The sequence below is a fragment of the Nicotiana tabacum genome, chromosome 7, assembly GCF_000715075.1.
Source record: "Nicotiana tabacum cultivar K326 chromosome 7, ASM71507v2, whole genome shotgun sequence".
In the NCBI taxonomy this organism is placed as follows: Eukaryota; Viridiplantae; Streptophyta; class Magnoliopsida; order Solanales; family Solanaceae; genus Nicotiana; species Nicotiana tabacum.
Genome location: NC_134086.1, coordinates 83920248 through 83992336, shown reverse-complemented (window position 1 = coordinate 83992336; position 72089 = coordinate 83920248). Strand labels below are relative to the sequence as shown.

The window sequence follows — 72089 nt, the reverse complement described above, 5'->3', positions numbered from 1 at the left end:
GATTCAGACAATTTATTTATTATTTCAAAGATTGTATTTAGTAATTATGTAGAAACTCATGTACTTCGTGACACCAGTTATGGGAGGTTTCGAGATGAATGTTTAGTTTTAGTCTTGTTATACATTATTGAGTTTTATTCTTTGCTGTGATATAACGTTGTTTATTGTATAGTTATATTGCTCTATTTTAAGTGCTGAATTTCCTAATAAGCAGTGTTAGACCTCCTTGGTCAGGAATTTAGGTCGTGATAAGTTGGAATCAGAGCCTTAGGTTGTATAGGTCTCACAAATCATGATAAAGGTTGGTAGAGTCTTAAGGATCGGTACAAAGATTTCTGTACTTATATTCAAGAGGATATAAGACTTTTATCCATTTCTTTCTTTCTTTATCATGTGAGTTGTTATGTCCTAAAGTTAGAATATTTCTTATCTCGAGGATGATAAAGGCACGTGCTTCAACCGAAGCTGATGTAACAACCCGATCGACAATTTTAAGTATTGGCCTTCCGTTCAATGGTTTGAGGTCTTGAGTAGCTTCATATAATATATTACGACTTGCATGTACGGTTAGTTTAGATGTTCGAGAGGTTCAGAATTGATTTGGAAGAGAAAATTTTATTTTTGGAGGCTTTAAGTTGAAGAGTTGACCAAGGTTTGACTTTTGTGTAAACGGTCTCGGATTCGAGTTTTGATGGTTCCAATAGGTTTATATGGTGATTTTAGACTTAAGTGTATGTTCGTGTCATGACCCAAATTTCTCATCCTCGGGAGTCGTGATGGCGCCTACTCATGAAAGCTAGGCAAGCCGAGTATTATAGATTCATTACCCTTTTTCCTTAACCTTCTAACATTTATGAATTTACCGGTGATCAACAGTGGAATAATCATAATAACATAAATGCGAAAGACGAAATCTAATAGTTTAACCAAATACTAATACCAAAATCCAAGGTACAACTCTACCTAGAATTGGTGTCACAATGTCACGGTCAATCTACGAGTACTACAAAGAGTGGTCTGAAAGAAAAATACAATCTGTCTGTGAAATACATAAAAAGCATAATGGAAAGATAGAAGGGGACGCCAAGTCCTGCGGACGTCTGCAGGACTACCTCGGGTCTCTTGCTGGACTGAAGGCAGCAACCTCTCTACGGTCCAAATATTTCAGCACCGGGATCTGCACACAATGTAGAGTGTAGTATCAACACAACCGATCCCATGTGCTGGTAAGTGTCGAACCTAATCTCAGATATGTAGTGACGAGGCTAGGACAAGACTACCAAATAAACATGTGCAGTTATATCATATACGACAAATAATAATAATAGAAACTAGCAATTAAAGATGGGAAGGGAAAACATGCTATGGGGAAATATCATGTACAAACAGAATTTTAGTAAAGAAGCACAAGGAACACCATAAATCAATGATGAGTAAGAATAAAGAAAGATAGTAACAAGTGCACGGCATCATCCTTTGTGGTTTTACTCTCGTTCTCACCATAAGAATCAATATATTCGGCACAGCATCACCCTTCGTGCTTTTACCTCACATAATCATGGCATGGTATTATCCTTCATGCATTATCACTCATATCATGACACGACATCACCCTTCGTGCTTTTATATTTACAATATCGGAATGGCATTACCCTTCGTGCATTAACACTCACTCACAAATATCACGCACGGCATCACCCTTCGTGCTTTTACACTCTTCCTTACCCAAGCAACGAGCACAAAGCAATTCAGGCAAGGGAATCAATGAAATCACAATAGAATCCCAGCAAGGGAACAATAGTATAGCAATAATATTCTGGCAAGGGAAACAATATTATTGCAATAATATCCCGGCAAGGGAATCAATGTCATAGGCAATGACATCTCGGCAAGGGAAAAACAATATCATAGACCTCTTCTCTTTTCCACAATTACTTTACAACTCACTTCTCAACATGAACCAATGCTCTACAATGTTCAATTACCAAGAATACTTCCACAAACCTTGTTCAACATTAGAAATTATCATATTAAGCATGGACAATACATAATGGAGTCATAACAATCATAGTATAAGACTCACGGTTATGCTTGACACCAACGTATAGATACTCGTCACCACACCTATACGTCGTACTCAACAATTAACACATAGCAAATAAGACCACAACTCTGATTCCCTCAAGATAAGGTTAGACCAAACACTTACCTCAAATCCACGAACATAATCAAGCCTCAACTACCGTTTTACCTCTTGATTCCACTTCCAATTCGCTTGTATCTAGTCACAATGTAACGACCCGACCGATCAATTTGAGCTTTTGCACTTCGCTCGCCAGTTCTCGGGTATGAATAGCCCCGTGTGATTTAATATGACTTATGTAAATAGTTGGTTTTGGATTTTAGGGTAATCGGAATGAATTTGGAAAAATAATTCTCAGTTTAAAGCTTAAAATTTGACAAGATTGACCAAGTTTTGACTTGTTAGTATATGATCTTAGATTAGAATTTTTATGATTTAGTTATCTCCTTTAGGTTATTTTGGACTTAGGAGAATGATCAGAATGTGTTTTGGAGGTCCGGAGTAGATTGCGGCTTGAATTGGCGAAATTAGAATTTTGGCGATTTCTTGTTGATAGTCAAAATTTTGATATAGGGGTCGGAATGGAATTCCAGAAGTTGGAGTAGGTCCGTTGTGTTATTTGGGATGTGTGTGAAAAATTTCAGGTTATTCGAACGAGGTTTGATAAAGTTTTTGATCAAAAGCGAAATTTGGAAGTTTTGAAATTCTTAGGCTTGAATCCGAGGGTGATTTGATGTTTTGATATTGTTTTGAGTGTTACGAAGGTTGGAACATGTTTGAATGATGATATGGGTTATTTTGGAATGTTTAGTTGAGGTTCCGAGAGCCTCAAATGTCTTTCGGTTGGTTAACGGATCAATTTTTGGACTTTGGACTTGGCAGATTTTCTGGTATTTTGTTGCAGAGAAATCCTTCTTCGCGTTCGCGAGAGGGCTCTCGCGTTCGCGAAGGGTTAATGAGAGGGGCAGTCAAGTTGTGCTTCGTGTTCGCGATGTTGGTCCCACGTTCACGAAGGTTTATGAGTTTAAGGCTACGCGTTCGCGACCTGGGCCTCGCATTCGCGTAGAGTCTACGGTCATATGGAGTTTAGGAAAATAAGCCTATGCATTCGCGATTGGTGTTCCCTATTCGCGTAGGGTCGAGTTGTGTGGTCATCACATTCGCGGGTAGGCCCTCGCATTCGCGAAGTAGAGCATTTTGGTCAGTGAAGCTTTGTGCTTCGCGAACGCGAGGGTGCTGTCGCGTTCGCGATGAAGAAAATATCTAGGCAGACAGATTATATTTGGAAATCGAGGGTTTAAGTCCAATATCACAAAAACCATTAAAGAGCTCGGGAGAAGGTAAAATTTGAGGAGATATTCATTGAAGCAATTGGGGAAAGTATTCTTCATTCATGTTTGGTTTAATTCCATGATTTAGTCTTAAATTTCATCGTTTAATTTGAGAAATTAGAGTGGAAATAGGGAAAAAATGGAAGAAAAGTTTGAAAATTCTTTTGAGGATTTGAATGGGCAGTTGAGGTCGGATTTTGATGAATTTGATATGGGTAGACTCGTGAGGGAATAAGAATTCTAGTTTTGTGGTTTTTATCAAATTCTGAGACGTGGGCCCGGGGGCCGGGTTTGGCCAATTTTGGGATTTTGATGTAAATTGGATATTTTCAAGCGGGCTTTGTTCCCTTAGCATATTTTGATTGTATGAATCCGCTTTTGGCTAGATTTGGAGCATTCTAAGGCCGAGTCAAGAGGCAAAGGTATCGCGGGCTAGAGTTTGGACCGGGTTGATGTAAGTAATGATTGTAAATGTTTGTACTGAGGGTATAAAACCCCGGATTTCACATCGTTGTGCTACTTGAGGTGATGCACACGCTAGATAACGAGCGTGGAGTCGTGCACTGTTGGGTATTGTGACTTAGTCTGTCTCGTATGACTGTTAAGCCGTATATTTGATTGAAAATTGTTTGCTATCATTGTGTTTCGGAAAGTATCATCATATTTTGGGTTGAATGTCATATTTGGGCCTCGTGCCAACTATTTTGGACCCTTAGGGGATTTTTACTACTATTCCTCACTATTTTGACTTCATATTTGTACTCAGTCATGTTGTATTATACTGTTTTCATAACTCAGCCATGTTTACTCTATTTTGACATTCTAAATGATATTTTGGGTTGAGCATCATGTTTTTACTGTTGCCCAAGTGGCTTGAGAGATTTCTGACTGAGTGAGGCCAAGGGCCTATATTGTGAGGATATTATGGGATTGGGCTGCGCACCGTAGCAGTGTAGTACTAATTTATGATTATGAGGCCGAGGGCCTGATTTGTTACACCACGAGGTGGATTGATATGAGGCCGAGAGCCTGTTTGATTATGCCACGAGATGGCTAATTATTGTGCTTGGGATATAAAGACCCTTCCCGTAGTCTGTACACCCCCAATGAGTGCGGGTACCCAGTGTGAGTGATATGATGTAGCCCGAGAGGCTTTTGTTGTTTCAAATTTTTGCCTGAGAGGTGGTTCTTGATTTATGTTATGTCCAAGGGACTGATTACGAGTGATAGTGAGGTAGCCCAAGGGGTTGTATCTATTGATATTATGCCCGAGGGGCGGTTTATGGTACTTGTTTTGCCCGAGGGTCTGTTTACGTTTATATCATGTTTACTCACTGTTTTATCACTAGTTTTAAACTATTGAAAACTGCTTTAAAAGGTTTTACCGAAACTGAGCATGATTTACAAAGTAAATGATTTTTGTACTACATTGAAAATGTCCTGCATTTGTTGTAGTGTTTTCACATGGTTTACGTGTTTTCTTACTGCTCAGCTTTCATTTACTTTTATTACTTACTGAGTTGGTGTACTCACATTACTCCCTACACTGTGTGTGCAGATTCAGGTATTTCTGAACCTGGTAATGTATATTGGTGGCTCAGTGGCAGAGTCATCGGAGTTAGCAAGGTAGTTGTCCGACGTTCGCAGCCCTGCTCTTCTCCCTCTTGTCTTCCTTAGATTGTTTTTAGTATATTTTCTAACTCTTCATTATATTCAGACCTTAGTATATGCTCGTAACTTATGACACCCCGATATCGGGCTTGTGCATTTATTCTGCACTGTTCATTTAGACTTACATTATGAGATATTTGCTTAATTAAAGGCTTAAAATGATGTTATTGATTAAATGGTTAATTCGGAAGTTGTGTCGGCTGGCCTAGTTTAACGATAGGCACCATTATGACTGGGGTCAGTTTTAGGGTCATGACAAGTTAGTATTAGAGCCTAGGTTATATAGGTCTAACGAGTCATAAGCAGGTTTACTAGAGTCTTATGGATCGGTACGGAGACGTCTGTACTTATCCTCGGGAGGCTGCAGAACCTTTAGGAAAAACCTCACATTCTTGAATTTTTATCGTGTGTCCTTAATTCAACTTGAAATGTAACTTTTTTATTCCTTCCACGCGTTCGTATGCGCGCATGAGTGCTCAGTATCATATGTGCATCGATGGCTTGTGATTCCCTTATCGAGGGGCGATATGAGATCTCTATGTGTTGATGTTGGGCCAGTCTAAAGGACTTGAGGTCAAGTTTTGCCTGTAGCTTGAGCACTGAGGTGCTGATTGTGTGAGAACGTATTTTTTGAATTTATATGTTCGGTAGTGTCCTTATTAGTGGAAGTGATGGCTACTATGTGATGAGTATGATGTGACTGTGAGATGTATTCATATTATTTGGATGTGACGAGAAGGGTCTGCTTGAGGATAGAAAGAACTATTTGGTGCTTGATTTCCATCTTGATTTGATAGCCCCAAGTTATGGGTGTGTGAAGAATCTTTTCATGTTTTCTAGTTGGGGAGTGAAGTAGATTTCATGTTACGATATGAGTTCAGACTCAGGAAGATTAAGTGATTGTGTAATGTTTATGATGGTGGAAGTGTATAAAGAGCTATTAGGTTGAGGCGAAGCAGGTGGGTTAACTCCTGCGGAGTGTTCTGAAGTTGTGTGATCCTTATGTGGTTTGTTGGAAGATCTCTTTTACCAGTGAAATATATACGTGTTGCAATTTGAATTTGGGTTGCTTAGGAGAGTGGGCTTGACTGTTACGAGGGTGAATGCGAGATTTGCTGAAGATTTGAAGTACTAGATGGTCGGTGTTGCACGAGCTTATGAAGGATTGAGTTTAATCTCGCTATGGTATTATGGTCGTAATAGAGTATATGCATTATGAGTTATTGGGTGTTTTGATCTATGGCTTTGAGCCAAGTGGGGGACTCTGCTATTAATTAGTTGATTGCACGATTATATGCTATGTTGGTTCCAGTTTGAGGCGTACTGGTGAATCAGTTACGGCTTACAGAGGTTGAGGCTGAGGATGGCTTAAGTAAAGGAAACTTCAATAAAGGTTATGTTATGCTGTATGGGTGTATGAGAATCACGGAATGACTTGAGTTGTTATTGGTAAAGGATGTACGGTGCATAGAACAGGAAGTTTCTTGGTTGCATTAAGGTGAGGTTACACTCTGCGGTGTTGGGGTGCTATTGGAGCACAGGTCGTTTGGTCCATTTGATCGGTCTAATTGTGGTTTGAGTAGAGTGGATGACTCTCAAGAATGGTTGTAATGGGTTCAAGATTGTACATGTAATAATTGGAGATTTTCAAGTTGTATATTTGGCTAGAAACTGAGGTTTGCATTGGAGGGTGTCAAAACTCATGGTATTTCTATATTATGATGGGATTCTAAATATTAGTATCAGGAAGGTGAAGGTAATGGCTTTGGGGTTCATAGGGAGACACTTCTGGGTAGGTATTTTGAATGTGGTGAATTTGGGAATATTTAAGAGAGTATCCAGCGACTTATGAGCTTTAGACTGTGTGGTTTTATGCTTGGGTCTTGTATGGTGAGTCTAGGTTGAAGAATTGTGGTGTTATAGCAAGAAGAAATATCAAGTTGAAGGTAAATCAGAAGGAACTTGGATAGATGGGATAGCTTGGTAGTAGGCCGGATCGGCATGGTAAGGATATGACTAGTTCTTTGGGTGCTTACAAAGTAATGAGTTTCTACAGTTGTATCGCGATAATTCTTTTGGGTTTTAGTGGCCTGCATAGCTTGGTTGAGTTAAAAGGATTCAGTCCTGATAATTTAGTTTTGTGCAAATAGAATTTGGAGAGTTCTTGATGGTTTCTACCACGGTTAGAGATTTACATTTTCTACGAGCGTGAGGAGCGTGGGATGTGTAGTGATTTTTTCTAGATGGGATCAATGGAAAGTTTTTGGCTAGTTGAGTACGTAGCTGCTGGTGGCTCGGAAGGGATATGAAGTTCTCATGTTTATCCTAGGATGGTATGGTATATGCGGTGTGTTGTGTAGGATTGAGATTGTCATATGTAAGGTCACGATTTAGTTTTAAAAGGAAGGTCACAAATTCTTAGGTACCACGGACAGTTCAAATGACTAGATAAATGAGATCACTGATTGGTGTGGCTTAATGAGGGTATACATTTTAGAATGGGCGATGTGTTTGAGTTGAGGATACTTCATTAGTATTGCGGCACTCTCTTCTTGGATCGACTGCTGATATTCGAGTTTGCTTGGTGGCACAGAAGAATTATAGGAGTACCTCTCGTAGGATGATTGGGTATTAGAGGTGTGTTGTATATTCGGACGGTGGAGTTGGGATCGGATATGGTGATTCGCATGCTGTATGGATTTGGAGATTGGGAGTTTCATAAATAGGATACGTCGTGGTTGTATATCGCGTATATCGGTCTTGTGTTGTAACTATTGGAGGTTTGGACACCCGAGTGGATCCTTATTGCTTAGTATGCAAGATTTTGGCGTGATATTGGGTATGGACTGGTTGTCTCCATGTTGTGTTATTCTAGGCTATTGCGCTAAGGCAGCGGCGTTGGCTATGCCGAGGATGCCATGAATTGAGTGGCAAGGTTCGATAGTTTATGTTCCCAATAGGGTGATTTCATTTTTGAAGACCTAGTGGATGGCTGGGAAGGGTTGCTTTTTCTTATTTGGCCTTCGTAATGGATGTCAGTGCAGAGACTACAACCATTGAATCAGATCCGGTGGTAAGGGATTTTTCGGATATGTTTCCTACTTCCGGGCATGTCACCGGATAGGGTTGTTGATTTCGATATTGATTTGGTGTTGGGCACCGTATCGTATGGCACCGGCGGAGTTAAAAGAGTTGAAGGAGCAGCTTCAGGAACTTCTTGATAAGGGGTTCATTGGTAGGCCAATATGGATGTGTGATTCTACATCGAGTCGGCTTGGTCGACTCCAAGTTGTATTATTGAGGGATGTGTTGATTCGATTGTAATTGAGCTTATTGGCGAGCTGGGGAGATCTATGAGTTATCGTTTGCGAGGTGTTGGGACTTGTTGGTTATAGGCACATGTGGTGCGGTTTTATTGGGGCTCTCAGTGGAATTCGAGCGGGAAGAGTATTGGGTATTGTTCGGCGGATGGCGTATCGGTTGTGTCCTTTTGGGTTGGTGTAATGTTATGTCAATTTATTTGTCGTGGTTATGATGATTTGCTTTTGGTTCTAGACATCAAATTGCGCATGGTTGTCGATTTAAGCATAGTAACTTGAGGTGTTTCATGTGGACTAGTGTTTGGATGAGGTCGCGCATTGGAGCGAAGTTATGTAGAGGTATGATCCTTCGGGTAGATTCGTGTGTTCTGGTTCTACGACGTGTGATGGGTTCTCAGCATTGTGTTGTGGTGGTACTAGTGAGCTTGTGGTACGGCTCTCTCAATTGAGTCATTTTTCATGATTTGAGTACGTTCAGATTGTTGCTTATTGGTGTGCGGATTGCACGAGTTGTTGCTTCAGATGGTATTGATGTGTTATGTCACCAGAGTATTTGTGTTGGATTAGATGAGATCGTTTGTATCCATAATAAATACAAACGGATTCGGTTTTAGCATGTTGGAAGGATAATATCGATGTTCGGCTAAGAAATTTGCTATAGTCCTTGCCAAGGGAGGAGTGGCTTCACGAATGGTTGATATGAGGAATAGTTATGGCTTTCTACATGTTTCTTTTATCATTGCCAGTATACGGAAGTGTTGGAATTGGGTTTTATTTGATAAGAGGCTTATTATCGAAATTCGGATGTTTTGAGCAATTGTTATGATTAGAAGTTAACGCTACGAGTGTTTGAGTTATGTGGTATATCATGTAATTACATCTGAGGTTGTAGGTATGGTTTATTACAACTTGTTCGGGCTTATTCAGAGTATAGATGTGAGATTCTGGTCTTGTGGATGATTTCAGAAGTGGAAATGTGATTCTAAGGTTTATAGGCTAGGTTGGATTGTGAAATTTCAGTTACATTGTGTTATCGGACCTATATGAGATAGGGTGATGTGGGATCACCCCCGGGTATGTGTATGGTAAGGTTACTTATCGATTAATGGTTTTCGAAACAACTCTGGGCACGTTCTAGGACGGACGTATGTTTAAATAGGGGATGTATAACGACCTGACCGGTCGTTTTGAGCTTTTGCACTTCGCTCGCCAGTTCTCGGTCATGACTAGCCCCGTAAGATGTATTATGAATTATCTAAATCATCGGTTTTGGAATTCAGGGTAATCAGAATGAATTTGGAAGAACAGTTCTCAGTTTGAAGCTTAAAATTTGACAAGGTTGACTAAATTTTGACTTATTAGTATATGATATCAGATTGGAATTTTTATGATTTGGTTAGCTCCATTAGGTGATTTAGGACTTAGGAGCATGATAGGAATGTGTTTTGGAGGTTCAGAGTAGATTTAGGCTTGAATTGGCGAAATTGGATTTTTGGCGATTTCCGATTGATAGGTGAGATTTTGATATAGGGGTCGGAATGGAATTCCGGAAGTTGGAGTAGGTTCGTTGTGTCATTTGGGATGTGTGTGCAAAGTTTCAGGTTATTCGAACGAGGTTTGATAGACTTTTTGATCGAAAGCGGAATTGAAAGTTTTGAATTAGCATATTTTGATGGTATGAATCTGCTTTTGGCTAGATTTGGAGCATTCGAAGGCCGAGTCAAGAGGCAAAGGTATCGTGGGCTAGAGTTTGGTCCAGATTGAGGTAAGTAATGATTGTAAATATTTTTCCTAAGGGTATGAAATCCCAGATTTTACATCGTTGTGCTACTTGAGGTGACGCACACGCTAGATGACGAGCGTGGGGTCGTGCACCTTTGGAGATTGTGACTTAGTCCGTCCCATATGACTATTAAACTGCGTATTTGATTGAAAACTATTTGTTATCATTGTGTTTTGGAAAGTATCATCATATTTTGGGCTGAATGCCATATTTGGGCCGAATGCCAACTATTTTGGACCCTTAGGGGATTTTTACTACTATTCCTCACTGTTTTGACTTCATATTTGTACTCAGTCATGTTGTATTATACTATTTTCATAACTCAACAATATTTACTTCGTTTTGACATTTTAAATGATATTTTGGGTTGAGCATCATGTTTTTACTGTTGCCCGAGTGGCTTGAGAGATTTCTGAGTGAGTGAGGCCGAGGGCCTGTGTTGTAAGGATATTATGGGATCGGGTTGCGTGCCACAGTAGTGTGGTACTGATTTATGATTATGAGGTCGAGGACCTAATTTTTTATGCCACGAGGTGGCTTGATATGAGGCCGAGAGCATGTTTGATTATTCCATGAGATGTCTTGTTATTGCGCTTGGGCTGTAAGGAGCCCTCCCGGAGTCTGTACACCCCCAGTGAGCACAGGTACCCAGTGTGAGTGATATGATGTATCCCGAAGGGCTGTTATTGTTTCAAATTTTTTCCCCAGGGGCGGTTTTGATTTATGTTATGCCCGAGGGGCTGATTACGAGTGATTGTGAGGTAGCCCGACGGGTTGGTTCTATTAATATTATGCCCCAGGGGCGGTTTATGGTACATGTTTCGCCCGAGAGGCTGTTTACATTTCTATCATGTTTACTCACAATTTTATCACTCATTTGAAACTATTGAAAACTGTTTTAAAAGGTTTTACCGAAACTGAGCATGATTTACGATGTAAATGATTTCTGTACTGTGTTGGAAATGTCCTGTATTTGTTGTAGTGTTTTACGTGGTTTACGTGTTTTCTTACTGCTCAGCTTTCATTTACTTTTATTATTTACTGAATTTGCATACTCACATTACTCCCTGCACCGTGTATGCAGATTTAGGTATTTTTGAATCCGGTAGCGGGTGTTGGTTGCTCAGTGGCAGAGTCATCGTAGTTAGCGAGGTAGTTGCTCGATGTTCGCAGCCCTGCTCTTCTCCCTCTTGTCTTCCTTAGATTATTTTTAGTATACTTTCAGACTCTTAATTGTATTTAGACCTTAGTAGATATTCGTGACTTGTGACATCCCAATGTTGGGCTTGCGTATTTATTCTGATCTGTTCATTTAGACTTACATTATGAGATATCTGCTTAATTAATGGCTTAAAATGATTGTTATTGATTAAATGGTTAATTCGGGAGTTGCATTGGCTGGCCTAGTTTCATGATAGGCGTCATCACGACCGGGTCGGTTTTACGGTCGTGACACACAATTTACTTAATAACATTAATAAATGCTAAATAAACCAATTCTAATGCATGAAAATAGGTTTTCTAGTGAATTCCCTAAAAAGTCAAAAATCGACCCCGTGCTTGCTTGGTCCAAACCCGAAATTCGGACCAAAACCTGATTACCCATTCACTCCCGAGCCCGAATATACAATTAGTTTTGGAATCCGGCCTTAATTTGAGGTCTAAATTCCCAAATTTTAATATTTCTAAGTTCTACCCAAAATTTTTAATTCTGACATGAAAACCCTAGATTCTAGGATGAAATCTTGTAAAAAGGAGTTAAGGAGTGAAAAAAGTGAGTTAAAAATCACTTACTTGCGTTTTGGGGAAGAAAGAGTGTTTGAAAAATCGCCTCTTATTTTTAGAGTTTTGGAAAATGAAAAATGGCTGAAAGTCTCGTTTATATATACCCCTCCCAGACCCTCACCGCTGACCGCATAAAAAGGACTGCGGTCGTGGAGCTCCACCGCGGACCGCGAAATATCAAGCGCGGCCAGGAAGACATGGCCTTGCCCACTATCACATTTTGTAACGAGTCACGCGTACGTGTACGTTGATTTATTTGGTATCATAACTTTGTCACGCGTACGTGTACATAATCACAATAATTTAAAACGCGTCTAAAATACTCCACCGGGTGTTCATAACGTTGTTGATACTGCCATGTTTTTGGTGTAATAATTACAAATTTATGATTGCAACTACTCCTCTAATTTAGATCACATAACCTTGAATCACGGCACATACAAGTACTAATTTCAAATAAGTAAAAGATTGGAATTTAAAGTTCTTCAAAGAATCAGTAGAGCTTGGTTTAAAGAAATTCACATTTTTGCTTTGAGTTTTGTTACTGATCGAAATGAATGAATAACACACTTAAACATGATCTAATTTTAGTCTTCTATCATTGAATGTTTTATCAGTTACTAATGAATTTACATTTCAGAATGCAAATTGAGCTGCTCCGTAATGGATTAAATATTAGCCCAAAGATCCAGATCTTGATATAAGCAACTACAACGTCAACGAATATAATTCAAAAACACTCGAGCCAAAATAATCTCAAAATATATTACAAGACATAAATAAACTATTGCTATGATTGACATCCATAATTTACAATTTTAACTCATTTGAGCATATCCCGTCAAATATTAGATAGAGAAATTAAGATTGAATCTTTATCAACACCATCTTTTCGGGCGAATTGGAATAAGTTACTGATTTTTATATGCATTGACTAATTTCTGTCAAAGAGCCAAAGACAAAATAAAATATTGAAGCTGAAAACAAATATAAAAAAAGTGAAAAATAAAAAAAAATGGCCAAAGATAACATACCAAGAAAAAGGAAGCACCAAAAAAAAAATTTAAAAAAGTAGCAACAGAATCACGTTTCGCTGGTATTCAAATAACTTCAGAAACAGACCATGTAAAGCTAAACAAAAACTACATGGATTTCATGTGTACCTATAATTCAGGTGACAGTAGAGTCACAAAAAAAAAATGAAGTCAGCAAAGAAAGAAGTCAGAGCTCAGCTAGCAGCAGTCAATGGATCCAGCAATCAACAACGAACATCTCTGGATTTCAACTTGAAAATCAACTTCAAATCCTCCTTCATTTCTCCGTTTTCTTCTCTCTTTTTCCTTCTTTGTATTTAAATTGAGATTTTAGATTGTTGTCTTTGGGAGAAATCAGTGAAGAGGGGTGGAATGTGTCTCGGCGGCGGCCTGGTATGGAGAAGGAGGGGTCAGTCGCTGCTGGGCATAAGGAAGGAGAGGGAAGGCTAGTGGCAGCCGCTGTTATTTTTTAGGGGGGTCCAAAATTAGGTCTCTTAGGGTTTAATTAAAGGTAAAGGGTGTTGAGCTAAGGGTGATTGTGGGGTTAGATGGGTTGGGAAGATTGGGCTTGCCGAAATTGGACTAAAATTTTCTTGAATTAGCTAACAGTTGGGCTTTTTAGAAAATCTGAATTTCATTAGCTACAAGTCTAAGTGCTCCTTATATAAAATATTTATAAAAATGTAAGACTACTCCTAATTAATTAAAATAAAGTTTAAAACAGAATTAACTCAAAGTGAAACTATTTTTGATATTTTCACAAGATTATACAAAAATAAGAATAAAGAAAAATGTGTTAAAGTCATGGTAAGATTAAAATAATATTATTATAAAAATATTAATAACCTAAACTAAAAAGAAATAAGATAAAACATGAAATTATTTTTGTATTTTTCAATTTTTGTGCCTTAAAAATAGAATTAAAATTAATAATAAAGTGAAATCCTATAGAAATAAACTCAAATAAATATCCTAAAAAAACTAGGACTATTAAAGGTAATTCTAATGTGCGGGTCAAAAATTACATGTCTACAGTTGTCCCTCTTTGACGGGAAGCACAAAGTGTTTCCATACAAAGAACAACAAGACATGTTTCTGACCCGGCCCTTGTTTAGAGAGACCAGAACTAAAAGAAAAGAGAATGTGACTGAGCCCTAGTATCTGAGCTGCCTACATATCCTTGGCTATAAAGGAATACGGCCACGTGTAGTTTATAACTGAATGAAGTGATGGAGTGTGTAAAGAGGACTAGAGAGTCGAGTGAGGTATTGTTCCGTCGAGGTTCCGGTTCGCGGTCCTGTTATTACATCAAAAATTAAAATTAAAAAGACTAATTAAGCCTATCAGCTACGAGTTACAAGATTCCTATCTATGAGTCTTCTAAAGCTTGATCCTGAGTTTTTGTTGGTTCTTCATGCGAACTCGGATCTGAATCTTGATGCTTGTTAGTTGCAGGTGTTAGTTCATTCTTCCACGGCTTCTTCGGATCAAGACCAGACATGCAGTGCTCGTGACTTCAGCCATGTCTTGAGCAGTTCACATCTTTTTTTTGCTTCTGCATTTTGGATTCACTTCTTTTTTTTCTTTTCTTTTCATTTTTGGACTGAGATTACTTATGTTGGTCATCTCGGATTGTTGACTCGCATTCTTTCCGCGAGGTTCTGCTACTTCTAACTTTAATTGAGTTCTGAAATGACTTCCCTTGTTTTCCATGTGGGCGCTTGCTACTGACTTGAAACTTGAAATAATTCCGAAACAAATTCCCTTGTTCTCCGGTGGGTGCCTGCTACTACAGCAAAATAGAAAAAATAAAAGAAACTTTTCTGCCCCAGTTTGCACTAGGAAGATTTGTGAGTTGTTAGCAGAACAATAAAACACCTATGCAAACTAAAGATTAATAACTTAAGAAAACTAAAAATTGACCTTTTTTTTCAAATCCAGACTTCCCTTTTTTTTAAAAATTATTATCCTAGGAAAAAATTCCTCAGACTAGGTTTTAATCTTAGGAGAATACTCATCAGACTAAGATTTTGATCCTAGGAGAAAATTCATCAGACTAGGTCTCTTTTCTTCTTTTTTTTTTGTATCTTATGGGAAAGATTCATCAGACTAAGATTTCTATCCTAGGAGAAAGTTCATCAGACTAGGTCTTCTGTCTTAGGAGAAAGATTCATCAGACTAAGATTTCTATCCTAGGAGAAAGTTCATCAGACTAGGTCTTTTTTTTTAATAATGATCTTAGGAAAAAGATTCATCAGACTAAGATTTCTTGTATCCTAGGAGAAAATTCATCAGACTAGGTCTTCTATCTTAGGAGAAAAATTCATCAGACTAAGATTTTAATCCTAGGAGAAAGTTCATCAGACTGGGTCTTCTTTTTTTTAATCTTAAGAGAAAAATTCATTAGACTAAGATTTCTTGTATCCTAGGAGAAAATTCATCAGACTAGGTTTTCTTTCTTAGGAGAAAATTTCATCAGACTAAGATTTTTATTGGGAGAGAAATCCATCAGACTAAGACTTTTTATCCTAGGAAGAAAAAATGTGAAGATCAACGGCAAGCTTTTATGCACAACAGCAAGACAAATAAAGGCAAAGATTTGAGAGACTTCCCTTTGTCGGCTCTTCTCTTCTTTTCTTTTTCTCCTTTTTTTTTATTTTTTTTTCTCTTTTTTTTGGAACCACTTTCCTTGCACTTCTTTGTTCCTGTTTCACACAAAGAAAAATTTATCAGTTTTGAAAATAGTGGTCGATCTGTGGCCTTGAGTCTTGGGCAGCTTGGCTACGTTGCACATTCGCTTTCAGAAAATTGATTGTATTGGTAATTGGTTGCACTGATGGGAGACTCTGTTGTTGCTTTCAAGGGGCCTTTACTTTCTGTATCAATCCTAATTTTTCGTTCTCAATGCCATTGGTGTTTTGTGGCTCAATCAGCCTTACCCCAACTGGAGATCTTTGCTTAGGTGACCTTTTCTGATATCTTGAATGACTTCCTGTTTTTTGAGTAATTTGTCTATCAGAGAGAATCACAAGTTATCTTTGCTTGCCCCAAGTTGGCTGACAAGAGTCTTTTGGGGAATCCTTTGCATGAATCCTCAAGACATGTTGACAGTAACAACCTAGTGCTGGCCAAATTTATTTTGTGCAACTGAAAAGCTGGTAGCAGATTTAGAAATTTTTTCTTGCTTATTTTGACAAGGACGGACTCAGAGTGAAGGACACAGTGATGCAAAAAAATAATATTAACAAGAAATGCCCCTGTCGGGGAGTACAAAAAGGAAGAATTTATTTCTTTCTTTTTTTTACGGTAACTAGCCTTAATGATCATGACATGCATTTTGGACTTAACGGCCTAATCTATCAAACTGATTCAATATTCCCTTTTACCATTCTTATGACCTTTGAAGTCGGGCTTGTTCGTGTCAACCCTTTGCATCAGCTTCACGACTCATATGTGACTAGTGGTGCCTCGAGGGGTTTTCACCAATAAGTCTCTCTCATTTATTTATCTCTTCTTACCATCGCCTTACAGTGCCCGTGAGGGTTTTCACTAGTAAGACTCTCATTTTTTTCTTTTGCTTTCTTGTGTGAGCAACTTGACAGTGTTCTATGTCGTGTGACAATTGTATCTCATTGCATACGTCTCTTGGCATTCTTGAAGGCTGATCAGGAGGTCTTTATTTGGAAGGTTTTTGGATAGGGTTGAAAAGAAAGGACGGCATGAAGGTTCAAAGTAGACTTAAAATGAGGGGTTGTGGAGTTACAACTCTTAGAATCCACCCTTATAAAAGTAAAATAAAATCTTTGCCCCAGTTTCAGATACTGGGGATTTTATGGATTTATTTTTGAATTCTTATTTGGTTGGACCGAACGGTGTAAGGCTGCCTACGTATCTTTTTTTAAAGGAATCAGGTCTAACGTAGTTCAAGCATCTCACCTAAACTATTTTTCATCTTTCTTTCTGTTTTTTCTTCTTTTCTTTTTTTTCTTTTTGTTTTCAAAACAAGTTTCCCCAGCTTCTATTTTATTGAGGGCATGGATCTTTGACAATTCTTTTCTTCTTCTTTTTTTTTTTACTTAGAACTTTCTAAAAGCTGCCCCAGTTTGTACTCTTGGGACATGGACTTTTTCCTTTTTTGCGATTCTAAACTTGATTCCAAAAGAGTGTGGTCAAAGAAAATAACACAGGCTCAAAAGGGGTAGCGAAGGATATAAAGTATTTGGATAGCAGAAAAAGGGCCTCCCAGCCTCAAGGACGCCAAACATAGTATCCTTTCGCAATCACGGCATTGATGAACATGCCTATCTTGTTGGTGAGTCGTGGTCGAAAGACACTTTCCATTTATTAATGTCAAACTCTCGACCAAGCTTCAATTGATTAAACATCCTCAAGTTCGATCTTCACAATGATTTGAAGGTGAATTTTACTCGACCTTAATTCCCAAATATTTCAACTCTTTATTCATCCTCAAAAATGTCTTGTTCTCAGTTATCCAATTCAAGCTTAAATCAATTTTCTAAGATCTGGCCAAAAATTCCGCATGCATGTCATATCACTAAAACTAGCGGGAAAAGAACTAAGCATGGAATGACACAAAAGGACAGACTGTATTTCATTGACTAAACAACAAGACAACTAACTTAAAATCCGAGTTACAACCCTAAAATAACCCGGCTAATGAAAATAGCAACAAAACCAGACAAATAAGACTCACACAAACAGAATAGAGGTATAGAAGGGTTTGACTCAATAAAAACAAATAAACTCTGGATCACAACCTTGAAATAACCCAGATAATAGAAAAAGCATCAAAACAAGCTACTAAGATTCCTTCCTAGTGAGGAGAGAATGACTTTTCAATTGCTAAGCTTGACATTTAGCCACAAATTTGCTCATCAGAATCACCATGGCCTTCACCAATTTCAGTCGGCAAGTTCCCAAGAGGATTCTCATACTCCATGTCACCAGGCATCATCCCCACAAAGTGTGCTTCATCATGTGCAGGTAAAGGATTCTGTGTGATATTCCAGATGTCATTGTCTTGGATCACAATTAGCTTTTCTTGGATCATCCTTTCTGTTTCTCTTTTCAAATCCCGACAACTTTTAACATTGTGCCTCTGGTCATTGGAATGATATTCACACCTTTTAGATGGGTCAAAGCTTCTTGCACGTGGGTCTACATGATTTGGAGGAATGGGTGTAATCATGTCATAATGCTTTAACTTCTCAAATAAGCTTGCATAGGACTCTCCTATTGGTGTAAAATTATCTTTCAACCTTTGTTCCCTTTTATACTGCTGGCTTGGATGTGGGTTATAGGGCAATTGAAAATTTTGTGGAGGCTGGTGAAGATTTTGTGATGCTCGTGCTCACCTTATTGGGTGATTTCGTGGCTAGACAACATACTGAGGTGCAGCAACAGAGTATTGTGATTTCCGAGGTGGATAGTAATGCTCAGGAGCATCAGCAAAAAACAGACGAGGCTGGTCATACCTTCGAGATGCTCTCCTAGGACCTCTTCTCGATACTGATTTCAGCATGATTTCTTTGTCCTTTTCATTCGTGTCACTAAATTTATTAGATTCAATCTGGACAGCCTGATTTGCGGCTTTGAGAACTGCTTGACTTATAATTCTTCCTATCTTAAGGCCATTCGCAATCATTTTCCCAATTTTGATTGCTTCTGAGAAGGATTTACCCACTGCGGACATCATGATTTGAAAATAATCTGGCTCTTGAGCTTGAAGAAAGATAGTGATTAACTCGTGGTCATCCATGGGTGGTTTAACTCTAGCTGCTTGCTCTCTCCATATAATGGCATATTCCCTGAAACATTCAGTTGGTTTCTTATTCAGGTTTGAAAGGGAATTGCGGTCTGGGGCGATGTCAATATTGTATTGGGACTGTTTGATAAAGGCCCGGGACATATCGTCCTAGAGATGCCAGTGAGAGGTGTTTTGATCCATAAACCATTAGGAGGCTACTCCTTTAAGGCTTTCCTCAAAATAAGCTATTAGCAATTCTTCATTTCTTCCTATATCTCTTAGCTGATTGCAATACCTTTTTAGGTGGGCTATTGGGTCTCCATGTCCATCATACTTTTCAAATTTGGGTATTTTGAAACCAAGTGGCAAACGAACATCTGGGAACATACATAGATCCTTGAAGGCAATACTCTTCTGACCTGTCAATCCTTGCATGGTTTTCAACAGTTGTTCTAAGTTTTTCAGTCTTTGGGTCATTTCTTCATGTGCCATCTTTCGGACAGGCTTCTCAATGTTTGCAGGAAGATCAAACAAGTACGAGTTGTACTCAGAAGAGTGGTACTGCTCTTGGTTGGTAGAAAATTATGACTCATGAGTTTTCCTCTGCACCACTATCGGTTGTGGGATAGTGAAGACGTGCATAACAGTAGTGGTTGTCTGATTGGTTGTCAATGGCAAACTTTGGGAGCGCACAACAGAAGTTGTAGTTGTAGTTGTATAGTTGAGATAATGACTGAACCCAGGTGGATAGGATTGATCAGACAATGAGACCGGCGTGGCAGTAGTCAAGATGGATGTGAGTTCTGGGAAACCATGAATAGGAAAAGGCGGTCCTTGGCCATTGGCGCATGCTTGACACATTTTAGTCATTTTCTGCTTCAGTACTGTATTTTCATCAACCACAGTAGACTCTTGTTGAACCCTCTGTCCCTAGGACTCTTGAGCACTCGTAACAACTTCGATGTCAGCTGTCATTTTCCCATGGATTTTGTGTTGTCAGCTTACCACAAACCGACCACCTCAAACTTTCTTCACAATTCAAAATAAACAACATGTTAGAATGGTTACTCTTCTCTTTGTTTTCTTTCCTTTTTTTCTCTCCTTTTTTTTTAAACCATTCGATCGAACCTGATGTGGGTTGCCTACGCATCATGACGCTGCATGGATCAGATCTTTGTGTAGTTCGGGAAGATTAGGAATAAAGTAAATAAGCTAAAAAAAATATTTGGATTTTGGACTTTTTCGAAAGAAATACTTAAAATGAATAAACAAAATATTTTTAGATTTCTATTTATTTATTTTTTTGAGAATTTTTGAAAAGAAAGACTTCTAAAGAAGAAAGAAAATATTTTTTTGGATTTTTTATTTCGGTTTTATTTGATTTGTTTTTCGAAATTTTTGAAAGAAAGACTTCCAAAGAAGAAAGAAAATATGTTTCATTTTTTTTTATTTCGAACCTTTTTTTTTGGGGGGGGGGGGGGTTTGAAAGAAAAACTTTTAAACAAGAAAGGAAATATTTTTGAATTTTTGGACTTTTATTTTGACTTTATGAAAAAATACTTCTAAAGAAAATATTTTGAATCTTGAATTTTCTTTTCAATTTTTGAAAGAAGAATGAAAATAAATTTGTATTATGAAAAGAAATTAAAAGAAAATATATTTATATTTTTTTTATTTAAAATTTGGGTCTAAAAGAAAGACTTTTCCAAAGAAGGAAATAAAGAAAAATATTTTTGAATTTTTTGAAAATTGTGGTCTCAAAGAAAGACTTTTCTAAGGAATGAAGTAAAGGAAAATATTTTTGCATTATTTGAAAATTGTGGGCCGGAACCGATGAGGTTTGCCTACGTATCTCGCATCCGGTTAGAATAAGACCTGTATAGTTCGACCAGTTTTGACATAATTGGGAAAATATGATATTAACTCACTTTCATTTATTATTATTTTTAAATACATTTTCTTTTCCTCTTTTTTTTTCAAAAGTTTTTTCAGAGTTACGATGCATTTTCAAATACCGAGGTTTTCAAAATCGGATGAATTCTCTATCCTCCCTCACTCTTGGTTTTTTTATTGGTTTTATTTCCTTAGCTGATAAACATACAAGCCAAAGAAAATAAATGTACAAATAGCACGTAAGATGCATCAGGATGGCCTTTCATTTCGGGTACACCTGCCCTAGACAGACTCAACCCCTGTGTTGAGTCCCCAAAGTCCAATGCACGTGATGCAAACAAACATTCCTACTAGGGATCCGGCATGAGGTTATGTTATTCTAGGTTTAAACCTGGGGTTGTGTTCTAGACATGGCTTACCCAAGCGGACAGCTCGAGCCGAGGTGGGGGCAACGTATCGGGAGCACAAAAGTCTACTTGGCCTTGTTGCTGACCCAGCGTCGTTCTATTTGGTATGACTTCTAACAGAAAAGTGGGCCACGCATACGTGTGCACCACATTTTTAGAAGACTCAGAAGGGAGGCGTAAGAAGACAGTTTAATACAGTTCAAATAATATCAAAACGGTAAATAAGCGGCAATTAGAACATTAGGTCCACAAATACAGTAATATCAACAAACAATAAAGCCAAGCATAAATCATATTAACAATCTCGAATTCTTGAACCCTGAACCAGAAGTTCTGGGTTCTTCATCCACAGCAGAGTCACCAGAGCTGTCACACCTCTTTTTTCCCGAAAGGGGGATATAAGGGAGTTTTCCCAATTAAAGTGACAATAACCAAAACGCGATTATTTATTCAAATTCAGAGTCGTCACTTGGGATAATTTATGGTGTCCCAAGTCACCGGTTTAAAATTCCGAATCGAGGAAGTTTGTGGCTCAATCAGCCTTACCCCAACTGGAGATCTTTGCTTAGGTGACCTTTTCTGAAATCTTGAATGACTTCCGGCTTTTTGAGCAATTTGTCTGTCAAAGAAAATCACAAGTTATCTTTGCTTGCGCCAAGTTGGCTGACAAGAGTCTTTTGGGGAATCCTTTGCATGAATCCTCAAGACATGTTGACAGTAACAACCTAGTGTTGGCCAAATTTATTTTGTTCAACTGAAAAGCTGGTAGCAGATTTAGAAATTTTTTCTTGCTTATTTTGACAAGGACGGACTCAGAGTGAAGGACACAATGATGCAAAAAAATAATATTAACAAGAAATGCCCCTGTCGGGGAGTACAAAAAGGAAGAATTTATTTTTTTCTTTTTTTTCTTTTTTTTACTATAACTAGCCTTAATGATTATGACATGCATTTTGGACTTAACGGCCTGAACTATCAAACTGATCCAATATTTCCTTTTACCATTCTTATGACCTTTGAAGTCGGGCTTGTTCGTGTCAACCCTTTGCATCAGCTTCACGACTCATATGTGACTAGTGGTGCCTCGAGGGGTTTTCACCAACAAGTCTCTCTCATTTATTTATCTCTTCTTACCATCGCCTTACAGTGCCCGTGAGGGTTTTCACTAGTAAGACTCTCATTTTTTTCTTTTGCTTTCTTGTGTGAGCAACTTGACAGTGTTCTATGTCGTGTGACAATTGTTTCTCATTGCATGCGTCTCTTGGAATTCTTGAAGGCTGATTAGGAGGTCTTTATTTGGAAGGTTTTTGGATAGGGTTGAAAAGAAAGGACGGCATGAAGGTTCAAAGTAGACTTAAAATGAGGGGTTGTGGAGTTACAACTCTTAGAATCGACCCTTTTAAAAGTAAAATAAAATCTTTGCCCCAGTTTCAAATACTGGGGATTTTATGGATTTATTTTTGAATTCTTATTTGGTTGGACCGAACGGTGTAAGGCTGCCTACGTATCTTTTTTTAAAGGAATCAGGTCTAACGTAGTTCAAGCATCTCACCTAAACTATTTTTCATCTTTCTTTCTATTTTTTCTTCTTTTCTTTTTTTTCTTTTTGTTTTCAAAACAAGTTTCCCCAACTTCTATTTTTTTGAGGGCATGGATCTTTGACAATTCTTTTCTTCTTCTTTTTTTTTTACTTAGAACTTTCTAAAAGCTGCCCCAGTTTGTACTCTTGGGACATGGACTTTTTTCTTTTTTGCGATTCTAAACTTGATTCCAAAAGAGTGTGGTCAAAGAAAATAACACAGGCTCAAAAGGGGTAGCGAAGGATATAAAGTATTTGGATAGCAGAAAAAGGGCCTCCCAGCCTCAAGGACGCCAAACATAGTATCCTTTCGCAATCACGGCATTGATGAACATGCCTATCTTGTTGGTGAGTCGTGGTCGAAAGACACTTTCCATTTATTAATGTCAAACTCTCGACCATGCTTCAATTGATTAAACATCCTCAAGTTCGATCTTCACAATGATTTGAAGGTGAATTTTACTCGACCTTAATTCCCAAATATTTCAACTCTTTATTCATCCTCAAAAATGTCTTGTTCTCAGTTATCCAATTCAAGCTTAAATCAATTTTCTAAGATCTGGCCAAAAATTCCGCATGCATGTCATATCACTAAAACTAGCGGGAACAGAACTAAGCATGGAATGACACAAAAGGACAGACTGTATTTCATTGACTAAACAACAAGACAACTAACTTAAAATCCGAGTTACAACCCTAAAATAACCCGGCTAATGAAAATAGCAACAAAACCAGACAAATAAGACTCACACAAACAGAATAGAGGTATAGAAGGGTTTGACTCAATAAAAACAAATAAACTCTAGATCACAACCTTGAAATAACCCAGATAATAGAAAAAGCATCAAAACAAGCTACTAAGATTCCTTCCTAGTGAGGAGAGAATGACTTTTCAATTGTTAAGCTTGACATTTAGCCACAAATTTGCTCATCAGAATCACCATGGCCTTCGCCAATTTCAGTCGGCAAGTTCCAAAGAGGATTCTCATACTCCATGTCACCAGTCTTCATCCCCACAAAGTGTGCTTCATCATGTGCAGGTAAAGGATTCTGTCTGATATTCCAGATGTCATTATCTTGGATCACAATTAGCTTTTCTTGGATCATCCTTTCTATTTCTCTTTTCAAATCCCGACAACTTTTAACATTGTGCCCCTGGGCATTGGAATGATATTCACACCTTTTAGATGGGTCAAAACTTCTTACACGTGGGTCTACATGATTTGGAGGAATGGGTGTAATCATGTCATAATGCTTTAACTTCTCAAATAAGCTTGCATAGGACTCTCCTATTGGTGTAAAATTATCTTTCAACCTTTGTTCCCTTTTATACCGCTGGCTTGGATGTGGGTTATAGGGAACTTGAAAATTTTGTAGAGGTTGGTGAAGATTTTGTGATGCTCGTGCTCTCCTTCTTGGGTGATTTCGTGGCTAGACAACATACTGAGGTGGAGCAACAGAGTATTGTGAGTTCTGAGGTGGATAGTAATGCTCAGGAGCATCAGCAAAAAACAGACGAGGCTGGCCATACATTCGAGATGCTCTCCTAGGACCTCTTCTTGATCCTAATTTCAGCATGATTTCTTTGTCCTTCTCATTCGTGTCACTAAAATTATTAGATTCAATCTGGACAACCTGATTTGCGGCTTTGAGAACTGCTTGACTTATAATTCTTCCTGTCTTAAGGCCATTATCAATCATTTTCCCAATTTTGATAGCTTCTGAGAAGGATTTACTTGATTTGAAAATAATCTGGCTCTTGAGCTTGAAGAAAGATAGTGATTAACTCGTGGTCATCCATGGGTGGCTTAACTCTAGCCGTTTGCTCTCTCCATATAATGGCATATTCCCTGAAACTTTCAGTTGGTTTCTTATTCAGGTTTGAAAGGGAATTGCGGTCTGGGGCGATGTCAATATTGTATTGGAACTGTTTGATAAAGGCCCGGGCCATATCGTCCTAGACATGCCAGTGAGAGGTGTTTTGATCCATAAACCATTAGGAGGCTACTCCCTTAAGGCTTTCCTCAAAATAAGCTATTAGCAATTCTTCATTTCTTCCTACATCTCTTAGTTGATTGCAATACCTTTTTAGGTGGGCTATTGGGTCTCCATGTCCATCATACTTTTCAAATTTGGGGATTTTGAAACCAAGTGGCAAACGAACATCTGGGAACATACATAGATCCTTGAAGGCAATACTCTTCTGACCTGCCAATCCTTGCATGTGTTTCAACAGTTGTTCTAAGTTTTTCTGTCTTTGGGTCATTTCTTCATGTGCCATCTTTCGGACAGGCTTCTCAATGTTTGCAGAAAGATCAAACAAGTACGAGTTGTACTCAGAAGAGTGGTACTGCTCTTGGTTGGTAGAAAATTGTGACTCATGAGTTTTCCTCTGCACCACCGTCGGTTGTGGGATAGTGAAGACGTGCATAACAGTAGTGGTTGTCTGATTGGTTGTCAATGGCAAACTATGGGAGCGCACAACAGAAGTTCTAGATGTAGTCGTATAGTTGGGATAATGACTGAACCCAGTTGGATAGGATTGATCAGACAATGAGACCGGCATGGCAGTAGTCAAGATGGATGTGAACTCTAGGAAACCATGAATAGGAAAAGGCGGTCCTTGGCCATTGGCGCATGCTTGACACATTTTAGTCATTTTCTGCTTCAGTACTGTATTTTCATCAACCAGCGTAGACTCTTGTTGAACCCTCTGTCACTAGGACTCTTGAGCACTCGTAACAACTTCGATGTCAGTTGTCATTTTCCCTTGGATTTTGTGTTGTCAGCTTATCACAAACCGACCACCTCAAACTTTCTTCACAATTCAAAATAAACAACATGTTAGAATGGTTACTCTTCTCTTTTTTTTCTTTTCTTTTTTTCTCTCCATTTTTTTAAACCATTCGATCGAACCTGATGTTGGTTGCCTACGCATCATGACGCTGCATGGATCAGATCTTTGTGTAGTTCGGGAAGATTAGGAATAAAGTAAATAAGCTAAAAAAATATTTGGATTTTGGACTTTTTCGAAAGTAATACTTAAAATGAATAAACAAAATATTTTTAGATTTCTATTTATTTATTTATTTGAGAATTTTTGAAAAGAAAGACTTCTAAAGAAGAAAGAAAATATTTTTTTAGATTTTTTATTTCGGTTTTTGTTTGATTTGTTTTTCGAAATTTTTGAAAGAAAGACTTCCAAAGAAGAAAGAAAATATGTTCATTTTTTTTTATTTCGAACCTTTTTATGGGGGGGGTGGGGGGTTCGAAAGAAAAACTTTTAAACAAGAAAGGAAATATTTTTGAATTTTTGGACTTTTATTTTGACTTTATGAAAGAAATACTTCTAAAGAAAACATTTTGAATCTTGAATTTTCTTTTCAATTTTTGAAAGAAGAATGAAAATAATTTTGGTTTATGAAAAGAAATTGAAAGAAAATATTTTTTTATTTTTTTATTTAAAATTTGGGTCTAAAAGAAAGACTTTTCCAAAGAAGGAAATAAAGAAAAATATTTTTGGATTTTTTGAAAATTGTGGTCTCAAAGAAAGATTTTTCTAATGAAGGAAGTAAAGGAAAATATTTTTGCATTTTTTGAAAATTGTGGGCCGGAACCGATGAGGTTTGCCTACGTATCTCGCATCCCGTGAGAATCAGACCCGCATAGTTTGACCAGTTTTGACATAATTGGAAAAATATGATATTAACTCACTTTCATTTATTATTATTTTTTAAATACATTTTCTTTTCCTCTTTTTTTTCAAAAGTTTTGCCAGAGTTACGATGCATTTTCAAATACCGAGGTTTTCAAAATCGGATGAATTCTCTATCCTACCTCACTTTTGGTTTTTCTATTGGTTTTATTTCCTTAGCTGATAAACATACAAGCCGAAGCAAATAAATGTGCAAATAGCACGTAAGATGCATCAGGATGACCTTTCATTTCAGGTACACCTGCCCTAGACAGACCCAACCCCTGTGTTGAGTCCCCAAAGTCCAATGCACATGATGCAAACAAACATTCCTACTAGGGATCCGGCATGAGGTTATGTTATTCTAGTTTTAAACCTGGGGTTGTGTTCTAGACATGGCTTACCCAAGCGGACAGCTCGAGCCGAGGTGGGGGCAACATATCGGGAGCACGAAAGTCTACCTGGCCTTGTTGATGACCCAGCCTCGTTCTATTTGGTATGACTTCTAACAGAAAAGTGGGCCACGCATACGTATGCACCACATTTTTAGAAGACTCAGAAGGGAGGCGTAAGAATACAGTTTAATACAGTTCAAATAATATCAAAACGGTAAATAAGCGGCAATTAGCACATTAGATCCACAAATACAGTAATATCAACAAACAATAAAGCCAAGCATAAATCATATTAACAATCTCGAATTCTTGAACCCTGAACCAGAAGTTCTGGGTTCTTCATCCACAGCAGAGTTACCAGAGCTGTCACACCTCCTTTTTCCCGAAAGGGGGATATAAGGGAGTTTTCCCAATTAAAGTGACAATAACCAAAACGAGATTATTTATTCAAATTCAGAGTTGCCACTTGGGATAATTTATGGTGTCCCAAGTCACCGGTTTAAAATCCCGAATCGAGGAAGTTTGACTCTGTTTCACAGTCTGCGAAACACAAAAATCTGGGTAAGGAATTCTGTTAATCCGGGAGAAGGTGTTAGACATTTCCGGGTTTCATAGTTTTAGCACGGTCGCTTTAATCATACTTGGCTTAATTTAATTGTTTAACCACATGTTTTAGAACCTATGTTCATTTTTCTTTTACGGCTCTTAATCACTTGGTTATGAAATCACCTTGAAACGAGTCCCGCGTACGTGTACCCATTTTGTTTGGTACGTCAAAAATCATATCATGTCACACGTACGTGTACATAATTAATGACACTTTATTATTATTAAGAAAACTTTGCCAAAGTCGCGCGAATGCATACCTTGATTTATTTGATATCATAACTTTGTCACGCGTACGTGTACATAATCGCGATAATTTAAAACGCGTCTAAAATACTCCACCGGTGTTCATTACTTTGTCGATACTGCCATGTTTTTGGTGTAATAATTACAAATTTATGATTGCAACTACTCCTCTAATTTAGGTCACATAACCTTGAATCATGGCATATACAAGTACTAATTTCAAAGAAGTAAAAGATTGGAATTTAAAGTTCTTCAAAGAATCAGTAGAGCTTGGTTTAAAGAAATTCACATTTTTGCTTTGAGTTTTGTTACTGATCGAAATGAATAAACAACACACTTAAACACGATCTAATATTAGTCTTCTATCATTGAATGTTTTATCAATTATCTAATGAATTCACATTTCAGAATGCAAATTGAGCTGCTCCGTAAAGAATTAAATATTAGCCCAAAGATCCAGATCTTGATATAATCAACTACAACGTCAACGAATATAATTCAAAAGCACTCGAGCCAAAATATCTCAAAATATATTACAAGAAATAAATCAACTATTGCTATGATTGACATCCATAATTTATAATTTTAACTCATTTGAGCATATCCCGTCAAATATTAGACAGAGAAATTAAGATTGAATCTTTACCAATACCATCTTTTCGGCCGAATTGGAATAAGTTACTGGTTTTTATATACATTGACTTATTTCTATCAAAGAGCCAAAGACAAAATAAAACATTGAAGCTCAGAACAAATATAAAAAAGTGAAAAAAAATATTAAAAAATGCCCAAAGATAACATACCAAGCAAACGAAAGCACAAAATAAAGAGCAACAGAATCACGTTTAACTGGTATTCAAATAACTTCAGAAATAGACCATGTAGAGCTAAACAAAAACTACAGGGATTTCATGTGTACCTATGATTCAGGTGGCAGTAGAGTCACAAAAAAAACCAATGAAGGCAGCAGAGAAAGAAGTCAAAGCTCAGCTAGCAGCAGTCAATGGATCCAGCAATCAACAACGAACATCTCTGGATTTCAACTTGAAAATCAGCTTCGAATCCTCCTCCATTTCTCCGTTTTCTTCTCTCTATTTTTTTCTTTGTATTTAAATTGAGATTTTTATATTATTTTCTTTAGGGGAAATCAGTGAAGACGGGTGGAAGGTGTCTCGGCGGCGGCCTGGTATGGAGAAAGAGAGGTCAGTCGCTGCTGGGCATGAGGAAGGAGAGGGAAGGCTAGTGGCAGCCACTGTTATTTTTTAGGAGGGGGGGTCCAAAATTAGGTCTCTTAGGGTTTAATTAGAGGGAAAGGGTGTTGGGTTAAGGGTGATTGTGGGGTTAAATGGGTTGTGAAGATTTGGGCTTGCCAAAATTGTGCCATCTTCTTGCCCGAAATTGGACTAAAATTTTCTTGAATTAGCTAACAATTGGGCTTTTTAGAACATTTGGATTTCATTAGCTAAAAGTCTAAGTGTTCCTTATATAAAATACTTATAAAAATGTAAGACTATTCCTAATTAATTAAGATAAACTTTTAAAATAGAATTAATTAAAAGTGAAACTATTTTTGATATTTTCGCAAGATTATACAAAAATAAGAATAAAGAAAAATATGTTAAAGTCATGGTAAGATTAAAATAATATTAATATAAAAATATCAATAACCTAAACTAAATAGAAATAAGATAAAACATGAAACTATTTTTGTATTTTTCAATTTTTGTGCCTTAAAAATAGAATTAAAATTAATAATAAAGTGAAATCCTATAGAAGTAAACTGAAATAAATATCCTAAAAATACTAGGACTATTAAAGGTAATTCTAATGTGCAGGTCAAAAAATTACATGTCTACACCCATTGTTGACCGCGAAAACCCCACCGCGGTCGCGAAGACCCCACTGCGGTCGCGAAGAGTCACCGCGGATCGCGAAGCTCACTTCAGAGACCTGCAACTCCTCTGAACCTGCAACAGTTATGTTCTAAGTCTAAATTAACTCTATGGCCTATCCAAAACTCACCCGAGGCCTCGGGGCTCCAAACTAATCATGCACGCAAGTTTAAAAGTATCATACAGACTTGCTCGTGCGATCAAATCATCAAAATAATATCAACAACTACGAATTCAACCTCAAACTCATATAATTACTCAAGAATATTGAAATTTCCATTTTCTCTCAACTATAGGTCCGTTTTATACCAAACCACTTCCGATTCTTACCAAATTCCACAAATTCAACCAAATTATTATTTTAAACTTGTACCGGGCTCCGAAACCAAGATACGGGCCAGATACCATCAATAAATTGCATTAATTAACGACCCGGTCGGTCATTTCATGAGTTACCTCTCTGTTTCCCCCATTTCTGCTTCTTATTGTCTTGTTCAGTTGTATTATATGTTATCGGGTTGATTGGTTCGGGTTCGGAGAGGTTTTGGTATGGTTTGAGACACTTACCAAAAGAAGCTCCCCCTCCCCCCAGTGTTCGAGGTTGATTGAAAAGAAGCCTTGAATACTTTGTTGAATGTTCCTTAGGTAGCATATAGGTGTTGCCTCGTTAAAAACCTTGTCGGTAAAATCCATTTGGGATAAAACCCGATCTAAGGGAAAAAGAGTGCAACGCATGCTTTCAAACCCAAGGCCTTAGAGATGATATATGCCTCCATATCTTCAATCGAACATCTACAAGGAGTTAGTTTTAAATACAAATAGAAAAGGGGAGAAGGTCGTGCCTCAGCAGTATATCGCTTGAGCATCAATACATTCCAATTGTTTGGTAGTTTCTCGCCTTCCATTGTGCTAAGTTTGTAGGATCATTTCCCTACGATTCCGAGGACACGATACAGTCCTTCCCAACTAGGACCTAGCTTCCCTTCGTTTGGGTCTCGAGTGTTGAGAGTTATTTTCCTTAGGACCAAGTCCCCGACTACGAAATATCGAAGGTTCGTTCTTCTGTTGTAATACCTTTTTATCCTTTGTTTTTGCGCGGCCATTCGAATCAATGTGGCCTCACGTTTTTCATCAAGTTGTTCGAGAGAAGTGTTCATATCTTCGTGATTTGAGTCCTCGGTGGCATGCTGAAACCTAACGCTAGGTTCCCCGACTTCGATTGGGATCAATGATTCGGATCCGTATAACAAAGAAAATGGGGTCTCTCCCGTGCTCGACTTCGAAGTTGTTCGATATGCCCATAGCACCTCGGGCAATACTTCTCTCCATTTTCCCTTGGCATCATCTAACCTAAGTTTCGAATGATGGTTTTGTTTGTGGACTCGGCTGACCATTTGCACTTAGGTGGTAAGGTGCTGATAGAATCCTTTTGATTTTATGGTCCTCGAAGAATTTTGTTACTTTGCTGCCAATGAACTGCTTTCCATTGTCACACACTATTTCGGCGGTATACCAAAACGACATATGGTGTGGTCCCATATGAAGTCGATAACTTCTTTTTGTTACAACCCATATTCACGTACGTTAGTTCATGCCGTAAGTTACTAGACGTAAATCCAAGAAGAGATTATCTTTGAGATGATAAGAAGTTAATCTTATTGGTCTTAAATGATACGAGGGTGTATAAGGGTGGTTATCAAGTATTAGAAGTTAAACGAATCAAGGATGTTGTAACCTGTAATTTCGGGTAAACCTAGAGGTACTTAATATACTCAAGAGGTTGTGTTTTAAGATATTTGAATCATATAATATCCATATCATAAGTCTTGAAGTCAAACGAGTTATGAAACAAAAATCGACAAAAGTTGTCGCAACTTACGCTCATAATTTTACTTAAACTTTAGGTCAAATGTTACTAAGATTTTCTCCTAATTTACTTTGAATTATGGGTTGATATACCCACCAAATTGAATATCTATGAGTTTAGTTTCTAACACATTTAACCGTTTGTCGATACGATATCGGAGTAAAGAGATATTTGCATTTTCACGAGACTATGCCAAGCACCTCTCTATGAGCCCCACATAGTCGGTTTAAGAGATATGGATATATATAATATGCCTAGAACCCCTTTTAAGTCATTATTTTTCAGTATATTCAAACCTTGGAACCCTAGAAACACCCTCTCAAGGTTCTCTCAAGATTCAAGACCCAAACAAAGGGCAAACAACACAAATTAAATGTCGGGAATCCCGTGGCGCTAGTAAGTTTGTTGTTTTTCTTGTTGTTGCTCATTTTTGTGTTGTTACAGCTCGAATGGGAGGTTTGCTTAAGGGGTTTATGTTCTGTAAATATTCCCTCAAGTTTTTAATATCAACTCTAGGTGATTTCAATCCTTCTAAAGTGATTCTAGTACCGAAAAACCCTAATTGATTGCTAGTTTCGCTTCCTTGTTGTTGTGGCACCATTGGAGGGATATTTCATGGACAATTAAGGTCAAGTTGGAGCTGTTCTTTCTGTTTAAAGGTGAGAAACCTCTTACACTTCATGTATTTAAGATTATCCAAGTTGCGGCTAAGTCATTGATGCTAGAACTTGTGAAATATATATCGAAAGGCTTGGTAGTAATGTTGTTGGTTGGTGGACTATTTTGGGAAATTAATATTGATGTTGTTTGGGTTGTTTGGTGATTTTTTTACTTGTGGGAATTCATATAAATAGGGTAGCTGATGTCTATTTCATCGTAAAATAGGTTGTGGTCGGTACGTAATAGTTACGACACTTAAACGTTAACGATAGTGTCATTTCTCCTATTGTAGACTAAGGAGTCGTGACATTTGCATAGCTTGTGGTTGAGAAGTATATACAAGGTAAGTGACACTATCCTTTTCCTTCTTTTGCATGACTCCGATTATACATGATGTAATGAACGAGCTTCCAAAGATACTCCACTCTTAGAAGCTAACAGTACTTAAATTGTCTCCCTTCTTATGGAGCGATTGATGTTGATGTTGCTTCTCTTATTCTTATGTTATAAATGTTGTTGGTACTTCCTGATACTTATAAGATTTATGATGAAGAGTTAGTCCTAATAACGTGTACAGAGGATACCGACCTTTTGTCATTCCGAAAGGTTCAGAATATTATTCCAATGAGCCCAGCATGCATTATATTTATGTATCTATTTTACTCTACCAAGTTGCGCTATAGACGGTTGGGTACGACACCTATTGTGCAACCACTAATCATTTGGTTTTTACCGAGCTCCACGTGGCCGAGTGCGATTCTACCGAGCCTTATGATGGTCGGGTACGTTTTTACCGAATCTTCTTTGAGGCCGGGTATGATATGATGATGATGATGCCCACAAAGGCGTGTGTTTTAAAAGTTTATGTATATATATGTCTGTATCATGCATTTTATGTCAGTAGCCCTCAGAGGTACCCAGATGTTACAGGTTGTATATTTTTTATCCTTATTCACATTACTGTTCATACTTATGCTTTCCTGCCTTACATACTCAATACTTTATTCGTATTGACGTCCTTTTTATTTGTGGATGTTGTTTGCCATGCTGCAGGTCCTAATAAACGGTTAGGCGCAGCTCCCCCACCAGAGTAGGCTGCCCAGTTCAGCGATTATTGGTGAGTTCCCTTCTTCGGACTTGTTGTGGTCTTGGTATGCATTTTTGTTATACATATTATGGGTATGTCGGGGCCTTGTTCCGGCTATGTTGCAACACTTATGTTTCTTTAGAGGCTCATAGACAGGTGTCGACTCATGTAGAGTTCGGTATGCCTTGTCGGCTGATTTTTGTTATATAGTCTTTCATGGCAGTGTGGTAGCTCGTAACTTATATATAGTTTCCTAACTGTCTGGTTATTCCATTTTAAGTATGTTCATGCTAGTATCTTTCATTGTTGGTTGTTCATGATCCATATCTACTATTTATATTGGTCTCGTCAACTCTTAAATATAATAATGAAGGTTAGATAAAATGTACGTTGATGCTCGACAAGTATGGCTTGGGTGCTAGTCATGACCCTCCAGTTTGGGTCGTGACAAACTTGGTATCAGAGCAGGTCTGTCCTGGGGATTGTCTATGAGCCGTGTCTAGTAGAGTCTTGATTATGGATGTGTAGCGTGCCACATTTATAATCAGGAGGCTACATGACATTTAGGTTTATTACCTTCTTCCTGAATCTACATCATCGTAGAGTTGAGTCATAAGTGTTCGTCTCTAATATTCACCTTGTTTTCTTTCAGCAATGCCTTCGACTAGGAAGCAAGCGATTAGTAGACGGCTCGATACAGTTATGGGAGAGGGTACCAGTAGGTGCCCTAAGCCAGAGTAGGCCAAAGTGAGGCTCAAAGTGAGATATTGTCCCATGCCTCATCTACTCCATCTCCTCCAAAGGATATTAGGAGGCACCCAACACCTCCAGTTCCTCCGTCTGGCACTACAGAACAGGATATGCGGAGTGCTTTGTAGTTGTTGACTAGTTTGGTTGCTGCTCAGGCTCAGAGGCAGAATACAGGTGTTGCTAATAAACTAGTTAGTACGAGAGTTTGTGATTTTATTAATTTAGACCCTCCAGTATTTACCGGATCAGACCCCAAGGAGGACCCGCAGACTTTTATTGACCAGGTTCATCGTACACTGTGGGCTATGCATGCTAGTGATATGGAGGCAGTAGAGTTGGTTTCTTATCGGTTACGGGATTTAGTAGTTTTCTAGTATGATAGTTGGGAGAGATCCAAGGGTCTGAACGCTCCTTCAGCTGTGTGGAAGGAATTTTCTAGGGCCTTTCTTCGTCACTACTTGCCAGTTGAGATATGATGAGCTAGAGCTAATAAGTTCTTGAACCTTCGACAAGGTTATATGAGTGTGAAAGGGTATAGTATGCATTTTGATTCTTTAGCAAGGTATTCTCTCCATATGGCGGTAGAGATGAGCGATAGGGTGCACCTATTTGTGAATGGGCTGGGACCACATTTGATAAATGAGTGCCTCAATAGCCTCCTTGGTAGAGGGCATGGATATTTCCCATATTCAGGCTTATGCCTAGACACTAGAGGATCGTAAGCGCCAGCAAAGGGCAAATAGGGAGCAAGATAGGGGCCAACATAAGAGGGCAAGATTTGTAGGATATTTTGATGATTTTAGAGGCACTGTCAGGCCCCATTCTTCAAGGAGTTCGGCCCTACCTGTAGCTAGTGCTCCTCCACAGTTTCAAAGGCCTCGATATGATCAATTTACCTATTCTGGTCTAGGTCAGAGTTTGCGGGCATCAGGCTCGCAATATCACTGGGATACTAGTCAGACGAGACCCCTAACACCACATTGTGATTAGTGCAGCAAGGCCCATTTTGGACTGTGCCATCGAGGTTCTAATGTGTGCTATTCTTGCGGACAGCCTGACCATATGATACGGGATTGTCCTAACAGAGGAGGTAGTGGTATGGCTTAGCCGACTGGATCTGTGTCTGGTTCTTCCTCATCAGTTTGACCTCCAGCACGGGGTTTTCAGCAGTCGACAGGTCGTGGTAGAGGTATAGGTGTAGTGGCAAGTTCGAGTGGTGCTCAAAATCAAACCTATGCTCTAGTAGGTCGATAGGATCTCAAGTCATCTCCAAATGTTGTTACAGGTATATTGTCTGTATTTTCTTACGATGTGTATGCGCTAATTGATCCACGATCTATATTATCATATGTTACACCATTTGTGGCTAATAAGTTTGGCATTGAACCTGAACTAATAAGTAAACCACTTGTGGTATCTACTCCGATATGAGATTCTATGATTGCTAGAAGGGTACATAGAGGTTGTACTGTGATGATTTGTAGTCGTCAAACCTCGGCAAATTTATTTGAGTTAGAAATGGTTGATTTTGATGTGATAATGGGAATGGACTGGTTATCCTCATGCTATGGAAATGTTGACTGTCATATGAAGATGGTTAGGTTTCAGTTTCCTGGTGAACCCGTCATTGAATGGAAGGGGAATACTACTACGCCGAAAGGTAGGTTTATTTCCTATCTTAAGGCAAGGAAGATGATATCAAAAGGTTACATTTATCATCTCATTCGCGTTAGGGATATGGAGACGAAGCCGCCTACTATAAAATCAATCCTTGTGGTCAATGAATTTCCAGATGTTTTCCCAGATGAACTCCCAAGCCTTCCTCCTCAAAGGGAGATTGAGTTTAGCATTGATATGTTTCCTGACACTCAACCCATATCTATTCCTCCATACAGGATGGCCCCGATAGAGTTGCAAGAGTTGAAGGTGCAGTTGAAGACTTGCTGGATAAGGGCTTCATTAGGCATAGCACTTCACCTTGGGGTACCCCGGTTTTGTTTGTGCGGAAGAAAGATAGGTCGTTAAGGATGTGTATCGATTATCGACTGTTGAATAAGTTTACTGTAAAGAACAAGTATCCACTTCCAAGGATTAACGACATTTTTTACCAACTCCAGGGTTCCAAGTATTTCTCCAAGAATGACTTACGTTCAGGATATCATTAGGTGAGGGTTAAGGAGAAAGATATTCCAAAGACTGCCTTCCGGACAAGATATGGGCACTTTGAGTTCTTGGTGATGTCGTTCGGGCTAACAAATGCCCCAGAAGCTTTTATGGATCTTATGAATACTGTATTCAAGCCCTTTCTTGATGTGCTCATAATTGTATACATTGATGACATTCTGGTGTATTCTCATTACGAGGCAGAACATACAGTCCACTTATGGATAGTATTACAGACGCTTCAGGATCGTAAGTTATATGCTAAGCTCTCTAAATATGAATTCTGGTTGACTTAGTAGCATACCTTGGCCATGTGGTATCTGAAGAGGGTATTAGTGTTGACACTCAGAAGATTGATGCAGTGAAGAATTGCCCAAAACCTACAACACCATCAGAAGTCCGCAGCTTCCTAGGGCTAGTAGGATATTATAGGCAGTTTGTAGAAGGTTTTTCCTCTATATCAACGCCATTGGCTAAGTTAACACAGAAAGCTACCAAGTTCTAGTGGTCTAACGCTTGTAAACGTAGTTTTCAGGAGCTAAAGAATCGATTGACGTCCGCGCCACTGCTTACTCTCCGTGAAGGAACAGAAGGTTATGTGGTATATTTTGATGCCTCAGGTATAGATTTGGGGTGCGTATTGATTCAGCGTGGGAAGGTGATTGCTTATGCATCAAGATAATTGAAGAAGCATGAAAAGAATTATCCAACCCATGATTTGGAATTGGCTGTAGTAATATATTCTTTGAAGATATGGCGTCACTACTTATACGGCGTACATGTTGACATCTACACAGATCACAAGCGTTTACAATACATCTTCAAGCAGAAGGAGTTGAATTTGAGGCAGCGTAGGTGGCTTGAATTACTGAAAGACTACAACGTCGAGATTCATCCCAATAAAGCCAATATTGTGGCAGACGCTCTCAACCGTAAGTCAATGGGAAGTTTAGTACATATTGAGGCAGGTAGATGGGGGTTGACTAAAGAGCTTCATCAGCTAGCCAATATGAGAATCAGATTGTTAGACTCTGATGACGGAGGTGTTACTGTACAGAATACAGCAGAATCATCTTTAGTAGCCGAGGTAAAAGCATGTCAATATGAAGATCCTACCTTAGTAAGATAGAAAGAGGGCATTCAGTAGTGTATGATTACAGCTTTCGAGATTAGAGAAGATGGGGCACTGAGATACCAAGGCCGATTATGTGTACCTAATGTGGTAGGATTGCAAGAGAAGATTATGATTGAGATTCATCAATCTTGATATTCCATCCATCTCGGCTCGACAAAGATGTATTATAATGTTACGGAGTATTATTGGTAGGATAACATGAAGAAGTCTATTGCAGAATTTGTAGCCTAATGTCCTAATTTTCAACAAGTAAAGTTCGAACATCAGAAACTCGATGGATTGCTTCAGAATATAGAGATTCCGACCTGGAAATGGGAGGTGATTAATATGGACTTCATTATTGGATTACCTCGCTCTTATCATAAGTTTGACTCCATCTGGGTGATAGTTGATCAACTTACAAAATGTGCCCATTTTCTGCCAGTTAAGACAACTTATACAGCTGAAGATTATGCGAAGTTGTATATCAAGGAGATTGTTAGGCTTCATGGTGTGCCGGTATCTATTATATCAGACCGAGGAGCTCAATTTACAGCTAACTTTTGGAGGTCTTTTCAGAAGGGTTTAGGCACACAAGTGAATCTCAGCACTGCATTTCATCCGCAGACTGACGGACAGGCTGAACGTACCATTCAGACACTGGAAGATATGCTACGAGCATGTGTTCTAGATTTTAAGGGAAATTGGGATGACCATCTTCCACTCATAGAATTCGCCTACAATAATAGCTACCATTCCAGTATTAAAATGGCCCCATACGAGGCACTATACGGGAGAAGATGTAGATCACCAGTTGGATGGTTCGAAGTCGGTGAAACAGAATTATATGGGCCAGATTTGATTCACCAAGCTATTGAGAAGGTGAAAGTGATACAGGAGCGATTGAGGATGGCACAAAGCAGGCAAAAATCTTATTCCGATGTCCTGATTGAGTTTTCCTGAGGATCTCGCCAATGAAGGGTGTTATGCATTTTAGGAATAAGGGTAAGCTGAGTCCGTGGTATATTGGTCCATATAAAATTCTTCGACTAATTGGACAGGTTGCTTATGAGTTAGAATTGCCATCCAAATTGGAATTTGTCCATCCGGTATTCCATGTATCTATGTTGAGGAAATGTATTGGAGACCCTTCTCAAGTCATCCCTATCAAAGATGTACAAGTTACAGAGGATCTATCATATGAAGAAGTGCCAGTGGCTATATTAGATCGACAAGTCCGCAAGCTGAGAACAAAAGATGTAGCTTCCATCAAAGTATTGTGGAGGAACAAGAATATGGAAGAAATGACATGGGAAGCAGAAGAGGAGATGAAGTCTAAATACCCTTACCTGTTCCAAAAGGAAGATATATAACGAGGATGCCAGGGGAATGGAGGACACACTAGAAGGTGAAAAAGCTCTATGAGGTAAGCAATAGCTTGTCAATAATTTTCTTTAATACAAAATGGTGATATGTAGATAATGTACATATCCCTAATGCTTTGTGTAGCCTTGTGAGGCAATATGTTGGGTTTAATTGCTTGCAAGTTTGCCTAGTGTCCATTTTATAAGGGAAAATCGGTCGGAAATTTTCGTTGGAATCCACGATGATTTAGACTCCCCATAAACCCTTACATTCGAGGATGAATGTTCCTAAGGGGGAAAGGGTGTTACAACCCATATTCATATACGTTAGTTCATGCCGTAAGTTAGTAGACGTAAATCCAATAAGATATTATCTTTGAGATGATAAGAAGTTAATCATATTGGTCTTAAATGATATGAGGGTGTATAAGGGTGGTTATCAAGTATTAGAAGTTAAACGAATCAAGGATGTTGTAACCTGTATTTTCGGGTAAACCTAGAGGTACTTAATATACTCAAGAGGTTGTATTTTAAGATATTTGAATCATATAATATCCATATCATAAGTCTTGAAGTCAAACGAGTTATGAAACAAAAGTCGACAAAAGTTGTCGCAACTTACGCTCATATTTTTACTTAAACTTTAGGTCAAATGTTACTAAGATTTTATCCTAATCTACTTTGAATTATGGGTTTATCTACCCACCAAACTGAATATCTATGAGTCTAGTTTCCAACTCATTTAACCATTCGCTGATACGATATCAGAGTAAAGAGATATTCGCATTTTCACAAGATTATGCCAAGCACCTCTCTATGAGCCCCACATAGTCAGTTTAAGAGATATGGATATATATAATATGCCTAGAACCCGTTTTAAGTCATTCATTTTAAGTATATTCAGACCTTAGAATACTAGAAACACCCTTTCAATGTTCTCTCAAGATTCAAGATCCAAACAATGGGCAAACAACACAAATCAAGTGTTGGGAATCCCGTGGCACTAGTAAGTTTCTTGTTCTTCTTGTTGTTACTCATTTTTGTGTTGTTCCAGCTCATGTGGAAGGTTTTTTTAAGGGTTTTATATTCTGTAAATACTCCCTCAAGTTTTTAGTATCAACTATAGGTGATTTCAAGCCTTCTAAAGTGATTCTAGTACCAAAAAAACCCTAACTGATTGCTAGTTTCGCTTCCTTGTTGTTGTGGAAGCATTGAAGGGAAATTTCGTGGACAATTAAGGTCAAATTGGAGCTGTTATTTATGTTTAAAGGTGAGTAACCTCTTACTATACATGTATTTAAGATTATCCAAGTTGCAGCTAAGTTATTGAAGCTAGAACTTGTGAAATATATATCGAAAGGCTTGGTAGTAATGTTGTTGGTTGGTGGACTGTTTTAGGAGGCTCAATATGATTAATATTGATGTTGTTTGATCTGTTTGGTGATTGTTTTGACTTGTGGTAATTCATATAAATAGGGGAGGTGCTGTCCGTTTCATCGTAAAATAGGTTGTGGTCAGTACATAATAGTTACGACGCTTAAACGATAATGATAGTGCCATTTGTCTTACTGTAGACTAAGGAGTTGTGACATTTGCATAGCTTGAGGTTGGGAAGTATATACAAGGTATGTGAGGCTATCCCTTTCCTTCTTTTGCACGACTCTGATTGTACATGATGTAATGAACGTGCTTCTAAGGATACTCTACTCTTAGAAGCTAGCAGTACTTACAATGTTTCCCTTCTTATGGAGCGATTGATATTAATGTTGCTTCTCTTATTCTTATATTATAAATGTTGTTGGTACTTCCTGATTATTATAAGATTCATGATGAAGAGTTAGTCCTAATAACGTGTACAGAGGATACCGAACTTATATCATTCCGAAAGGTTTAGAATATTATTCCAATGAATCCAGCATGCATTATATATATGTATCTATTTTACTCTACTGAGCCACGCTATAGACGGCTGGGTACGGCACCTATTATGCAACCATTGATCAATAGGGTTTTACCGAGCTCCACATGGCCGTATACGATTCTACCCTGCCTTTTGATGATGGGGTACATTTTTACCGAGTCCTCTTTAAGGCCGGGTACGATATGATGATGATGATGCCCACAGAGGCATGTCTTTTAAAAGAATATGTATATATATGTCTGTATCATTCATTTCATGTCAGTAGCCCTCAGAGGTACCCAGATGTTATAGGTTGTATATTCTTTATCCTTATTCACATTACTGTTCATACTTATGCTTTCCTGCCTTACAGACTCAGTAACTTTATACGTACTGACATCCTTTTTATTTGTGGATGCTTCATGTCGTGCTGCAGGTCCTGATAGATGAGTAGACGTAGCTTCCCCACCATAGTAGGATGCCCAGTTCAATGGTTATTGACGAGATCCCTTCTCCATACTTGTCGTGGTCTTGGTATGAATGTTTGTTATAGACATTATAGGTATGTTGGGGCCCTGTTCCGGCTATGTTGCTGCACTTATGTTCCTTTAGAGGCTCATAGATAGGTGTCGACTCATGTATAGTTTGGTATGCCTTGTCGGCTAATTTTTGTTGTATAGTCTTTCATGGTAGCGTGTTAGCTCGTACCTTATATATAGTTTCTTGACTGTCTGGTTATTCCATGTTAAGTATGTTCATGCCAGTATCTTTCATTATTGGTTGTTCATGATCCATATCTACCAGTTATATTGGTCTCGTCGTCCCTTAAAGATAATAAGGAAGGCTAGATAAAATGTACGTTGGTGCTCGGCAAGTATGGCCTGGGTTCTAGTCATGACCCTCCAGTTTGGGTCGTGACATTTTTTCTCTTATCTTCTCAAAAGCCTGCGCTTCTACCCATTTTGAGAAGTAGATAGTCATAAGCAAAATAAGCTAGCTTTACCTGGCGCCATTGGCAGGGGCCGACGATGTCCATCCCCCATTTCATGAATGGCTACGGAGATAGGACCGAATGGAGTTGTTCGCCGGGTTGATGGATCATCGGTGCAAATTTGGCACTTATCACACTTTCGAACGAACTCCTTAGTATCTTTTTCCATGGTATCCCAATAGTACCCCGTTCTAATCACCTTGCGAACCAGAGAGTCTGCACCATAATGGTTCCCTCAAGTACCCTCGTGGATTTCTCGTACTACGTAATCGATATCCCCGAGTCCCAAGCACACTGCCAGTGGTCCATCGAAGGTTCTTTTGTACAACATTCCATTTTCATCGAGTGAGAATCGAGCTGCTTTGGTTCGAAGTGTTCTTGACTCTTTTGGGTCCGCGGGGAGCTTCCCATGCTTCAAGTAGTCAATGTACTTATTCCTCCAATCCCATGTCAAACTTGTTGAATTGATCTCTGCATGGACTTCTTCGCCCACCGACCTCGATAGTTGAACGACAGTCCCCAGGACGATATCCTCTTCTTCGTTCGATGATCCTAAGTTTGCAAGTGCATAGGCCTCGTTATTCTATTCTCCAGGTACATGGTCCAGTGTCTATTCCTTGAAGCAATGCAACGTCATTTGAAGTTTGTCTAAGTACCTTTGCATTCGATCATCTCGAACCTCGAACTTCCGTTTACATGATTTACTACCAAAATAAAATCACACTTTGCCTCGATGACCTCTGCTCGGAGGCCCTTGGCTAGTTCAAGACCTACAATCATGGCCTCATACTTGACCTCATTATTAGTCAATTTAGAAGTTTTGATAGATTTCCTAATAACACTGCCCGTAGGCAGTTTCAAAATGATGTCGAGCCTGGACCCTTTCACATTCAAGGCACCGTTTGTGAAAAGGGTCCATACCCCTGATGACGTACCCGTTTTTAGCAAGAGCTCCTTTTCTACTTCGAGTACAAGGGCAGGCACGAAATCAGCCACGAAGTCTACCAAAATTTCAGACTTGATTGCCATTCAAGGCTGATATTCGATATCATACCCTCCAAGTTCGATGGCCCATTTGGCCAATCTACCCGATAATTCGGGCTTATGAAAGACATTCTGGAGGGGGTATTTAGTCCGTACACATATAGGATGACATTAAAAATATGGTTTTAACTTCCTAGATGCACTTATTAATGCAAGAGCTAACTTTTCTAAATGTGGGTACCTGGTTTCAGCATCTTCCAGGGTCCGGCTCATATAATAGAAAGGAAATTACATACCTTGATCTTCTCGAAACAACATGCCACTTACCACTACCTCGGACACGGATAGATATAAGTAGAGTGTTTCATCCTTCTTTGGAGTATGGAGCAGGGGTGGGCTCGAGAGATACCTCTTTAATTCTTCCAAGGCTTGTTGGCACTTCAGAGTCCATGCGAAGTTGTTCTTCTTTTTGAGTAAGGAAAAGAAGTGATGGCTCTGATCTGAAGACCTCGAGATAAATCGGCCCAGGACAGCTATCCTCCTAGTCACCCGTTGTACGGATTTTCACATTGTTCACCACGGTGATCTCCTCGATGGCTTTGATTTTATCGGGGTTGATCTCTATCCCTCTGTTCGATACTATGAAGCCCAAGAACTTTCCCGAGCCGACTCTAAAGGTGCATTTCTTGGGGTTAAGTTCATGTTATACTTTCTTAGGATGTCAAATGTTACCTGCAAATGCGTCAAATGGTCCTCTGCCCGCAGGGACTTAACTAGCATGTTATCAATATAAACTTCCATGGACTTGCCTATTTGATGTTCGAACATCTTATTAACTAGGCGTTGATATGTGGCCCCTGCATTCTTTAGCCTGAAGGGCATTACATTATAGTAACATGTACCATACTTCGTGATGAACAAAGTCTTTTCTTGGTCTTCTGGGTTCATTTGAATCTGATTGTACCCGGAGTAGGCATCGAGAAAGGTAAGGATCTCGTGGCCAACCGTAGCATCGATCAATCGATCGATGTTAGGCAGTGGAAATGAATCTTTATGACATGCTTTGTTCAAGTCCTTGTGGTCTACACACATTCTAAGTTTATTTCCCTTTTTAGGGACTACCATATTAGCTAGCCATTCGGGATATTTTACTTCCTTAATGGATCCTATTTTAAGAAGTTTGGATACTTCTTCTTTGATAAATGCATGTTTTACCTCAGACTGAGGTCTCCTATTTTGCTTCACCGGTTTAAATCTGGGATCAACACTTAGTTGATGGGTAGTTATCTCCGGTGGGATTCCTGTCATATCTAAGTGGGACCAGGCAAAACAATCAATGTTATTTATTAGAAATTAAATAAGTTTTTTCCTGAGTTCAGGGGTTAACCCCGTCCCCAGGTATACCTTTCATTCTGGAAGATGCTTGATCAATATGGCCTGCTCGAGTTCCTCGACTGTGGACTTCGTCGCATCCAATTCTTCGAGAGCAATGAAGGCTCGGGGGGTGAGAAAATCTTCTTCTTCATCCTCAGCAACCTGTTCGTCGGACATCTGTCACTCAGGCTCAACCAAGGACATGGGCTATGATTTCTATTTGGCCAACTATTCGTCCTTCAACTTTTCTGATATGGATGGTGCCGATACCGATGCCAATTCGTGCACTGCAAACATTTTCTTAGCAGCATGTTGCTCTCCATATACTATTTTCATGCCATCCTTTGTTGGGAACTTCATCATCTGATGGGGGGTTGATGGCACCGCCCTCATACTCTGGATCCACGGTCTTCTGAGCAAAGCATTATACCTCATGTCACATTCGATGACATGAAATTTGGTGTCTTGTATGGTCCTAGCCACGTTGACTGGGAGGATGATTTCTCCCTTCGTTGTTTCGCTTGCCATGTTAAAGCCATTCAAAAATCGAGATGTTGGTATGATTTGGTCGAACAGCCCGAGCTGCTCCATGAACCTTGACCTGATTATATTTGTCGAACTACCTGGATCCATGAAAACACGTTTAACTTGAACTTTATTTAAAAGGATAGAAATTACGAGCATCGTTGTAAGGTTGAGATAAAGCCTCGATGTCTTCCTCGTTGAATGTGAGGGTGTCCTTGGGCATGTAATCTCGAGTCCGTTTCTCGCTTGTGATAGATACCTTGGTACATTTGAATACAGGTCCCTGTGGGACGTTGATTCCGTCGATGATCATGTGAATGATATGTTGAGGTTCTTCAGGTTCATTCTTTCTGCCTGCATCTCTTTCCCTGAAGTGATTCTTAGCCCGATCACTTAGGAATTCTCGAAGGTGGCCCTCATTGAATAACCTAGCAATTTCCTCCCTTAGTTGCCTGCAATCCTCTATTTTATGACTATGCGTGCCATGATACTTGCACATCATGTCCGGGTTCCTTTGGGAGGGATCGGTTTGTATTGGCATGGGCCACTTAGCATCTTTGATTCTCCTAATAGCTGAGATGATCCCTAATGCATCTATGCTAAAGTTGTATTCTGATAATAGGGGGACCTTGGGGGGCCCGCGTCCTTATCGAACCCGCTCTTGCTCATGAGCCTCATGAACCTTATCCTCAGTTACTTCTTCGATCGCTCCGAGAGGTGTTGTGACTCGGGCCGTTGTTCCTTCGATCATATGGTTGATACCGTTCTTTGTTGAATCTGGATCCCCTGTCTGCATTTCCTGACTCCCTTGCTAGTAACCTGCTTGGATAAACTGAGCCCGAGGGGGCTCCCAATTGGTCATCCTCGATCTTAATTTTTGATTGGAACCTGTTATGCATATCCGCCCAAGTCACAGCGAGATACTCGACCAAGTTTTGCTTCAACTTCTTCGAAGATATCAAACTTTGTTCATTTAGCCCCTAAGTGAAGGCTTGTACGGCCCAGTCATTGAAGACTGGTGGTAATTCCATTCGTTCCGATTGAAAACGGGGTACAAATTCTCTCAGCATCTCGTTCTCCCTTTGCTTTATTTTGAACATGTAGGACTTTCTTGTTGTAACTTTTATGGCACCGGCATGTGCCTTCATAGAATCTGCCAACATGGCAAACGAATCGATAGAGTTCAGGGGTAGGTTATGGTACCAATCATGGAACCTTTAGACAGATTTTTCCCAAAATTTTTTAGCAAAACTGATTCAATCTCATCATCTTCGAAATCGTTCCCTTTTATGCCACATGTGTATGTGGTAATGTGTTAGGATCATTGGTTCCATTGTATTTCGGGATATCTGGCATCCAAAATTTCTTTGGGATGGGCTTTGGAGACGCACTCTGGGGGAATGGCTTTTGCATGAACTTCTTCGAGTCCAGTCCTTTTAAAAAAGAAGAGGTGCTCCCAGTATCTGGTCGACCCTTGAGTTGTATGTTTCCACCTTTTTGTCATTTTCTTCAATATTCTTTTCTCCGGTATATATCCTTTTGGTGAGCTCCTCGAGCATTTTCATAATAGCAAGGTCAGTTCCCGAGCCATTTTCTTCGGGCCTCGTTGGTTCTGCATGGCGAGTGTTCATTGGTTCGGCTGTGTTAGGAGTTATGTTATGACTCTGAAGGTGAGCAATGGCAATTTTCTGAGCTTGCAGCATCTCGAATATCACTTGGAGGCTGACTCCTCCTTCTTCCATCCCTCGTGTTTCTTGGCCTCCTGCTCGGGCTTCCCTATGTGCGTTCCTTGCGGGGTTTGTGCCTGTGTCCATGTTTAGAGCGTTGTAAGAACTGATATCAACTAGCTCCATGTTTGGCACTCCCTCAGGGTTTATGGGTGGTACACCAACGCTATACCGCTATTTTCTCCAAGACCTTCGTCCTCATGAATGGGTGCATTCTATGTGCTAGACATGATTAGGCCTGAAATCAAAGAATCTTTGACAAGAAAAAGTATGAAGAATAATGTGTGTTATCAGAAAACTAGCACTAAAATAATCACTATTATCTTTAGCCCCACGGTGGGCACCAAACTATTTACCTCGAAAAATGGGGGTAACAATTAAATGTAATTTGTGGTTTTAAAGATATGTGATTTATTCTAATACTAGTGAATATACAAAAAATATTAGGTCTAAGTAAGAAGAATTAATGAACCAAACCAGTGTTGTTATGACAATGAGGACCTCGAGCTCGACTCTCTTAGTGTCCTCGAGGTCAGCTGAGAGCAATGGAGTATGAACAATAAAGTAAAAGTAATAAAGCTGAAGAACACTTGGTAAGCACCTTAAACAAGAAAAACAAAGTAGAATATTCTATTGCAGTGAATAATGTGAGATGATCCTTACAAAATGATTGGGGTCCCCTTTATATAGGAGGAGAAAACCCCAATATAGTACATCCCTAATTGAGGTAGGAATTCTATTGGTACATGTGTATAACAACCTAGTACGGACTTGTACTATTTTGTACAGATCTTATCCTATGATTTATGCCCTCACCCACGTGTCCTTGAGAAATTCTTGTTCTTTCTTGAGTGTCTTCAAGATTGCACTGCCCTTGATGTGGGTCCTTCCCGGCCTTCGATCTTCTTCCTCGAGGTGTATATTCTTTGGTCGGGTTTGACCCCTACCTCAAGTCACCCAGACTCGAACTCGTAGCCTAATTTAAGACTTCGAAATCTGGCTCCTTGATTTTGACCATATACACTCTATTTATATTTATATAATTTTTTGTCTTTCTTTTTCCTCCTCGCAGTCGCCATTGAATAAACAGATAAAAGTATGATGGCTCGTGATAGAAACTAAGGGTCCACCAAACAGTATAGAAACCAGGTTCTCTATCAATTCCTATAGTAAATAGCAGTAAATAAAGAACACACAATATTTACATAAAAAACTCTCAGCTCACGGGATTAAAAACCACGACCTACCCTAGTTGGATTTTCACTTAACTAACTGAGAAAACATCAGATTACAACTTATTGTAATCTAGAAATTAAGGTTAATCCCTCACCTCTTACAATAACTCTATTACAAAGTTGCACATTTGACTAACTCTATTCAACAACCAAAAGCAATAATAGTTTAAATAATGTCCTACTAAATGCTTCTAAAAAGATGTGTGGTAATTACAAATAAATAATATAAGAAAAAGACATAATAATACTAAAGGACACAAGACATATTCAGTGCTGGGATCTGGTCCTTTGTTTTGTAGTTGCTTTGTTGTTTAATACACCTGAGGGAAACAAAGGCGAATGCACACTTGAGAGAAGGTATGTATTGTAAATATAAGTGTTAGGTCAAATTCTTGTAACATGTTGTATATATATGGGAGATCATGGAAGTAGTTACGAGGGCATTTCTGATCTCGAGCAAATTACAATTGGGATGCTATAATGTTACAAGAATAGTGTAGCAGCTTTAACAACTGTAGAGTTGACTTGCGCGACGACCTGGGGAACTGATCTTATATGATCTATGTGCAGCTCCCTTGTCTATTTTCTTTGAGAATAAATCCAAACAACAGGTATGTTTTAACGAGAACAAGGGACCTTCTTGTATTCGGTTTCTATTTGGTTCTTTCATGAAGTTTTACAAATTATCAAAACCACACTCGCATAATTTATAAATTTTCACATTTTTAATGATGACAAACTTAGAATTGATATTCCCTTTTAAGAACTAGATGTCCACATGCTCCCCCTACGAATCAGACAACCTTCCCCCTAAGACCCTAGGAACCAGTTCCCCTCCCTCCCCCTACCCCTTCAATTTTCTTCCCCATTCTGGCATCATTAAAAGAATTAGACAGGCATATGCAAAAACAAGTTCAGCAACATTAACTCATGCCACTTATATGCACACAACGTGACTAAAAATAGAACGCAAGAGTATAATATTGCATAAAATAGGCAAACATGCTCATTAGTTATAATGGAGAAAGAAAACATAAGAGTAGAAGTACCATAATCACACAAATATCACAATTCAAAAGGTTAAAGTACCACAGTCAATAATTAGAGTAAAAAAAAGACAAAATTAGGAGAGGACTAGGAAAATGTGCAAAAACGGGGGACACTAGATGGGGGTAAGGAAGGATTAGGGAGCAAGAGCCTTGATGAGACTGTCCATTTGAGCATTTGCAGACCTTTGATCATTAATCAGCTGCTCCTTTAGGTTCTCCACTTGTTTCCTCAACTCAGCATTTTCAGCCTTCAAACGGGAAACCTCTTCACCATGAGCACTGCTGGAACCAGGTTCTTTGCTGGTCTGAATAAGCTTAGACTCCAGAATGGCATTTTGTGCTTTTAGATGCTTAATTTCTTCATTAGCAGCCTCCTGAGCATCAATCAACTGAGAGACAGTGGAGTTGCTTCCTACTCCTCCCTTATTCACCATACACTCACACTCTTCCAAAGTGTTCATAGTGAACATTTTATTTCTTGTCCCCACGGATGCTTTTCCCAAAGGAAACTCAAAGTGTTCAAAGACTTTGGTGAGGAGAAACCCATAGGAGAGATCGTGATTACCATCCTTGAAATATGCCACCTTCAGCATATGTTTAATCATAGTCCAAGATAGACTAATGGAAGAGTAAGAGTCCAGTGCTTCCAGAAAGACCAGGTCTGCAATGGAGGTGATAGACTCCTCTCAGCCTTGGGCAGCAGCACCTTGTTCACCAACTCAAATAGTCAGCTGGTATTTTGGCTGAAGGGCCTTCTTGTGTACTTTTTCCCCCATTTGAACTACTTGCTTCTTTATGATCAGCTTTTTAAAGTCAGGGAAACTAGTTCCCTTCACATTCTTCCGCCCAATAGTAGGAACATCAAGAATCTCACCAAGAGCTACTCTATCCATGACAATGTCCTTCGCATTCACCTTCAAAAAAAGTGTATCCCCATTCACCACAAACATGTTAGCATAGAAGCTTCTCGCATCATCTTCATAAACTTTGAAATTTTTGATTTCAAAGAGATGGGTCCACTTCTAGAATTCCCTAATTTTTACCAGTTTTCCCATGCCTGGTTGTTGAAGGATCTCATAATTAAAGGCTCGACCCCACAAAACCTTTTGCTTCTTCAAATTAGCCCTTCTCTCGAACTCTAATAATTCTACCATTGGCCTTTTGGAGGAACCGGGTTCCTCACCGGTACTCTGCCTCTTTCTTTGAGTCTTCTTCTTCTCAACTTTTTCTTTATCCACTTCTCCTTCCTCCACTACATCATCATCCTTGTCACTCATCGGTTCTCTGTTAGAAGTTACCTTCTTCTATTTAGCAACAATGGTTTTCCTTGAGTTTTTCCTTATAAGAAGAGCGGGTTACTTAATAGGCTCCTCATCATCCACCTCTAATATATCAGCAGGAGGCACATCCTCCTCATCAATCAACCAACTTTTCATAAGCATCATTCTTTTCTTCTTTTCCTTATTTACTTTCAAAGCACTATCAAGTGCAGCCTTTTTCTTATGTCTAGTGGTGGAGCGTTTGGGGACAGAATCCTTTATGGATTTCCCCCACCCTTAGCAGGTATGAAATTTATTATAGGCAGATTATCAATGTCATCTTCATTGTCACCAAACTCAGCTTCAGATGTAGACTTCATTTTTGGGTAAACAATCTCCAACAAAACATTAACAGGGTGGTCAAAAGGGGTAGTGTAAGCACTATCTAGGGGCTGTCTTGTAGAACCAAGAGTTTCATCCCAAATAGGAGCAGAGATTTTCCTTATGGGCATAAGGACCAGGTACCTCTATAGGTTCCCATATTGTACTGACAGGTACTTGTTCCCCCTTACCCTATTCTCCCCTCTGATTCAGTGGTTCCCCAACCAACTTTTGCACCGCAACATGCTCTTTTTCAAGAGAAGTAAAGCCTATTTTAAGTGCATCACTCCCATCTTTTACACCCTCAATACCAAAATTTTTTGTATCACTAGAAGAAGACAGAATATTACCCAATGTGGACGAGATACCCAGAACAATTCCCTTAACACTTGAAGCCTCAAAAATTCTAGATGCATGGACACACCAGGAACTGACTTCTCACGGAACCCCACTTCCTAAATACGCTGACTCGATACCTAAACACCTTCATCCCCTTCCATAATTTCGTTTTTGGTTTGAAGGAACTGAGAAGTAGAGGTAGTTCATTCTGAGTCGACTTTCTTTATAGTAGCAAAAGGACATAGAAAAAAAAACTTTTTGGGAGTTTGACTCTTACGACTATGATGGGGACTAGAACTAGATGGTGTGGGAGAAGGTACTGTGGGTTTAGGTTGGGTTGAAATCAGGGATTTCGTGGGTGAGGTTGTTTGCAATGTCATTTGTTACTTGTTCATCCTGAATTTGTCGTGCGTGTCTACCTGTAATGATATAGAATTGAGATAGAAGTTGCCAGAAAATACTTTTCAGCATTGTGCCTTTCAATCCATTCATAGCCAATCATCGAGGGACCAAGTTCTCAGTTCAGCTTGATCAACCCCAACTCTAGATGATTTCTTTCAAAATGTTCTCTACTCGGTGCTTTGGTGAAGATATCTGCTATCTATTCCTCCATTTTGAAGAACTTCATATAGATAAGTCATTTTTCAATATTGACCCTCAAGAAGTGATATCGCACATCAATGTGCTTTGTCCTCTTATTTTGAGCTGGGTTCTTATCCATGTTGAGAGCACTTGTATTATCACACAAGAATGGTACACAATCTTTAAACACACCAAAATCTTCTAGTTGTTGCTTGATCCATAGCAGTTGGGCACAACAAGAAGCAGCAACCATATATTCAGCTTCTGTAGTAGAAAGAGCCACAGAGTTTTATTTTTTTGTACCCCATGAGATCAAGCATAACCCCAGAAAATGTGTCATTCTAAATGTACTCTCTCTATCCAGCATAATCAGCATTAGCATATCCAACTAAGTCAAAATTATCTCTTGAGGGATATAAGAGGACCAGGTCTTGCGTTCCCTTGAGATACCTCAGGATTCTCTTGGCATCTTTCAAATGAGATTCCTTTGGAGTTGATTGAAATCTAGAACACAAGAAAACACTAAACAAATTGTCAGGTCTGACGGACGTTAGGTACAAAAGAGATTTGATGATACCCTATACATAGTTTTATTGATATGAGAACCAGGTTCGTCCATGTCTAGGCGAGTAGCAGTAGCAATGGGATTATCAATAGTCTTTGAGCTTTCCATCTCAAATCTTTTCAATAGCTCCTTGATGTACTTCTGTTAACTTATTATAATACCATTTGAGGTTTGTTTTACTTGTAAACCAAGGAAGAAGTTTAGTTCCCCCATCATGCTCATCTCAAATTCACTTCCCATGAGCTTCATAAACTCCTCACAAATGGAATCATTTGTTGCACAAAAAATGATATCATCAACATAGACTTGCATAATCAACAGATTGCTCCCTCATTTCTTCAGGAACAAAGTGTTGTCAATTTTACCTCTAGTGAAGCTATTCTCAAAAAGGAACTTAGATCTCTCATACCATGCACGAGGGGCATGCTTCAATCCATATAAAGCTTTGTTAGGATTGAAGATATGTTTCGGATGTTCATGGCACTCAAACCCATGTGGTTGCTTGACAAAAACTTCCTCCTTTAAATATCAATTCAAAAATGCACTTTTAACATCCATTTGGAAATATTTAAATTCCATATAAGATGCAAAAGCTATGAGAATTCTGATGGCTTCCATTCGAGCAACCAGAGCAAAGGTCTCATCATAGTCAATCCATTCTTCTTGAATGTAACCCTGGACCACCATCCTAGCTTTGTTTCATATTGTATTCCCAAACTCATCAAGTTTGTTTCTGAATATCCACCTGGTTCCAATCACTGTTCTGTCTGATTGGCTGGGGAACTAGATGCCACACTTTATTTCTCTCGAACTGATGAAGCTCTTCTTGCATAGAAACATTCCAGTCAGCATCTTTTAATGCTTCCTTGATGATTTTAGGTTCAATTTGAGACAAGAAATCTGAGAAGGCAAACATATTTCTTGCCTTAGATATAGTTTGAATATTAGAGTCCAAGGGAGTGATCACATTTTAAAGAGGATGAGAAATCTTGTTCTTCCAGTTAGACACTTGAACTTCAGAATATGAGGGGCTAATTTCCTCCGTATTTGACCCATCATTGGCATCTATAGAAGTATGAGTTCCCCTTCGTTGTCCAGCATCAAGAGTACCTAATATAGCATCATCAACCTTACGCTCAGGTTCAGTTGCACTGATAGAGGAACCGGGTTTCTCTGTTTCGGCTGGAGATTTTGCTACATTTTCTTCAATAATCTCCTTAACTTGGCTCATCAGATCAGTCTTCCCGTTTTTCATATTTATAGCCTCTTCAGAAACCTTTGAGAAATTTCCATCTCGATCCTTCTCATGTGAGTCCTTCCCACTTGAGTGGTGAGATTCATCAAAGATCACATTCACACTTGCCTCTACATATTGAGTCCTTTTATTGTAGACTTTTTATGCCTTTCTTTGAGAAGAGTAACCAAGAAAAATTCCCTCATCACTTTTTGCATCAAATTTTCCGAATGCTTCCTTACCGTTGTTGAGAACAAAAAATTTGCATCCAAACGCCCTTAGGTAAGTCCGCTTTGGTTTTCTCCTATTACGCAGCTTATAAGGAGTCTTGTCAAGTAGGGACCTGATCATGCACCTATTAATCAAATAACATGCAGTATTAACTGCTTCAGCCCAAAAATTATTTTGACACACCACTGTCAATCAACATTTTTCTTTCCATATCCTACAGAGTCCTATTTTTTCTCTCCACGACATCATTTTGCTGAGGTGTTCTAAGAGTAGAAAAATTATGACTTATACCATTTTCATCACAAAATTCATCAAATTTTACATTGTCAAACTCAGTGTTAGGATCAGATCTAATACTCACAACATTGTAACCCATCATCACTTGAATTTGTTTCACAAATGCAACAAATACAGAAAAGGTTTCATCATTGTTCCTCAGAAATAAAGTCCATATAAATCTAGAATAGTTATCAAAAATCACAAAGATGTACTTATTTCCTCCTCTACTAGGTATCCTCATAGGTCCACAAAGATCCATATGAAGACGAAACAGTGGTCTTGAGGTTCTCACTTCCTTCTTTGGTTTAAATGAGGATCAGACTTGTTTCCCTTTTACACACGCATCACACACCTTGTGATCCTTGAACTTTGACTTTGGCAGCCCACTGACCAGGTCCTTCTTGATCAGCTTGTTCAACGAGGAGAAGCTTGCATGCCCTAGTCGTTTGTGCCATAGCTCAGCATCATCATTAATAGCATTAAGGCATATAAGATCACCATTATTCAGCGAGTTAAAGTCTGCAACATAGATTTTCTTGAACCTCTTTGCAAACAAGACCACTTTGCCAGTTATGAGATTTGTAACAGTACAAGATTTTGACAAGAACTCCACTTTGTTTCCTTTGTCACAGACTTGAGAAACACTCAACAAGCTATATTTCAAGTCAGTCACATAATACATATTTTCAAATGAGTGGGAGAGTATTTTGCCAATCTTTCCAACACCAAAAATATATTCATTCTTGCCATTTCCAAAGGACACACTCCCACTGATTAGATTTAGGAACACAAACTAGTTTGGGTCACTTATAATTATAGAATGGGTGAACCAAAATACTTTTTGTCTATGCAGGCATCATTTGTTTCTTATTCTAAGAACTAGGTTCCTTAGCAGTAGGTTTCTCTTAAAAAACTTTGTTTTTCTACTGAGATTGAAATTTAGCTCTACAAGAGTCCTCGTAATGACCAGTTTGACCATAATGAGTGCAAAGCTAATTATCAGTCACAATAACATACTTGTTATGAGGATTGTATGAGGCTTTGGCCGTATTACTTTTATACATAGACGTGATTTCAGTAGAGGATCAGGTCCATGTAAGAGACTTACCTAAATCATTTTTAACCCTCTATAAGTCCTCCTAAAGTTGTCTATTCTTTTCAAGCTCAGCAGTGAGACCTATTTTGACCTCCTTGAGCTCACTGTCTAGCTTAAGTTGAGCCTCACTAGCCACTTCTTTTCCCTTAGGGTGTACATCCATTTTTCCATTATTTGTTCACAAGGTATTTTCTCTCGTACTTTCTTCCACTTGTTTCTTCATATCTACCACTACAACCATCAAGTCATCTCTCTCTTGTTCTACCTCTCCATTTTTTTCAGTTAAGACATTTTTCTCATTAATAGGACTGGATAAGCATCTATCAAAACATTTGCTAAGGACATCAATTTCTTTTGAGAATAATTTTTCATGTTTTTTTGAACATCAAGAAAATTTATCTCTTCTTCCTCGTTGTCCTCATCATCATTAGATTTGGCCATAAGTGCAAAGATAGAGTCATACTCTGTAGATCCACTTTCAATATCCATCATGGAGGTGTCTCTTTGGTCATCTTCACATTCAGATTCACTAGAGGAATCTCCCCAGGCAGCTAGAGCTAGCTTCACATTGTTGTCAGCAACATCTCTTCTCTTGAACCTTCTGTCGGGGACCGGGTTCCTCTTGTCCATCTTGTCAGCATTGCATTTGTAATGGTCCTTCTTTTGAAGAAGACATTCTTTGATAACGTGTCCTGGTTTTCCACACTTATGATAGCAGTCACTTCCTTTGGTGTTTCTGATAGAGTTTTCTCTCTTGGGAAGTCCTTCATTTCTTCAAATCATCTTTTGGAATCTTTGAGTGAGATAGGCCATGTGTGTCTTATCACCACTTGAGTCACTATTGTCGGCCTTGAGAACCAAGTTCTTCTCATTTTTGGGCTCTCTTCGTTCAAGATCTTTCATCTTCTTCATCTCATAAGTTTTGAGATTTTTGATGAGTTCATCAATGGTTAGCTTCTACAAATCCTTGGCTTCAGTGATAACATTTACTTTACTTCCCTAGGAACATGGTAGAACATTGAGTATTTTTCTAACCAGCTCTTTTCTTGGGATGACTTCTCCAAGAGAGTGAAGCTCATTGATGATAGAGGTGAAATGTGTATGCAGGTCATGAATAAACTCATCCTCCCTTATCTTGAAAAGCTCATACTCGGTAGTAAGCATATCGATTTTGTACTACTTAACTTGAGTAGTTCCCTCATGGGCACTTTGGAAAGCTTCCCATATCTCCTTAGCATACTGACACGCAGAGATGCGATTGTATTCGTCTAGTCTAATGTCACAAACAAGAATCTTCTTTGCCTTGAAGTTCTTCTCGATGGCCTTTCTATCAACATCGCCGTACTCCTTTCTTGTCTTTGGGACTGTAGTTATTCCCTCATCAATAGTTTTCGTGGGAACAAAAGGACCATCATAGATTACATCCCACAGTTGTGAGTCCTCAGCCATGATGAAGTCATGCTTTCTTGTTTTCCACAAACCATAGTATCGGCCATTGAATTTTGGTGGTCTGTAGGTTGATTGTCCTTCATCGAAGTTTGGTGGAGTAGCCATGAAGATCCCTTCTAGGTGTTAACCTTTTAGAAAGAAACTGCTCTAATACTAATTGATAGAAACTAAAGGTCCACCAAACAGAATAGAGAACCAAGTTCTCTATCAATTCCCACAGTAAACAGCAGTAAATAAAGAACACACAATATTTACGTGAAAAACACCCAGCTCAAGGGATTAAAAATCACGACCTACCCTAGTAGGATTTCAATTTCACTAACTGAGCAAACTTCATATTACAACCTATTGCAATCTAGGAATTAAACTCTTAATCTCTTACCTCTTACAATGACTCTATTGTAAGCCCTTGGTAATAACTGTATTACAAAGTTGCACAATTGACTAACTCTAGTCAATAACCAAAAGCTAATGATTTAAATGATGTCCTACTAAATGCTTCTAAAAAGCTGTGTAGGAATTGCAAATAAATAACATAAAACAAAGACACAACAATACTAAAGGACACAAGATATATTCAATGTTAGGATCTGATCATTTATTTTGTAGCTGTTTTGTTGTTCAATGCACCTGGGGAAACAGACTCGTATAACTTCTCAGCTCGTCATTAAAAAAATAACAATTGGAAGTACAAATTTGATCAATTATTGATGTGGTGATTGGGTTTCTGGACCCTAACAATCAAGATTTTTCCAAAACAAAAAGATCAACCCAAACAAATAAATTAGAAGTATGCATGATTAATTAGTTTTGATGGCCATTGACTACCTTGATCGGCCAATTGAATTGTTGAATTATAATATTAATTACTCTAGTATTGTATTAACCTGGTAATACGTGTCAAAATACAATTGGATGTTTGGTCATTAAAATATTATTTTGTAAGACAACAAGTGTCCTACCTATTGAAGAATAAATGTTTGTCTTTCATTACTCTCTAGGACCACATTTGATCTGGCTGTAATGTTGTGCAAGGTTCATGACTTCATTAGATGATAAACAGAAACAGTACTACTACTACATTTATTTGTGCAACAGGCTATAAAAAAGTACTACTACTATTTATTTGTGCAACAGAAAGGGTTCGTGGAAACTGGAAAGCAACAAAGCACAAACATTACCGACAACTGAGACAAGGTAAGGACAAAACTTCCACTTGGTACTTTGTTTAATATCACATAAAGAAGCTAATTAGGATAATACACTTTATTATTTATATCTATTTATCTATTTGTATCTATCTATCTATGTTATTATAAAAGCACAAATATCATAACACTAAATGTTAAGCGACAAAATATTCTTTAAATATTGACCGACTTTTATACCCTTCAAAAACTAAATTATTCACTCAAAATATAGATCATCTTTGGATAAATTTGTAAGATCAAGACTTTGCCTAATAACTGAGTTTGATTCAACTACACTCTTGACCGTTTAGTTTGGGTTCATTCAAATTCTGTCCTAACTCAAAGTTTGAATTTATTAAGACTTCTATCACAAAAAAGCATCAGTCATAGTCTCTTACATTAACTATATATTCATTGTGGACAAGGCAGACCCACAAATTCACGGGGCAACACTCAACAAGGTACTCTCCTATCTCCGTAAAGCCATTCGTAAGTTATTACACTTTTTCCTAATTATGCCTTACAAGAGTTATGCGCCTGACATTTTGCATCTAAATTTACTCCAAATATGTATTTTTTTATGAACTAATTTAGTGATTAGACAAATGTTTTGATGGTAATTTGGTTTCTAATTAAGGAGTGGTAACAGTGTTCTGATATCTTTGTGGAAATTATAAGTTCTACTAAGTTTAAAGAGAAAAGGTGGGCGTAGAATCAAATATTTTGATTTCTTAGTTACAATGAAAATCGGATGCACATTTTTGTTTAATGTACTGAGTTATTCCTTTTGGACAAGGTCAAGCATAAAGCTGGAGAAGACAAGTTTGGATAGTACTTCGGACAGTCAATACTATACTCTAATTTTTGTGATTTACATGCTATCTTCACACTTTATTTTTTGTTATGTGCTTGCTATCTTCTTTCGCTTAACAAGTGAAGTAATGGTGCAGAAAATATTTAAAAGGATGGATGGAACCACTTAACTTGATGCATGAACGAGATAGAAGTTCTAAAATATACAAGGTAGCCAAAGTAGAATATAAGGTTTAATGGTCTATCACCTAATAACTTACGAGTGACACCACCTTGGTTATATCAATAAAAAAGAAACTTAAAATATATATATATATATATATATATTTATATATATATATATATATATATATATATATATATATATATATATATATATATATATATATATATATATATATTAAGAAAGATACAACCAAATAACATGTTTATACCTTATAAATAAAGGTAATGTAATTACAAATTTTATGTAACTTATTTTAATTGTGATCCTTTGGAGGGACAAACAATGACCAGTTACGTATTGAATTCAAATATCAGTTTATAACAATGGGAATTTAGTATACATTAATTATTTCCATTTTTACTCGAACAAATGCTATTGCTAGGAAAAAATGCGATTAAGGTTTTACTATCTTTTCTATAAATTATGTGATATTTGACTTGAGATACTCGTGCAACGCACGAGCGTAGAGACTAATATATGGAAAATCTTTTAGTCTTCTTCCTTTCCGCTGTTTTGGATACGGGTATGCATTTTTTTCCATAGAAATTAGTAATATAATTTATTAATTAACATTAAAATAAAGCATAAGCCAACAATATCTAAAATAATCATTATGGCCTAACTAACATCGTAAGGGTCGTTTAATATTCAAATAAGACGAGATTAAATAGAATTGATGTCTAAATTATTTGAATTTTGTAAATTAAGGAGAATACAATCAGACATCTCTATAACAGCATCCTTATATAATAATACTTCATTATAAAAGCCAAGTTTTTTCGGAACCAAATTTCATGTTATGTTATAATATATGTTCTATAACAACACTTCGCTATAACATCCAAAAATATTCAGAACAAATAAGGATGTTATAGAGGAGTCCGTAACCGAAATGTGATTCCTTTGGACTCAAAACATTTTTTTATATAAAATGCATTAACAAACCGCATTTTATATAAAACGCATTAACAAATCGCGTTTTATGTAGTAGCTGATAAGACGGCTATATAAAGCGCAGCTCATTACCGCATTTTATATAAAATACGGTAATGAACTGCGTTTTATATACATAAATAATAGATCCCTTCCCCTTTCCCCCACGTTTCTGCCCAGAACCTTCCCCCTTCCCCCTTCGTTTTAAAAAAATGCAGCGGTCCCCCCTTCATTAATGTCCTTAAAAGCTCTTGTGGACCCCACTCGTCCCGTAAAAAGCAGATATCGTTGGTCCCACATCCTAGCCAAGCCTTCTATTGTTGTGGGTTGCTTGTTTCGGAGTCAAATTTTTAAATCTTTAACTTTTCAGAAAATATAATTCGAGGTATTCCGATTTAGTTTATGACCAATTTCGTATAAATAATGCATATTAGTTGTTTTGAATGTGTTGTATATTGTTTTGTATTTTTTGTGATTAAATTGGTATGTTATTTTTATCCGAACTAATATATTAATGCTGTAAAAAAATATGTAAAAATTGTGAAATTGTTATTATTTGTTAATAAAAAATGTTAATAAATTACTATTACTGTTTTATATGTATTTTTATGATTACAATGTATTTGTTGTGTTTTATTTGATTTAAATTATTTATTTGCTTAAAGACTAGTAATATAATGCCTTTTAGTGTAGTAAAATGTAATGTCTTTTAGCATAGTAAAATATAGTGCCTATTAGCATAGTATAATGTAGTGCCTTTTAGCGTAGTAAAATGTAGTGTCTTTTAGCGTAGTTTCCATGTAGTTTAAATATCTCTTATACTAAAAAATACGTCAAAATAACTGATAGATCAAACTCAAACTTTGTCCAAATATAGTAAACATATATTTGGTGCTACTGGGCTGTAAATATCGAGCCTGGAACCCATATATGAATATTTAATAATTAAATATTGTATAATTATAAAAATTAATTATTTAATGTACAAACAAACATATAAAATTATAAAACTAACATGTAAAATAATAAAACTAACACATAGAAGAATTTAGGATAAATTGGGCTACTTGGCTTCAAATATCGAGTCTGGAACCCATATATGAATATTTAATAATTAAATATTGTATAATTATAAAAATTAATTATTTAATTTACAAACAAACATATAAAATTACTAACACATAGAATAATTCAGGATAAATTGGTGCTACTGAGCTCCAAATATCGAGCCTGGAACCCATATGTGAATATTTAATTATAAAAATTAATTATTTAATTTATAAACTAACATATAAAATTATAATAAAACTAACACATGGAAGAATTTGTGAATGTTTATTTATAAAAAATTATTATTTAATTTACAAACTAACATATAATATTATAATAAAACTAACACATAGAAGAATTTAGGATATCTTGGTGCTACTGGACCTCAAATATCGAGCCTGAAACCCTTATGTGAATATTTATTTATAAAAATTAATTATTTAATTTATAAACTAACATATAAAATTATAATAAAACTAAGCCTGGAACCTATATGTGAATGTTTATTTATAAAAATTTATTATTTAATTTACAAACCAACATATAAAATTATAATAAAACTAACACATAGAAGAATTTAGGATATCTTGGTGCTACTAGATCTCAAATATCGAGCCCAGAACCCTTATGTGAATATTTATTTATAAAAGTTAATTATTGAATTTACAAACTAACATTTAAAATCATAATAAAACTAACACATAGAAGAATTTAGGATATCTTGGTGCTACTGGCCTCAAATATCGAGCCTGGAACCCTTACGTGAATACATCATAATTAAATATTGTATAATTATAAAAATTAGTTATTTAATTTACAAACAAACATATAAAATTATAAAACTAACATGTGATGTGGGACTCGTACACTTTTGGTCTAACGGGAGGTGGAGCATGCTCCATCGTCAACTCAGGTTCGACATTCATTTCTTCCTTATCATCACCCTCGTCAAGGAAGGGTGTGTCATCTCCAGACTTATCGGCATTGTTGTCATAATCACTATTATCTTCCTGACTCTCCGCATCTGCCAAATCCCGAGTAAATACGTCGTCTACGGGCAACTGAGTGAGGTCAAGACCATCAAGTTGCTTGTTTTCACTGCACAAACAACAAAATGATAAGCTACTCAAGTTGATAAATACTTTACATATAGCTATATCACTTCACTTACAAGTCGTAATGAGTTGATATTCCATGATGGATGTTATCCTGTTGGTGATGACTCCCGGATGGACCACCATGATCCAACACACCAAAACTACGCATATTCCAACTGGGTGTGGGGTCATAACTTGTAAAATTCATATCTGAACGGTACCCCATGTGGAATATATGAGTATTAATACAAATTCAATACAACAAAAATAAACATCGTAACATAAAGGAAAATTGAAGTTTACCAGTCATCTTGTGGGTTATGTAAAGTAGGAGAGAAATTATTTCCTCGCTCCTCGTTCGCCCGTGGAGATAAGTTTAGATCCGGCCAAACTCTTTCAGCCGGAACCTGTTGGGCTAAAACTGCTCCAAAATAACCACCCGATGATTTAGGGTTATCCCTGCTTTGCGCAATATCATTATTGCGAACGTCTTCAACTTTCACGTACATTTCCAACATTGTTATCAAAATAAGTTCTCGGTATTCATCCAGAATCCCCAAAAAAACTCTCAGAGTTTCATTATTCTCGATGTTAAACTCAGTGTAACAAGCAACCCCTTGCGGAGTTACAGAATACGAATATCTTCCAGTTATTTTAAGATTCATCGAACGTTTGCTCAACCTCATTTTATTTTATAACAACGATACCAGTTTATTGTACTCCATTGTGAGTGGCAACTTAACATGATTCTATGGAGATAAACTGTAGCTCACTGAGTTATTCGTCATCATAACCTCACCCCCCTCCCACTCCAATATAATGAAACTCTTACTTTTCGCTCTTCAGACATTATGAAAAAAGCTTTAGAATTTAACAACAAGAAAAATTTATCACGAAGTTGGAGTATTTCTGAATGATTTTTCTCAAAATCCTTAACACCTTTAAATAAGGCAATGCCCAATCCGGGGAGGTCAAATGGGGGGTCAAATTTGTGGAAGTAAAATGCAGTTTAAAAAGGTGTTTTACATATTTGAATTATTGTTATGTCAATTAAGCACAGAAGAGTTATTGGTGGGCCCACAAAATAGGTAAAATGCGATAATGAACCGCGCTTTATATACTTGTCTTATTAGCTGCCAGGTAAATCACAATTTGTTACCGCATAACCGCGTTTTATATAAAACGCTATAGAATGGTAACTTTTTTTTCTACTCAAAAAATATTTTGAGTCCAAAAGAATGATATTTCGATTCCAAACTCATTATAGAGAGGTTCGACCGTATATGATTTTATTATCCTTTACTAACGAACAATAGTCACTTCCACTCCAATTTAATCATTTTTCCGAAAACTTTTTTGTCAGTGGAATCACTAGAATGACAAGATGCAACGCAAGAAAACTCATCATTAAATAATAGTATCATGTATAACATACGACATAGTGCAATTTTCCACAAAAAAAAATGGTTATTACAAATCTTGAATGTTTGATTTTATCTTTGAAAATCTAATTATAATAATGTAACTTCTTGTTTAGATTGTTAATCAGTGTAAGAATAATTGTGTTATTTGGTTAAAAAAAAATTATGGAATTTTAACACGGAAAAGGGCCAAATATAACCCTACATTACGAGAAAATGCTTAAATACATCCCTCCTTATACTTTGGATCTAAATATACTCCTACCGCAATAATATTAGTTCTAATATCTCTCTCTTCTGTTAAATTTGTCTAAAATGAATATCCAATCCTACGTAACATTGACATTTGATGAGGTGGATGTCACCTGGCATGCCACCTCATCGCCCCTAACCCATTTTACCCCTCCCCTTTATTTATTTTTTCACCACTAAATTTTCTTTCCTTCCACCACCATTGCCACCATAACATCCAGCATGGACAATATTGAATTTTTAGCTAGTCAATCTTAACAGTATGAGATTGAGTGTTGCCAATCTGCAAATGCTTTGAGTATCTGAGTCTGCAACAAAAATATCCAAGCTTCGACAACTCCAGCATCAGTTAGCATGGAAATGACTCTTTGACATAACTGAAAGATGGTGCCAATTCAGTCCCTTAGTTCGGAACCTAATTTAGATGCCTTAACCTCCTTTCAAAGAGCTCTATCATAATTGACTTTATTGCAGTCATTCAAGGCAAAAGAGAAACTATAGCTTATCGCTAATCGCACCATAGCAGGAACCTCGCTATCCTTGTCGGTCAGTTAGTCTAACCTCAGGTATCCCCTCATGCCTGGGTACGATAATTGAGGTTGCTCCTGCTATAATTTAAGGGGCCATCAGCAGAAATATCTCGAGAACTAGTTAAGGGCAGGAGATAATAACAGAATAATTTAATTAGTCACTCCATTATCACGTACACTAATAATACATAAAGAGATTATTTAGCTTCTCGAGGAAGAGAATTTCACCTAAAATTCGAGAAGCTTCTAATTATATTGAATCGAATGCGAGTGATGGAGAAAAACACACACATATAGAAGACTAAACTTTAAATATAATATTGCTCATGTTGGTAGTAAGATAATGATGGTGGAGGGGAAGAAAATTTTAGTGGTGGAAAATAAAAGATGGGAGGAGTAAAATAGGTTCGGAGCGCTGAGTTGGTATGTCATGTGGCACCCACCTGATCATATGTCAGTGCTACATAGGGATGGATGTTCACATTGGACAAACTTAACGGAAGAGGGGTATATTTGAACCAATAGTGTTATGGCATTGATATATTTGGATACAAAATATAACGAATGGTATATTCAAACCTTTTCTCATAATATAATGGTATATTTTGTCCTTTTCCGAATTAATATCATCCTTAATGAAATCCAAAATACAGGATAAAATTAATATTTGTTCTTAGCCCACTCTCGAATTATTCTCTTACTATAATGCTGGTATATTAGGTATAATCCATTCACTACACAAGTTTTAGTAATACAAAAAGTTATTGGTCCACTTGCTTCTTATAAATCTTCTCGTTACGATATATATTATATATAGGTGTAAATTTATCTGCATCCAATATTTATACTAATTACATGTGTCTTTTATATATATGATATGTATTTTTTACTTTAATTTTGATTATTGAGGTTAAATTATTTGATCTTACATATAGTCAGACCTCTCTATAATAGTATCTGTATAACAATCATTCACTATAAAAGTCAAGTTTTTCTCGGAGCCAATTTATCATTCACTATAGCAATTATTCACTATAAAAGCCCAAAAAATATTAAAACAAATGATGTTGTTATAGAGAGATTTGAGTGTAAATATAAGTGCGAATGAGTATTATTCTTAATATAATATACTCTAATTGATTTAATAATTTATTGTCTTTCTTCGTTCATCCTTAGCACTCATGACTCACCTACCCAATTTAGCTTGCAACACATAATCTTGCATACTTATAGAATCATTTCATCATTAAGAAACTTAATCAAGCATAAATCGAGTTAGTCTTTCGAAAGGAACCCAAATCAAGATTCTAGGCATACTTAACTAAAATAGATTTACTCTTTTTTTTTCGAAAGAAATAAATTTAGTTCATAATCAAAGGAAAGCGGACGTGAAAGTGAAGCTTGACTCACAAGTCGTTCCCAAGAGAGAAAGTTTTAAGTACTTAGGGTCAATTATCCAGCGAGAAGGGGAGATCGATGTGGATGTTATGCACTGTATTGGGGGCGGGGGTGAATGAAATGGAGGTTAGTATTTGGAATCCCGTGTGACAAGAATGTGCCACCGAAACATAAAGGGAAGTTCTATAGAGCGGTGGTTAGACAGGCCTTGTTGTATGGGGCTGAGTGTTGGCCAGTCAAGAATTCACATATCTATAAGATAAAAGTAGCAAAAATGAGGATGCTGAGATGGATGTGCAGGCACACTACGCTGAATAAGATTAGGAATGAAGATATTCGGGAGAGGGTGAGTGTGTGGCTATGGTGGATGAAAAGATGCAGGAAGTGAGGCTTAGATAGTTTGGGCACGTGCAGAGGAAAAACCTAGATGCCCCGGTTAGGAGGTGTGAACGGTTGGCTTTAGCAAGTGGGAGAAGAGGTAGAGGGCGACATAAGAAATATTGGAGCGAGGTGATTAGGCAGGACATGACACGTCTCCAGATTTTCGAGGAAATGACTTTTATTAAGAAGGTGTGGAGGTCGAGAATTAGGGTTGTACATTAGGGAGTAGTCGAGCATTTTCCCTCTTTGTACCAGTTAGTGTGCTAGTGTTTTATTTAGGACTACTAGCGATTTATGTTGTGTTTCGCACTTTTGAGTACTATTTGTGTTATTGCGCTTCCATTTATTGGTTGTCTCTCACGTTGCTGATATTATTTTTCTGGTTTTTGTTGTTGATACAGATCTTTTGTCTCTAAACCGAGAGTCTCCAGAAAACAAGTTTGCATACACTACTTTTTTCAAACCCACTAATAAAATTTTACTGGATTATTGTTATGGTAATCAAAGAAAAAATTGGATCACAATAATCCAAGATAATTATGTCCAAGTTCATCCCCCCAAATCTTTTCTCCACCCAAAAGAAGTCCCTACAAATAACAACAAAACTTCCTAGTCATTTTACACTTTACCTTATTTTCTCTTTCTTTCTTTCACTATCACCCCAACATTATAAAATACAAATCAGTCCGAGAAAATTACTTTTAAATTCCCAAAAGCTCCACCAAAGTCTCTCTCCCTCCAAATAAAACCATCTAATTTTTTCAAACCCCAAAAAGAAAGAGAGAAGAGCCAAAGGCTTGAATGGCGACTATGGCTTCTCTTTTTCTCAAAACCCCAGGTCCATCTCAATCTTTATCCAAAACCCAGAAAACCCATTTCGTGTTACCCCTCAATCTCCCTGTTTCGTATTCGTGGCGTTCCAAGTTTCGTGCCGTACCGGGGGCCCGAATCCGATGCGGCCCGCTGATTGAGCCCGACGGCGGAAAGCTCGTGGACCTCGTTGTCGAGGAGCCACAGAGAGATTTGAAGAGGAGACAGGCTTTGTCTCTTCCGAAAATCAAGCTGTCAAAGATTGATATCCAATGGGTTCATGTGCTCAGCGAGGGCTGGGCCAGTCCGTTGAAAGGATTCATGAGAGAATCCGAGTTCCTCCAAACTCTTCATTTTAACTCGCTCCGACTCGGTGACGGCGGCTCACTCGTCAACATGTCGGTGCCGATTGTGTTAGCCATCGACGATTCTCATAAGAATAGGATCGGTGGGTCTACCAGTGTTGCCCTTGTTGATGACAAGGACAAGCTTATTGCCATTCTTAACGAGTAAGGGCATTTCGGTAACTTTAGTTTCATTATGTGTTACTGTTCTTTGTGTCCATATGGATGTTAGATGTAGCTAAAAGAACCTTAACCTTTCAATAGAATTATTTCTCCAAAACTCTATGTCTTCTAAATACGTGTAAAAAAATTTGTAGAGTCAAGGTCATTTATTAGATAACGACAGATAAATCTTGTACTAAATAATTGGTAATATGGTAAAAAGTTTTTTGGCAAAAGTTGGAAGATTGAAGGTTTGGAAGGTTGATAGGTTTGATTGAGAGTTGGCTTTGTTGATATCGGGTCCGGATTGTATTTTCGGAAATTGGTATAGGTCCGTTGTATCATTTGGGTTTTGCATGCAAAATTTGAGGTCATTCTGAGTTGATTTAGCATGGTTCGGCTTGAGTTTTAGAAGTTTAAAAGTTGATTAATCATTAAGCTTGAATTGATGTGTGCTTCATAGTTTTGATGTTGTTTGGTGTGATTTGAGGCCTCAACTAGGTTCGTGTTATGGTTTGGGTCTGGTTAGTGTGGACAGGGTCCCGGTAGCCTCGGGTGTGTTTCGGATGGTCAAGCGACTCAATTTGATGGTTTTTCCTCAATCACAGGGAATAAACATATACCTTTAATAACCATGGCACTTAATATGTAACAAAAGGTGGAGTCTTTTTGGTTATATGCTTTGATGTATGAATTTTTTTTAATTAAACTTGGCACTTAACAAAATTCATTAGTGTGGAATCTTGTTGCATAAGTATTTTTATGTTTGTAGATGGCAGTTAAGATCCACGATAATTCTCACTTTAATATTTGAAACAAAGATTAAACGTCACAAACATAATAGTAATAGCTAAGGAAAACTGGAACGCTTTGCTTTGTACTATGTTAATAGGCAAATATTTCCGGGTCACTTGGGTTATTTGAGGACCTTCTTGCTACTGTAAAAGTGTTTAAAACTGTTTCTGTTGTTAGAACTTCTTGTTTTATACACTCATATGTATAATATAGTTTACCTGAAATCTGATGACTCTACAGGTCTTTTTTTCGGGTCCTTATGGGTGGTATAGACATCATGTAACATTTGTTGATCCAGATCTGTGCCTTTTGTCATCTGGAAAGAATTGTTTCATGTTTGCTTAATCTTTGTGTGCACCATGCTCTACTAATGATATTATACGTGACCTCCTACTCTACTGTTCGGTTCACTTTTCTTTGTTTTTTCACTATGAATTTAATAAGGACAGATGTGTTACCCCACGACAGTTTCTTGGATAGGATATTAGGTATCAATATGGTCCTCCTGGTTTATCTAGGGAAAGCGAAACTTATTTGGACAAACATCCCTATCTGAATTTGAATTTCTTCCTAAGATCTATAATTGTATGCTTTGGAGTGGAATTTTGTGGTCAAGCATCCACCAATACCCACATTAAGGATGCACTCATGCACACATCAAAGGGAGGAGTACTTATGCATGACTACTTGCAAGGGAAACAATATGCTTGTACCGTGCAGTTCTACTTGCATAGGAGGAAAAGTAATCTTGTACTCTTTCGGGTCAACCATTGTTGTAAAAACAATTCTGTACACGTGAAAAAGAGTATCAACCAGGTGTACGTTCATCTGTCAGAATCTCCACAAAACTAACATCACAGTATGTAATTTATCAGATTACCTCAATTTGAGCGCCGAGATACTAAAAGGAACAATGACCTTTCTAATCATTGAATTAAAGTCAGGAAATTGCTCATAAAGAAAGCTCCCGATGATTGTTTTGTGATAGTTTTGGCATAACGATCCCAATATTGAATTTGCACACCCACCCGAGTTTTTGGTTGGTCTCCACTTGTTATACTACAAATTAACATGTTGATTATTCTTTGGTGGACCTGGTGGTAGAGCTAGGAGGCACCTTTTTTTTTTACTCCATCTTTTTAAAATTTCTCTATATGCCATAATTTTCTTGAATCTTGGTTCTTAATCATTAATGTACTGTCTGTAATCTGCAAGTGTTCCAAAGCTTTTCCTACTCTATGGCTTACTTAGTGAAAGCTTTGTACATTTTTGAATCGTATCATAGCATTGATGTTAGGAGATTCTCAATTGCTTGTTTAGCAAATTGATTTACCTCTCCCTTGTCTGTACTAAAAAATTATTGTGCTTATTTACCTGCCTGCAAATGTAAGATGAGCACTTATAATACTCACTTTCTTTATTTGATAATTCTAGTGTTGAGATCTACAAGCATAATAAAGAAGAACGGATAGCCAGAACTTGGGGAACAACTGCCCCAGGTCTACCTTATGTAGATGAAGCAATAACTCATGCTGGAAACTGGCTAATTGGTGGTGATTTGGAAGTTATAGAACCAATCAAGTACGATGATGGTCTTGACAGGTTCCGGCTCTCCCCTGCTGAACTTCGAGATGAGCTTACGAGGCGCAATGCAGATGCAGTGTTTGCTTTTCAACTCAGAAATCCAGTGCATAATGGCCACGCATTATTGATGACAGACACACGTCGTCGACTTCTTGAGATGGGATACAAGAACCCTGTCCTTTTGCTTCATCCTCTGGGAGGTTACACAAAGGCAGATGATGTTCCACTTCAGTGGCGAATGAGGCAACATGAGAAGGTATGTGATCTTGGACATTCAGATGCTTTGTTCTTCAAACTTTTTTTGCTATAGGAGAACACACTTAGCACTCACCTGCATCCATTTTGAAGTCCTTCCTGAACTAAAATGCGTTATTGTTTAAGTTACTTCTCCATTAAAGCTAACCCCAATTAATTTGGGATTGTGGTGTGTGGTTACTTGCCATCATTCTGATTGATGGAGTAGTATAGTGCTGCTTCTTAACTGTTTCGTACAATGAACACTTTTTCAGGTACTTGAAGGTGGGGTGCTTGACCCAGAGACAACTGTGGTCTCTATATTCCCATCTCCTATGCACTATGCTGGTCCAACTGAGGTGCAATGGCACGCAAAGGCGCGCATCAATGCGGGAGCTAACTTTTACATTGTGGGCCGGGATCCAGCTGGGATGGGCCATCCATTAGAGAAGAGAGATCTGTATGATGCAGATCATGGAAAGAAGGTACTCAGTATGGCCCCCGGGTTAGAGCGGCTGAATATCTTGCCTTTCAAGGTATGACAACAATGACCTGTAGCGTGAAGTGCTTCATTTCTCATTTAGCTTTTCGAACGCCAATGTGAACCTTTAATTTTTGGACAGGTGGCTGCATATGATAAGACTCAGAATAGAATGGCATTCTTTGATCCATCTAGGCCTCAAGACTTTCTCTTCATATCAGGCACCAAGGTATATTCTCTTCATTGACTTTCTCTATTCTACCTACTTCCCCATCCCCCACTCCACTATACTCCTGGAGAAAAGGGAAGTTCTCCATTTCCACGCAATAGGAAGAAATAAAGAAGTATTTGGCATCCACTTTTTGATTAAAGTTTGAGTTGAATGTAGTATGCTGTAGAAAAGAAGCTACACAGATCACAAGGATATATGCTGCTTATTAAAAAAAGTCACTAGCTGTGCCTTGTTCAATTTTAAGGCACAACTAATTTTTTGGTTTTTCCAGATGCGATCACTTGCAAAGAATAAAGAGAGCCCTCCAGATGGTTTTATGTGCCCTGGTGGTTGGAAGGTCTTGGTGGAATACTATGATAGTTTGACTCCAGCCGGGAATGACAGAGTTCCTGAACCTGTCCCAGTTTGAAAGTTCATCATTATCAAGGTGTACTCCAATGTGTTTGGGAGAAACCTTAAAATGTAATATGGCTCCTGATTTGGTGCACATTCCTCTCAAAGGACAAAACAATAATAATAGTGAGGCACTGGTATTGTGTGAGAAAAGTTGTCTCCATCTTGTAAATTATTAGTGCCAAACATGGCACCTTAACTTTGTCGACACATCTGTTTGCAGTTGTATCATAGGTTGTGCTGTCATGAATATGGATTTCAGGTTTTCTGCTTTCAATTCTTTCATTAGAAGGATAAGCAAATTTAGCTCGACCTTGCCTAAAAACCTTTTTTTTTTTTAACATAACACACGGATATTATATATATATATATATATATATATATATATATATATATATATATATATATATATATATATATATATATAGAGAGAGAGAGAGAGAGAGAGAGAGAGAGAAGGGCACTAGTGTTACCAATATTTGCCAAATAGTTACAAACATTGTTAGACAAAGTCCTAATGCCATTACAAACTCCATGCTTGTCCTTGGTAACTTCATGCTCAACAAAAAGGGGTGGACGTGCATGGTAAAAATACTTAGACGTTGATACAATTTTGGTGGCTTGCTTGGCTAGTACATGGGCCACCATATTTCCTTCTCTAAAATTATGCTTCAGCATTGGGATCTTCAATTGGTGCATTAGCCATCTGCATTCACAAACAATGTTAGAGTAGTTAGAGTTATTCTCGTAGATGAGTTTAATAACATCAGTGGAATCAGTTTCAATTCCCAGCATCGTGAAGTTCATGTCTCTTGCCATTTTTAACCCTTGTAGTATGGCTTGTAGCTTTGCATGGATGGGAGAACTTGCTTGGCATGATTTGTAATAGCCTACAATCCAATCACCTTTGTTATTTCGAAAAGCTCCTCCAAGTCCTGCCCTACTACTCTTATTACAGAAAGCACCATCGCAGTTTAATTTAACTTCTTTGTTAGGCTTTATCCAACTAATCTCAACCTTGATAGTTTTTTCCACAAAAGGGTTTCTTTCAGTGAAGAAGTAGAATTCCCAAGATGCATGGATAACCTTTTTTATATCTAGGTAGTTATTCAAGTTGTTGATGTTATTATTGTTCCTGTTTTTCCATAGTTCCCATATATAATAAGGGAATATAGTAGTCCACTTCCTGGGAGAGTTGCAATTATTAATGAAGATATCTCTTAAATTAGTTAGCCAGTCTTTGTTTTTCCCAATATCCAAAGGTGGAAGGCCCATATTTTCCCAGAAATGCTTTGAGATAGAACATCTAGCAAAGATGTGTTGTATGTCCTCGATTCCGGCTCTATAGATTGTACAGTTAGAATCAATGTTGATACCTATTTTAGCTAGGTAAGCCCGACAAGGAATACAGTTGTGCATGCATTGCCATAGAAAGAACTTTATTTTAATCGGGCATTGGAGTTCCCAAATCCATTAAAAAGGTCTTGAGGTGGAGTCATACTCATGGATTAGTTTATAGCAAGACTTAGTCGAAAAAATACCTGATGAGTTGGGATGCCAACTTATTTTGTCAGAAGTTGAACCCTTGCCAGGAACAGGAGTAATGTGGATGTTGTTGAGGATATTATCGGGTAGCTCAAAGGAGATAACCTTACTATTCCATTCCTTTTTATGGATGAGGTTTTTGATAGAAAATGCATGATCACTTATATTAAGGGGACCTTCAATGAAGCATCTTAGGGGTTTAGAATTATAAATCCAATTGTCATTCCAAATGTTAATATTAGAGTTGATACATGGGTGCCATAGGACCCCCTTATTGCAAATATTCCAACCTTGCAAGATGGATTTCCAGATGAAGGAGGCGTTATTGAAGGTTTTTCTAGTGCCATATTTGGCTAGAATTATTTGTCCCCAGGGGGATGAAGTATTTTTTAGGAGTATCCAAACAAGACTAGAAAGAATGACTAGATTTTTAGATTTTGCTTGATGAATACCTAGACCTCCCTCAGTTTTATCTTTAGTAACAACTTGCTAATTGATTAGGTGGAGCTTTTTAGTGGAGTTAGTGG

General features: G+C 37.8%; 2 protein-coding genes and 1 long non-coding RNA gene across 3 annotated transcripts; 1 reads left to right on the top strand and 2 right to left on the bottom strand.

Moving 5' to 3' along the window:
• Positions 1–12739: 12739 nt before the first annotated feature.
• On the bottom strand, positions 12740–29019 carry LOC142182719 (uncharacterized). Its single transcript, XR_012711709.1, has 2 exons — positions 28514–29019; positions 12740–15712 (listed from the first exon to the last, which is right to left on the bottom strand). It is a non-coding gene; the product is annotated as an uncharacterized LOC142182719 (long non-coding RNA).
• A 26399-nt stretch (positions 29020–55418) lies between these two features.
• Positions 55419–55796, bottom strand: LOC142162151 (uncharacterized). The gene has a single exon (XM_075218469.1). The coding sequence runs from the start codon at positions 55794–55796 to the stop codon at positions 55419–55421; it is 378 nt and encodes a 125-aa protein (XP_075074570.1).
• A 9806-nt stretch (positions 55797–65602) lies between these two features.
• On the top strand, positions 65603–70329 carry LOC107802851 (ATP sulfurylase 1, chloroplastic). The gene is made up of 5 exons (XM_016626429.2): positions 65603–66301; positions 68528–68933; positions 69187–69447; positions 69535–69621; positions 69896–70329. The coding sequence occupies exons 1-5, from the start codon at positions 65784–65786 to the stop codon at positions 70031–70033; spliced, it is 1410 nt and encodes a 469-aa protein (XP_016481915.1). The 5' UTR covers positions 65603–65783; the 3' UTR covers positions 70034–70329.
• Positions 70330–72089: the final 1760 nt, after the last annotated feature.

Coding starts and splice junctions, on each gene's coding strand:
- LOC142162151 (XM_075218469.1), bottom strand. CDS start 55,796: ATGGCTACTCCACCAAACTTCGATGAAGGACAATCAACCTACAGACCA.
- LOC107802851 (XM_016626429.2), top strand. CDS start 65,784: ATGGCGACTATGGCTTCTCTTTTTCTCAAAACCCCAGGTCCATCTCAA. Junction 68,934..69,186: donor GAATGAGGCAACATGAGAAG/GTATGTGATCTT, acceptor ACACTTTTTCAG/GTACTTGAAGGTGGGGTGCT. Junction 69,448..69,534: donor TGAATATCTTGCCTTTCAAG/GTATGACAACAA, acceptor ATTTTTGGACAG/GTGGCTGCATATGATAAGAC.